The sequence below is a fragment of the Capricornis sumatraensis genome, chromosome 3 (assembly GCF_032405125.1).
Source record: "Capricornis sumatraensis isolate serow.1 chromosome 3, serow.2, whole genome shotgun sequence".
NCBI lineage: Eukaryota > Metazoa > Chordata > Mammalia > Artiodactyla > Bovidae > Capricornis > Capricornis sumatraensis.
Window position 1 is genome coordinate 90,997,401 of NC_091071.1, and position 72,089 is coordinate 91,069,489.

The 72,089-nt window shown below is 41.0% G+C and overlaps 1 protein-coding gene across 1 annotated transcript; it reads right to left on the reverse strand.

The window, feature by feature from the left end:
- Positions 1 to 9,374: 9,374 nt before the first annotated feature.
- Positions 9,375 to 41,381, reverse strand: LYPD6 (LY6/PLAUR domain containing 6). Its single transcript, XM_068969198.1, has 4 exons — positions 41,264 to 41,381; positions 27,847 to 27,945; positions 11,635 to 11,765; positions 9,375 to 9,542 (listed from the first exon to the last, which is right to left on the reverse strand). The coding sequence occupies exons 1-4, from the start codon at positions 41,379 to 41,381 to the stop codon at positions 9,375 to 9,377; spliced, it is 516 nt and encodes a 171-aa protein (XP_068825299.1).
- Between the last annotated feature and the right edge of the window lie 30,708 nt (positions 41,382 to 72,089).

Consider the following 72,089-nt stretch of genomic DNA (forward strand, 5'->3'; position numbering starts at 1 on the left):
TCTCCCCTCTGCTGTGGGGAGATGTGGGTGCACTGGTGCCAAACCCTCAGGACACCCAACTTCAGGTATCAGAATTAGGGCAGGAGCATTCGCATCCCTCAGCTCCACCCTCTTCCTTCAAATGCCTCAGGGAATTCCTGCTTCTACCAGGTCTGAGAAATTGAATTCTTGCTTCTTCCTTTTGTGACATTTGCGTGCATCTCAGTAATTTGGGCCACATATCCTTGTCTAGTTCATTTACAGGTACTCCAACCGTCCATCCACCTACCCTCCTTGCTGAGGCCTTTGTGGCTGTTCTGGCCAGCAGGGCAGCAGGCAGTGTGTTCTCAGCTGCTCTCTCAGTGATGCTCCCCTACTGCTCACAGTATTGGAAGAGTTGCCTAAACACTACCATTAGGCTTTTCTCCCAGACTTCTCATACTCCAAATAGACCTTCTAGTAAATTACCCCGCTTTGAGGACAGAGATCTGGGAGGACAGAGACCTTCCTGGGAGGTCTGATTGCACATTGTGTGTTGATCTTGGCTCTCTTGCATGGAGGAGGGTGCGTCTCTACATGGTACACTTGGTATTTAGGTCATGCACACGCAAGGTCATTAATTAATTAAATATGATAATAAAGCTAGGGATGGGCCCAATCCTTTATGCACTGAGAAAGACTTTAAAGGTAGGGAGACTCCCAGGTCTGAATGTTTCCCGGGGCCAAGCGTGAGTCATGAGTGAGCCCAAATGTGTTCTCTCTGGACCTTTTCACCCAGATACCTCAATGCAAAGCACCTTGAGCATGACCCCTGTTCTCAAACAACTCGTCTTCACACAATACCACTGTGTGATACAGCCCCTCGTTGCTCACTAAGGCCTGTGTTATTACTGCTGGGAGAGGCTGGGGTCAAGGCAAAGCTAAACTGATGGGCAGCTAGGAAGCTGGACCAGTAGCCTTGGGCCCGTGAATACCAGGGAGAAGGCAGACAGGGTGTGGGGAAGGCAAAGCTCTGGGTGCAGACTCCCCGTGACCCAGATAGTGACACTCCTCTCGAGAGAGATTAGGCGTCAGACAGTAAGTCGCTTTTGAATGCTTCTTAAAAGATGAATGGATGTGTTGAGTACGACTTATTTTTAGCCCTTCCTTTTACATCATGGTAATTTCTGACAGTGTTTTTTCCATTTTGCCTAGCTTCGACAGAGTTTCTTGTCACACACATTTCCCCACATTTACAGAATGATCCTGTCCCTTTCACAGGAGGACTTCAGTGGAGGCCTCAATTCCTAGCCTGAATGTGGCTTTGCAAGCTGGTTTTTGACACTTGATGTTCTGAAAACCCTGAGAAAACTGTTTGAATAAGTGATTATCTTTAATTTAGATAAATAAATCCTGCTTGTTTAGGCCATGATTCTGAAAATGATTATTCCCACTGAACATTTTTTCTTCTCAAGTGAGAATGAACAGTCTATGTTTCCATCAGGTTAGCTTGCTTTTTCAGTTAAAATTTGCTCCCTCTAAATTTATTCTCTGCCCTTCCCTAGGTTGGTAATGCTAGTGGCCCTGCCCATCTCACGGCTGAATGAAGGAAGAGGAGGCCTCTAAAACTGCTCTCCATTACCTATGTCTTAATTACTTTGAGCAGCAAAGAAGGAACATTTTGATAAGTTTATCTTTTCTCTAACTCAAGCACAAGCAATATAGCTTACTGAGACTAATGGTCTGGGTTCTTTGGGGTTCTTTTCCCCTACTGTATACAAAGAAGTGGGCTTCCCTGAAGGCTTAGATGGTAAAGAATCTGCCTGCACTGTGGGAGACCTGGGTCCAATCTTTGGGTCGGGAAGACCCCCTGTAGGAGGGCAGGGTAACCCACTCCAGTATTCTTGTTTGGAGAATCCCATGGACAGAGGAGCCTGGCTGACTATAGTCCCCGGGGTCGCCAAGCGTTGGACACGATTGAGCAACTAACACTTATACAATAAAGGGGGCGGATTAGATGTTTTCTAAGTTCCCAGTCATCTCTAACTTTGTGACCTGAGAGATGGCTTTTTAGTAAAAGTGCCACATAAAGGTAGAGCTGTCACTCACGCCATCCTGGTGACAAGTGTGTGTGGAAGAGAGTCCTGGATCAGGAGCAAAGGCCTTGCGGTAGACACTACCAGTTGGACCTCCCTTAGCTACTCTCAAGTCTTAGCTGTAAAAGCTGTAAGTGAGGTCATGTTGACTAACTGAAGCAATGATTTGTTGGAAGTGCTTTGACGATAAACTAAAATACAAAGAATCAGGAGTTGCTATTAAGAGAATAGCAAAAAGCCTCTTTCAGAAACCGTTTCTCAGCTTCTGAATTTTAGGTCTCTAGTCAGCTTAAAATATAACCATATAGAGATTCCTCCTCCCACCCACTGTCCCCTATCCAATTTCAGCAACTGCAATGAATTAAAATTTGCAAAAGGAAATAACAAAACAATAGTAATTTGCTAATGGGAAAAGCCATGATTCTAAAATGAGCTATGGAGAGTAACCCCTGAAAATGAAGGCTTGATTTGAAAGTCACTTTGGAAATCTGCCTTGCTTTTGTAATGTCAAGTTGTAAGTTAGAAATTTCTATGTTCAAAAAATTCAGAGACCTGTTTTTCAGCAGATTCCAGTGGAGAACACAGCAGGCTAAAGTCATACTGGCTCATGTTCATCCTTTAGTCCTGCTCCTGAGTTGCTATGGAAGCTTAGAAAATTGGCAGAATCTCTTAAGATCAAGTTATCCCAGTCACAAAGTGGATTGATAGCAGATGCTCAGAGTTTTCACATATTTCACTCTAGTATGAAAGTTAAAAGTAATTTATTTTCAAGTATTTGTGAAAGCCCTTTTGGTATTTCAGATAAAAGTTACCATAATGCAGCTAAGATACCACATCTAGCTTTACATACCTGATACACCCTGAACATTATTTGTAAATAGAATCTTATAAATATGTTAGGAAGGGGATATAAAAGGCCTTTATAAACCAAAGGATCCTTTCTGGAACTCCAAATTGGGTTACCATGTAAATCTATGTTTTCAAAACCAGATTTTCTATAAAAGCACAGTCTACCTACAGCACTGTTAACCTTAAACACACAGAGCTATTCACAGAGGTTAGTAGTAAGAGCTATGTTCATCAAAGTGTGACACCTTAATAAGCACCAATCACATCACCAATCCAGAGCCTAATAGAAAATCTCTAACTTTGGGGAAAACATATATTTTGCTGGAAATTTCAAAATAAAGGGTCAACTAGTAATGCTGAAGAAGCTGAAGCTGAACGGTTCTATGAAGACCTACAAGACCTTTTAGAACTAACACCCAAAAAAGATGTCCTTTTCATTATGGGGGACTGGAATGCAAAAGTAGGAAGTCAAGAAAGACCTGGAGTAACAGGCAAATTTGGCCTTGGAATGCGGAAGGAAGCAGGGCAAAGACTAATAGAGTTTTGCCAAGAAAATGCACTGGTCATAGCAAACACCCTCTTCCAACAAAACAAGAGAAGACTCTACACATGGACATCACCAGATGGTCAACACCAAAATCAGATTGATTATATTCTTTGCAGCCAAAGATGGAGAAGCTGTATACAGTCAACAAAAACAAGACCAGGAGCTGACTGTGGCTCAGATCATGAACTCCTTATTACCAAATTCAGACTTAAATTGAAGAAAGTAGGGAAAACCGCTAGACCATTCAGGTATGACCTAAATCAAATCCCTTATGATTATACAGTGGAAGTGAGAAATAGATTTAAGGGCCTAGATCTGATAGATAGAGTGCCTGATGAACTATGGACAGAGGTTTGTGACATTGTACAGGAGACAGGGGTCAACACCATCCCCATGGAAAAGAAATCCAAAAAAGCAAAATGGCTGTCTGGGGAGGCCTTACAAATAGCTGTGAAAATAAGAGAGGCAAAAAGCAAGGAGAAAAGGAAAGATAAAAACATCTGAATGCAGAGTTCCAAAGAATAGCAAGAAGAGATAAGCAAGTGTTCCTCAGCAATCAATGCAAAGAAATAGAGGAAAAGAACAGAATGGGAAAGACTAGAGATCTCTTCAAGAAAATTAGAGATACCAAGGGAACATGTGATGCAAAGATGGGCACAATAAAGGACAGAAATGGTATGGACCTAACAGAAGCAGAAGATATTAAGAGGTGGCAAGAATACACAAAAGAACTGTACAGAAAAGATCTTCACGACCCAGATAATCATGATGGTGTGATCATTCATCTAGAGCCAGACATTATGGAATGTGAAGTCAAGTGGGCCTTAGGAAGCATCACTACGAACAAAGCTAGTGGAGGTGATGGAATTCCAGTAGAGCTGTTTCAAATCCTGAAAGATGATGCTGTGAAAGTGCTGCACTCAATATGCCAGCAAATTTGGAAAACTCAGCAATGGCCACAGGACTGGAAAAAGTCAGTTTTTATTCCAATCCCAAAGAAAGGCAATGCCAAAGAATGCTCACACTACCACACAATTGCACTCATCTCACATGCTAGTAAAGTAATGTTCAAAATTCTCCAAGCCAGGCTTCAGCAATACGTGAACCGTGAACTTCCTAATGTTCAAGCTGGTTATAGAAAAGGCAGAGGAACCAGAGATCAAATTGCTAACATCCTCTGGATCATGGAAAAAGCAAGAGAGTTCCAGAAAAACATCTATTTCTGCTTCATTAACTATGCCAAAGCCTTTGACTATGTGGATCACAATAAACTGTGGAAAATTCCGAGAGAGATGGGAATACAAGACCACCTAACCTGCCTCTTGAGAAATCTGTATGCAGGTCAGGAAGCAGCAGTTAGAACTGGATATGGAACAACAGACTGGTTCCAAATAGGAAAAGGAGTATGTCAAGGCTGTATATTGTCACCCTGCTTATTTAACTTATATGCAGAGTACATCATGAGAAATGCTGGACTGGAAGAAACACAAGCTGGAATCAAGATTGCCGGGAGAAATATCAATCACCTCAGATATGCAGATGACACCACCCTTATGGCAGAAAGTGAAGAGGAACTAAAAAGCCTACTGATGAAAGTGAAAGTGGAGAGTGAAGAAGTTGGCTTAACATTCAGAAAATGAAGAAGTTGGCTCAACATTCAGAAAACGAAGATCATGGCATCCGGTCTCATCACTTCATGGCAAATAGATGGAGAAACAGTGGAAACAGTGTCAGACTTTATTTTTTGGAGCTTCAAAATCACTGCAGATGGTGATTGCAGCCATGAAATTAAAAGACGCTTACTCCTTGGAAGCAAAATTATGACCAACCTAGATAGCATATTCAAAGGCAGAGATATTACTTTGCCGACTAAAGTCCGTCTAGTCAAGGCTATGGTTTTTCCAGTAGTCATATATGGATGTGAAAGTTGAACTGTGAAGAAGGCTGAGTGCCGAAGAATTGATGCTTTTGAACTGTGGTGTTGGAGAAGACTCTTGAGAGTCCCTCGGACTGCAAGGAGATCCAACCAGTCCATTCTGAAGGAGATCAACCCTGGGATTTCTTTGGAAGGAATGATGCTAAAGCTGAAAGTCCAGAACTTTGGCCACCTCATGCGAAGAGTTCACTCACTGGAAAAGTCTCTGATGCTGGGAGGGATTGGGGGCAGGAGGAGGAGGGGACGACAGAGGATGAGATGGCTGGATGGCATCACTGACTCAATGGACATGAGTCTGAGTGAACTCTGGGAGTTGGTGATGGACAGGGAGGCCTGGCGTGCTGCGATTCATGGGGTTGCAAAGAGTTGGACATGACTGAGCGAGTGAACTGAACTGAACTGAAAGAATAACCAGGAATCATAAATGAGCTGGAGTTTTTCAAGGTCATTTTCAATGTCTATCATTTTACTAAGAAAAATGCAATAAAAGTGTTGCATAGCTAAAAATGATATTTTTACTATTTAAATATTTGTTTCCTGTTGCAGAAGATACTGTCAAGGGAAAATGTTTTCTACTGCATCATCACTAATATAATCGACTCCAAGAATAAAATAAAATTTAAAAATAAAGTTAATGGGATAGCACTTAAATATATAGATACACACACACACCTTTTTCTATTTCCTGATTTAACAAAGAAAATGGTCTAGGGAAACTGCAGATCTGATTGAAGGGTCTGGTAATCTTTCCTTCTTTGATTTTCTGCAGCACTTAACTGTCTGTATGAAACATTTGGCATGGATGAACTGTCTTGTGTCTTTTCATGCATGTATTTCTTGTCTATACAACTAAGTGAGCCCCTGGAAGGAAGTTCCCTTCAACACTGAGCCCAGTCAATGCCTTGTACATAACCCGGGTGCCTTTGTCATTGATTGGCATGTGCATTGAAGGGAGGAGCCTGGTGAGATACACTTAAAATCTTTATTCATTGATTTACAATATGTACAATATTTACAAAATTTAGGCATTAAATCCCATATTGACGTGACTGCTGTGGGAAATCTAAAAATAAATAAATGGCACGTAGGTTCATATACACACCGCGGCTCTTTGCACTTCATCACCAACTGTAGGATTTAATGGAAGATTTAAGGTGGTAGAAAATTCAGATGGATGATTGGTCCTGGACCTTCCACATGAATAGCCCTTCCTTGGCTCCTCGAAGCTGGGGCTGGTGAGTAAACTACTTTCTTTGAAGAGAGTGAAATACCAGCCATTCTATAGGCACACGGGTGCACAAAGTCAACCCATGTGGAGTTTGCAGTGACCCCTCGGGTGGCAGATAAGTTTGCACCATTGCGGACTGGTCCCTCCACACCAGTCAGGGAGGCTTCGGAGAGGTGCCTTCTTACAAAGAACCAAGATGTGGACTTTATCTCTTATTCTAATCACATGCAGTACATGGAAGGTGTCAGTGGAGAGTGACCCATGCATGAAAATGTATTTGCAGGTATATACAACATCAAATCGTCCTTGTCTTGTGGCATCTTCACATGTAGGAACCACCTGCCTCCTCTTTGATAGCAAAAGGAATGAATGAAGAAGCCATAGCTCACCCCCCAAAAGAAGAAACGCTGTCTGGGGTCACACACAAATGACATCCTGTAGAAGCAGGACTAAACAAATTCCACACATAAGATGAAAAGATACCCATGATGTTAGGCCTGGGAGTTTTCCTAGGGGTGGAATTCTACCTTCCCTTCCTCTTCCATCCTGCCTCATCCCACATAACCTAAACCAGAAGGAAAAGCTTCTTAGAGCCTCAGTACCTTCATCTGTCAAGTGTAAATACTAGTAACATTCCTTACAGGGTTCTCACAGGGCTTATATGACCCAGCTCACGTAAAGTGCTTAGCCTAGCGTCTGGCACCTAAGAGGTGCTTAGTAAATGTTTTGCTTTCTCTCCCTCTACTTCCCCTACGCCAACTGTAAGCAACATATTGATAAGCCTACCAAACTCAGAATTAAGGCCATTTGATGCAATCAAAATGATTTTGTATCAGAGTTTCTGATGTCAGTTCCCATTTGGTCCCTTCGTGGGCGGGGCAGGGAGGGGGTGTCTCATTTTATGAGTCCAAGATCTCTTCCTGTGCAGGGCAGATGGCCCCCAACAATTGTCCTCCTAATCAACAACTGTCCTCCTAATCAGTAATGATTCCACTGAAGTCCATGCAAAGATATGCCCTAACCCTGCTGAGAAACTCATACCAGTGATGGTCACCACCTGAATACCTCTCGGACAGCACCACTGAGGAAACCATGAGCAAAAACCTTGAGGCCAACACGTTACTCTTTTTCATAAGTTTTTTCAACACTGGTGCAAGTATTATAGATAACTTTCAACAAAGATATATTACAAGCTCTACCACCGTTGAAAAATAGGCATTCTGATTTGATTGTTTTGTTCAGAATAAAGAATCTTTTACAATATATCTTAGTTTCTAGTTATGCCATACAAAAATAAATATATAAGTGATTTATAAGGAAGAAGAAAAAATTGTAACCTGAGGTGCCAAAAATATAGGAAGGATGGTGAAAGTTTTACCATTCAAAAGCAATCATCTGAAACCAAGAAAAGCTTCTCTCTGGGTTTTTGTACTGTTCTCATCATGACCCTACTGGCCCACTTGCTTCTCATCCTGGGATATTACGACTTCTTTCCCTATCAATCTGGAGACAACATAATGCAGAAACTTCTCCCTGAAGTCACCGGGGGTTTGGAAGAGAAAGAACAAAGGAGGCTCTTGGGCAGTGTAAATTGCAGATGAAAGGTTTGGCAGAGACACTGACTGGGCACTCACAAATCAATTCCACATGTCTTCCTTTCATTCTGAAATCCTTTCTCTGTCTCGATTAGCCATGCCTGAATAGAAGCTCATGCTTGGAGGAAATAAGCCCATCTTGCTGTCAGCCACTTTGGATACCTATTAGTTCAAGTAGAATCCAGAATTTCATGGAGCAAAATTAGGTGCCAGTCAAGGCTAATCTCACCAATTATATGAAGGGATAAACAGCCGCCTTATGAATGTTAATTCAATTAAGTTGGGAAAAGTCCTTTTCCAGCCACCTCTCCTCTCATACAAAAAACCTTATGATTGCCTTTATATCCCATGCAGAAAAAAGGGGAGTATGATTCCTATCACTGGGAGAAGAATATTGGGACAGTTAAATTGGACAAAATGCTTACTATTTTTCTAGGGACTTAGATCAGAATTGCCAAGAAAATTGTCCATTCATTTGGGAATCAAAGTTTTTAAAACTCTAAAGCTATAAGTGAATTCATGGTTGGACCACCTAAATCAGTGGTCATTGAACTTTCTCCTGAAGAACACAGGTCTATATGTGTCCATATAACATATTGGGGCTTCCCAGGTGGCACTAGCGGTAAACAATCCACCTGCCAGTGCAGGAGACAAGAGACTCAGGTTCAATCCCTGGGTTGCAAAGATCCCCTGGAATAGGAAATGGCACCCCACTCCAGTATTCTTGCCTAGGAAATTCCATGGAAATTCCATGGACAGAAGAGCCTGGTGGGTTATAGTCCATGGGGTCACAAAGAGTCAGACACGACGGAGCGACTGAGGACACACAATATCTCAGAGGGTCCCAGGACTTCTGTGGTTCGTGCGTGTATTCCAAACTAAGAGCCCCAGATCTCAGTAAACGAAAAACTATTTTTTGGAGGGAAAACAAATGCTTATGGCATAGAATTCAGGGGTTGTTTGGGGGCAGGCTGCTTTGATGAGGTCTTGAAATGACTACATTGAAGCAATGCTTGTTCCTTGTGGTAAGCAGAAGTGCTTGGCTGTGAAGACATCCGGATTGCTGTGTTTTCACATATGTGACTATTGTCAGGCCAATGCCTCATGCATGACTATGGACCCTCAAGGCCCCCAGGGATTGCTACTACAGGGTGTCTCTGAGCTGCTATAATGTGAGTCCCAACCACACCCACAGGCAGGACACTATCACGGACATGCAGTGTGGGTGCCCATTCGTCTGATTTATGGGTGATGTTGTAGCAAATGTGGCATCGGTTTCATTTCGGGGGAGCGGCAAGTTACAGATATTTCCTTCACAACAGGAAGTACAGACCTGAAAGAAAGAAGAGAAAAAGAAGGGTGATGAGGAGCTGGCAGATGAAGGGGGCAGAGAGTTTTGAAGGAATTGGCTCCCTCAGAGCAAGACTCAAATGAAAAGTACCTGTTCTACAAAGGAAACACCAACTCTGTGTTTAAGTGGGTGGGATGAAATTTCACCTGGAAGCGTTGTGATCAAAATAAAACCTCCCGCCCAGACTAAACTTCTAGGGGTATGTGTTCTGTTTTTCACATCCTACCAAGTGGTTCTTATGGGTTTCCCTGGTGGCTTAGATGGTAATAGAATCTGTGTGCAATGCAGGAAACCTGGGTTCAATCCTGGTGGGGAAGATCCCCTGAAGAAGGGAATGGCAACCCACTCCATTATTCTAGCCTGGAGAATTCCATGGACTGAGGAGCCTCGCAAGCTAAGTCCATGGGATTGCAAAGAGACGGACACAACTGAGCACAACATGTGGCTATTATACCATTTTACCGCCTTCCAAGGTCTCAGTTATTCCATCTGTGAAATGGGAATTGTCAAACTTACGTTTGTCAGAGAGGCTCTCTGACTACTTGAGGAAGCTGTTAAGACAGTAATTAATTGGCTACGTTTTCACAGTGAAAGTGAAATGCCTACAACCCAGTTAATTTAAACTTATTTAACTTTCATTAGAACTGTCTCCATAATTATCTCCACTCCCATGGGTAAGTTAAAATTTGAAGGGCTTTCATTTATGCAGTTACTCCTGCTTTATACTGCTTTCCTCATGCAGCATAAGAAAAAAAAAACCAAAAGATTATTGACAGAAATTATTTTAGGCCATGGCTCCCGAAGTACAGTAATCTCAGCTTCAACTGCAAAGTTACTAGAAATGCAAAATCTCAAACTTCACCCAAAATTTAGCAATTTAGAATCTGCATTTGAACAAGATCCCCAAGTGATTCATATGCACAGCAATGTTTGAAAAACTCTGTGATGCTTAATATCTTGTTGTTATCTTGCAGCGATCTGAGTTTGGTCATAGGTGACATGGACTAGGAAGACATGATGTTGAAGAGAGAAACCAAAGGTCAGAAGTGAGTTTGGATTCTGTCTGTCACTAGTTCACCTGAGCACATGAATCACTTCTCTGACCTACAGCTTCCTTCTTGGTAAAGTGTCACCATAATATCTGAAAGCCAAGCTTAGCTTGGAGTGGGGTAGGGGGATCTGGTCAAGTAAAACCTTTGGGTTTATGTTTCATATTTCAATTATTATTTATGACCATAATTTCTCAATAAATCAAAAAAAATGAATTTCTAGTGTATTTCACAAGTCACTTGAAAATTGAGTGTTGTCTTAGGAGAAAGAAGCCCCCGCTAATAGTGAGAGTGGGGGCTGCCTCCAGCCACCAGGAAGGTGGCCCAATGGGGAGAAGATGGCAGCCTCCAAGGTCAAGGACTGACATACAAGACAGGTACAGCCAGCTTGGAATGAATGGCGGGAGAGTCCAGGGTGTTCCCCACTCCAATCATGAGTCTGGCTGCCCTTCTCGGAGTCTTGACATTTTCCTTCAAGGCTGCCTTTGAAGTCTGTTCTACACTGAGTGCTTCTGTCCAGGGACCAGATGGAGTTTAAGGAAAGTAAACCCACAGGAAACAGCAAGGTCTCCTGTTACTGGCTCAAATGACTCAGGAGCCAACGTGTTAGTGTTGGTCACTCAATCATGTCCGACACTTTGTGACCCCAGGAGCCAGCAGATAACTTCCAAATCAATGTCCCAATAAAGATATGCGCTCTACTTTACAGAAAGTTATCAAAGCTAAATTGCCTTGTCCATCCTCAGTTGAATGAACTTAACAACAATTTTCAATACTTTCCTGGTGTTGTGTTTACATAATTTATATTGGTTTCCATAATTTATACTGGTTATCCTACACCTTGATATAATTTTTTTATTCTTTTAGCATCAACATGAAAGGAAGCATCTTTTCATAATGGTATGAAGACAGTCAAAAGTCAGCCTACATGGGGTAGTAGGCTCATGGAGCTCATGAGCCCTAGTGGGCATCTGGAGAGGAGGAAGCCTGACTATGGTGTCCCGTCATTTGCTTTGTTGCCAGACCTTGTGGCCTTCATGCTCGGAGTCTCTGCAGCCAGTGGACAAGCAGTCTTCCAGTGGAACACAGCGCTTGGTGACAGAGATGCTGTTTCCCGTGACTTCCATGGTGTGTTGAGTGTAGCAGTATCTAGTCTCTGTCAATAGGGAAAACATGTTTTAATTGAGATGGGAAACATTAGCCCAACCTGGATGAAAACCAAAAAACAGAAGTGTCGACACTAAGATCTAACGGCACCCTGAACATACACTGCGTTAAGTTGATATCCAATCCCAGGATCTCCTTCGAGAGATCCACTTCGCTGTGATAGAAGGAGACCTTCTGAATAACACTGCTCTCTGCCCATAAAATCCTCATAAACCAAGACCTAGTAGTACCACTCTTTGTCTTCCAACAAATGTTGCCACTGCCAAATTTTGCCATGGTACTGATTTTTATTTTTAGGGCACGAGAGGTTTGGAGGAATGATTTAGGATGTGGGAATCATATAGTTTTCAGGAAGACAAAGGGGTGAAAAGTCGAAAGAATGCAAGGTTAAAAGAAAAAAAGTGAGACAGGTAATGAAAATCTTGAAGGAAAGAAAAGACTATAGCAGAGGCTGGTGTGTGTGTGTGTGTGTGTGTGTGTGTCCATCCAAGTGTGTGTATAAGTGTCCTTACGTGTGAGCCCATATACAAGATTGGGAAACAGCTATTCCCAAGTATGACAGAATGATTAAAAACAGATTAATTGTATCTGGAGAAAATGATTTCATCCAAAAGAAAGAACTTTTAGCCTATGAGCATTGAATCCTACAATTCATGACAGGAGAAAACTAATTCAGCAATAAGAGTTATCTCTCCCCAGGGTGATTTCAGTTTCTTTCCAAAAAGGCAGATGGACACCATGAAGTGAGTTTTCAGAGTCCCTCTAAGCTTAGGAGTCTGAAAACTTGAGATTTCCTCCAAAATTCCATGGAGAATTTTTTAACTTGCAATTTAAAGAATAAAGAAAAATGACTTTGTCAATGTAATTCTTTAAGGCCTCTAGGCAGTGTTCAGCTTTCTAAGCCTGGGATTTAGGAGAATGTTCCTGCTTCACTGTCAGATTGAAAAACATAATAATAACTCTTAAGAAATGCCACCGAGATGTTTTTCATCCCTATCTTGGACCAAACTTTGCATGCTTTATACATTTTGGATATTTAGTGGCTAAAATAGAATTATGACCTTCTGTGATATTATTTATTAGGCAATAAAAATTCCCCTCACCAAAGTACTAAAGTTAAGAGAAGAAAACTCAGGAATTTTAGGCCCAGAGAATGAGCTAATACCACACTGACATATTCTGAGGGTCATGAAAATCAGGGGTTTAATATTCTTCCCCGACACCCTTACCCAACAGAATCTGAGTGGCCTGATTGAGTCTTGCTAAGGGTAAAAACGTGTCCAAAGGGCTGTTCTCACACTGCACCCAACCAGAATTTCATCATTTGGGACCAGGTCAGGGAAGTTTCTAGTCCCAGTTCAGGGAAGCTCAGGATCTGGGGGCTGTCTGGAGTAGGTAAAAGGTCACCCTATGAGCTCACAAGAAAACCTGAAAGTTTTGCACCCGGCGATGGTTTTCTCAAAGTTCTAAAATATTTTCAAATTGAAATGGTTGCTTTTCTGATGAAGAGGAAGTGGCATGATTTTTTTTACTTATTTTTTAAGCCTTTAGCAGTGTTTAACAAATGGAAGCCAGTGCCCTGAGAGGTTTACCGCATCTTCCAAAGAGGACTGGCTTACTTTAGTACCAGACCTGGATGTTTACGGCCATGTTAATAGATGCCTTTCTCAGCCCCCACCCCAACTTTTGGACATTCAAGAAAGCAATAAAAACAGGAATGTTCTTATCTTCTGTCTCTTCTTCCCGCAGACAACCAGGAACAGCTGCCAGAGGTTTTATTGCTCCAAATGTAAATCTGAGCAGATAAGTCATACATTTATGGAATAAGTAAATCATTACATGGTTTCAGTTTGGGAAATTAGGTTTTGTCCCTCAAGTATCGAATTACTTTGTTTTAAGGAAGCCTTATAATAAACTTCATATTACTACTTTTTGTTCCTATTTTTATATCTATAACAAACTCTCTTTTAATTTAGTAACTGGAATAATTAAATGAAAGTAGAGACAATTGATGAACCTGTTTTTTTTGGGGGGGCGGGGACAATATGCAAAAGCCCAATATGTAATAAGCCAATTCTTGCCATTCTATGAGGAAAATGGTGATCAGTGATGAGACTGGTTAAGAATTTTTTTCTTACATGTCAACAAGTCCAATCCATAAAACAAAGATACACTGAGAACACCCCATTACTTGCAGACCTCAGATCTGAAGTGTGAATCCCTTGGAAATATCCATTCTTAAAACAAAATCCAAGGTGAATTGTGAAACGTTAATGTGGAAAAGGATTCGGGAGTTAAATAAGTGTTGGAAATGCTCAAAGTTGAACAGCTTGCTTTAGTGGATAACTTATGAAAGCCTTGAATTTATATTGCGATCTCCAAGGAGGGAGGGCTGGGCAAGCAGGCAGAATTTCCCAAGCAGAACTAGGTGGACCACATGTGACTTATCACTAGACCGTAGGATTGATAAAAATTCAGCCCCAAGCCCTGCTCTCTATGCATTTTGAATAATCCTTGGGTTAGTAATGAGGTTATATGAGAATCAAGCCTGCTGATAACTTCACACTAAAAGGATTTCAAAGACTTTTATCTAAAAGATAAAAGATGGATTTGAATTTCTACCAGGTTAGTTTCAGCCTCTAAAATCTCATATTCCACAACTGCATGGAATTCCCAGAGGTGGTGAAACAAAAGTCTTTTACTATGATACTCACAGGCATTCAACTAAAATCAGAACTGGGTAAGAGAGCTTGATCAACTACTGGAAAACACAAAATTTAATTTTTATGAAATTCACACACACAAAGTTTCTTACAGTAGCATAAAGTTGGGTTATGTATTTTAGTATACTCTGCCAATCCATTTCTTTAATTTTGCATTTAATGTAATTAATTATTTATATGGTAGCACTTAATTCTGCCATTTTAATTTTTATTTTCTGTTTGTTCTGCTTTGTGTTTGCTTGTTTGTTTTGTCTATTTTCTTTTTCCTCCATTCCTGTGAACATTTTCTAGAATTCCATTTTGATTTTTCTACAGTGTTTTTGGATGTATCTCTTTTTATAGCTTCTTTTTTTTTAAGTGGTTGCTCAGGTATTGTTACACACATAACATCACAGTCTGCTGGCATCATTTTATCAGTTCAAGTGAAGCATGGCAATCTTCTCTCTGTCCATGTCTTATTACCCTCTCATTTGTAATATAATTGTCTTCAATAATCCCTTACATACCTTTAGAACCACATTAGACAGCACTACAAATTTTGCTTCAACCATCAAACATAATTTAGAAAACTCAAGAGTAGAAGTATGGTCATATTGTACTATCAAAGACATTTTCGCTTACCATGTTTTTTCTTCCTTTCTGATATTCCAATTTTCTTTTTTCATCACTTTCTTTCTGTATAGAGAACTTACTTTGGCCATTCCTTTAGAATAGGTCTGCTGGTGAGAAAGTTTCTTTGTTTCCTTTCATCTGAGAATGTCTTATTTCCCCTCTCTTTCCCAAACAAAATTTTCTCTGGGTATGGGATTCTGCATTATTTTTTTTCTAATGCTTGAAAAATGATGTGTCATTTCCTTCCATCCTCAATGGTTTCTGATGAGAACTTTTGTCAAATAATTTTTCTCTGACAAGGTGTTTTTTCTCTCTTCATCTTTCAGTATTTTTCTTTGTTTTTAGTTTCAGAAGTTTGACTATTTATGTGTCTTTGTGTAGGTTTCTTTAGTTTTATCCTCTTTGGGGTTCACTCAAGTTCTCAAATCTGCAGGATTTCATCTTTAGCTAAATTTGGAAAGTTTCCTCCATAATTTCTCTGAGTACTTTTTTCAGCTCTGCCCTTTTTCTATCTTTCTGAGACTCCGATGACACACTGTTAAATCTGTTGCTATACTCCCGCAGATCCCTGAGGCTCTGTTTTGGGAGGGAATTATTATTTTTTTTCCTTTCTGTTGTTCAGAATTTGGTAATTTCTATTGTTCTACCTTCCAGTTCACTGATTCTTTCCTCTATTTGTTCCATTCTACTGATGAGCTCATCCATGGTGTTTTAATTTTTAGCTACAGTATTAACAGTTTTGAAATCTCCATTTGGTTATTCTTTATATTTTCTATTTTTTTTTTTGGCTGAGATTTTATTTCTTATTTGTTTCAAGTGTGTTTGTATTTGTTCATTGAAACATTTTTGGTATGGTTACTTTAAATCTTTATTAGCTAATTCAAACATCTTTGTAGATATCTCATTGCTCAGTTCAGTTCAGTTGCTCAGTCATGTCAGACTCTGTGACCCCATAGACTGCAGCACACCAGACTTCCCTGTCCATCACCAATTCCGGGAGCTTACTCAAACTCATATCCATCACATCAGTGATGCCATCCAACCATCTCATCCTCTGTTGTCCCCTTTTCCTCCCGCCTTCGATCTTTCCCAGCATCAGGGTCTTTTCCAATGAGTCATTTTTTCTCATCAGGTGGCCAAAGTGTTGAAGTTTCAGCTTCAGCATCAGTCCTTCCAATGAATATTCAGGACTGGCTTCCTTTAGGATGAACTGGTTGGATCTCCTTGCAGTCCAAGGAACTCTCAAGAGTTTTCTCCAACAACATAGTTCAAAAGCATCAATTCTTCAGCGCTCAGGTTTCTTTATAGTCCAACTCTCACATCCATGCATGACTACTGGAAAAACCATAGCTTTGACTAGACAAACCTTTGTTGGTAAAGTAATGTCTCTGCTTTTTAATATGCTGTCTAGGTTGGTCATAGCTTTTCTTCCAAGGAGCAAGTGTCTTTTAATTTCATGGATGCAGTCACCATCTGCAGAGATTTTGGAGCCCAATAAAATAAAGTCTCTCACTGTTTTCATTGTTTCCCCATCTATTTGCCATAAAGTGATGGGACTGGATGTTAGTATCTATTAATTGTCATTTTTCATTTTGTTTGCGATCTTCCTAGTATGACAAGTGATTTTTTATTGAAACCTAGACATTTTGGTATTATAACATTTCAGATCTTATTTAAACCTCCTGTTTTAGCTAACTTCCTCTGACTCAGCCCCAGTAGGGGGAGGGGGTCTGCAGCCTCATTACTGCTGGGTAGCAGTCAAGTCCAGGCTCCCTACTGTCTCCTTTCACACCTGAGAGTGCTCTCCTCATTACTTCTGGGTGGAATTTCCAGCTCCCCACTAGGTCTCCTATGATACCTTCTTGGCTAAGAATGGTAGGAGTGCCTTGTTAATAATTCCCACATGGCCTCAACTGACGCCACTCTACTAATGGGAGTCTGGCCTTATTACCACACACTCCCTAGTAGAGTCCTGACTCTCCACTTGGCCTCCTCTGACACAGTCCCAACAGGGATTGGGGGGAAGAACAACGTCATTACTGTTGGATAAGGGTAGAAGTCCAGGTCCCAGACATGGTCTGTACTGACACCATGGGGGAGGCCTCATTACCACCCAGGGGGAGTCTCAGCATCTCAGGGGAGGTTAGTATGTCTCATTACAGCTTGTTCATGGTGGAAGTCTAAGCCTTTGTTAGCATGGGGGTGGTGGTAACCTACAATTGTTTTCTGCGGTATTCGGCTGGAGTGGTTATTGTCTAGATTTCTGTCTTTCTAGGCTGCCTCCTTCTTGGTCCTTTGGCTACAGAGAGATAACTTTTGTTGGAGTTTATTATTTTGCCTGTGATATTTCCAGGTTTGCAGCTTTGTCATCTCAAAGTCTGGAATGTATAGGACAAAAACAAAACCCAGAGAACTCACCTCCTTGGGTCATGAGGACCTTAGCTAATCTGCCTTTCTCTCTCTTTCAGTCTTTCTTTTCACCACTATATATAATGTTCAGGAATTTAGTTGTACTTAGCCGGAAGAACAGAAAAGTACATCTGCTCTGTCTTTCCAAAAATCCTCAGCATTTCTGACATTTTGAGTTAGCTACTTCTGGGTTGGGAGACTGACTTGTACAATGTAGTATATTTATCAGTATCTGTGGCCTCTTCTTGCGAGATGCCAGTAGTACCCCAAGCTGTGACGACCAAACATACCACGGAAACATACTAGTAAATGTCCTCTGAGGGGCAAAACCACTCTCAGTTAAGATAAACTATTCAAGATTATAATCTTCTTGAGATTAAGGTTCATTCTTGAGTATGTCGGCATTCCCCACCCCCACTCCAATATACAGCACAGGACCTTGCATAATATAGCAGGTGCTTCATGTAGTAAGAATACAGGTGGATGGGTGGAAAGGATATATATATATATATATGGTCTCTTCAACTCAAGGTTGAACCAAATCAACTCTTTAACTTAGTTCTATGATATCTATAACATCTCTTCCATTTCTGTAGTTTGAGTGATCTCTTCAAATTTGAAAGTGAAATAATACTATATTCCAATCAGAAGCACAACCTTCACACAGTATAACTGCTTTGGGAAATCGCTTGCCAGGATTTACTAAATCTAAACTTATACATATCTTAGGAATCAGTAATTCCACCCTTAGATATACATCCAACAAAAAAGATAAGTACTTGAATGTTCATAGAAAAATTATTTATACAAAAAAAACTGGAAACTACAAAAATGCCCAATGATAGAATGAATAAATAAGTTATGGCATATACCCCAGAGCAATGAGAATGAATTGCCTAGAAGTAGACCTAACGAAATGAATGAATCTCCCATAACATTGAGGGAAAGAACTCAGATACAAGATGGTATATACTGTATTATTCCACTCCTATTAAAAGACCTGATAAGAAACAAAACTAATCTATGCTATTGGAAATCAGGAGGATAATTTCCTTAGTTTTCTAGGGCTGCCATAGTAAAGTCGCACAGTCTGGGGATCTTAAACCAAAGAAATTTATTTTCTCACAGCTCTAGAGACTAGAGGTCCAACATCAAGATGTCTGCAAGGTTAATTTCTTCTGATGTCTCTTCACCTTTCTTATAGATAATCATCTTCTCTCTATATGTTTACATGGCCTTCCCTTTGCATGTTTGTGCCCTAATCTCTTCTTATAAGGACACCATATTGGGTTAGAACCTACCCCAATGACATCTTCAAATACAGTTACATTTGGGGGTACTAGAATGAATTTGGTGGATGGTACAATTCAGTCCATAACAGGGCCCTTGGTGGTAGGGACAGTGACTAAAAACAGACATGCTAGAACGTACTGGGGAGTGGAATACGGTCAATTTCTTAATGTGCGTGCCACGTACACGGTAAGATCAGTTAGTAAAGATTCATCATGCTGTTCAAATTCTGTATGGATATCTCAATTTTAAGTTCAGTTTAAATGAAAGTGAAAGAAAAGAAGAATCCACGATGAAGAAAAATAGACTTACAAGAAAGCTGAACTACAAAGGAGCTGCAGATAAGCTGAATTATTTAAGGTGTACCCTAATCAGGAACGTTCACATGCTCTCCTCCGGTGTCCAGGCATCTGATTAATCTTGCGGCTTTCCTAGTCCTATCAACTGCTATCCACAGGCCTGTAAAAAATACTGTTTTCTTTTCCCAAGTAAGACACGACTCAAGGCAGAAAGGAAAAGTAAATAAACACTTTTCAACCAGATTGAGTCATAACTGCTCTCCTTTACCCTGCAGTCAGCATCTCTTGAAGAAACTACTAAACAGTTACTTCTCTCTTTTTTAAAAACACCATCCACAGTTCTTAAGGACAAGTGACACACTTCAGGAATCTCTGCTTTAAAGCAAATCCCTGAAACTCAGAGAGCGATGTGTTTATCTCCAGACAAAGACTAAGAAGGTGACTGAAAAGGATGCAACTCGAGTGAGGATAAACAGAACTTTATGGTGGACAGTAGTTAAAATCAAAGCAAAACGCAAAAGCATCAAATCGATGCTTCCTATCTGCGGCAATTCTGTTAACAGAAAATATTTCAACAGAAACACAGAGTTGGAGTAGGTCAGATGCTCTCAGTTCAGTTCAGTTCAGTAGCTCAGTCGTGTCCGACTCTGCGACCCCATGAAATGCAGCACACCAGGCTTCCCTGTCCATCACCAACTCCCGGAGCTTGCTCAAATCCATATCCATAGAGTTCGTGATACCATCCAACCATCCCATCTTTTGTCGTCCCCTTCTCCTCCTGCCTTCTTCGCATCAGGTGGCCAAAGTACTGGAGTTTCAGCTTCAGCATCAGTCCTTCAATCAATCTTCAGGGCTATTTCCTTTAGAATTGACTGGTTTGATGTCCTTGCAGTCCAAGGGATTCTCAAGAGTCTTCTCCAACAACCCGGTTCAAAAGCATCAATTCTTCGGCGCTCGGCTTTCTTTACAGTCCAGCTCTTACATCCATAATGACTACTGGAAAAACCATAGCTTTGACTAGACAGACCTTTGTTGGTAAAGTAATGTCTCTGCTTTTTAACATAGTCTTAGTTTTCTGAATGTTGAGTTTTAAGCCAACTTTTTCACTCTCCTCTTTCACTTTCTTCAAGAGGCTTTTTAGTTCTTCACTTTCTGACGGAAGGGTGGTGTCATCTGCATATCTGAGGTTGTTGATATTTCTCCCAGCAATCTTGATTCCAGCTTGTGCTTCATCCAGCCCAGCATTTCTCATGATGTACTCTGCATATAAGTTAAATAAGCAGGGTGACAATATACAGCCTTGACGTACTCCTTTCCCGATTTGGAATCAGTCCGTTGTTCCATGTCTAGTTCTAACTGTTGCTTCTTGATCTGCACACAGATTTCTCAGGAGGCAGGTCAGGTGGTCTGGTATACCCATCTCTTGAAGAATTTTCCAGTTTGTTGTGATCCACACAGTCAAAGGCTTTGGCATAGTCAATGAAGCAAAAGTAGATGTTTTCCTGGAACTTTATTGCTTTTTTGATGATCCAGCGGATGTTGGCAATTTGATCTCTGGTTTCTCTGCCTTTTATAAACCCAGCTTGAACATCTGGAATTTCACGGTTCACAGTTCACATACTGTTGAAACCTGGCTTGGAGAATTTTGAGCATTACTTTGCTAGTGTGTGAGATGAGTGCAATTGTGTGGTTGTTTAAACATTCTTTGGCATTGCACCTTCTTTGGGACTGGAATGAAAACTGACATTTTCCAGTCCTGTGGCCATTGCTGAGTTTTCCAAATTTGCTGGTATATTGAGTGCAGCACTTTCACAGCATCATCTTTTAGGATTTGAAATAGCTCAACTGGAATTCCATCATCTCCACTAGCTTTGTTCATAGTGATGCTTCCTAAGGCCCACTTGACTTCGCATTCCAGGATGTCTGGCTCTAGGTGAATGATCACACCATCGTGGTTATCTGGGTCATGAAGATCTTTCTTGTATAGTTCTTCTGTGTATTTTTGCCACCTATTCTTAATATCTTCTGCTTCTGTTAGGTCCATACTATTTCTGTCCTTTATTGTGCCCATCTTTGCATGAAATGTTCCCTTGGTGTCTCTAATTTTCTTGAAGAGATCTCTAGTCTTTACCATTCTATTGTTTTCCTCTATTTCTTTGCATTGATTGGTGAGTAAGGCTTTCTTATCTCTCCTTTCTTTTCTTTGGAACTCTGCATTCAAATGGGTATATCTTTCCTTTTCTCTTTGCCTTTCACTTCTCTTCTTTTCCTAGCTGTTTGTAAGGCCTCCTCAGACAAGCATTTTGCCTTTTTGCATTTCTTTTTCTTGGGGATGGTCTCGATCACTGCCCCCTGCACATTGTCACGAACCTCCCCAGAGTTATTAAGTGACTGTCTGTCAGATCTAATCCCTTGAATCTATTTGTCACTTCCATTGTATAATCATAAGGGATTTGACTTAGGTCATACCTGAATGGTCTAGCAGTTTTCCCTACTTTCTTCAATTTAAGTCTGAATTTAGTAATAAGGAGTTCATGATCTGAGCCATAGTCAGCTCCCAGCCTTGTTTTTGCTGACTGTATAGAGCTTCTCCATCTTTGGCTGCAAAGAATATAATCAATCTAATTTTCAGTTTGACCTCAGATGTTCTAAGGGTACCAAAAAAAAAAAAAAAATCTTGCTTAGGCTGATAGCAGAACTTTTGGTTAAAAAGTTGCTGGAAAGTTCTAACTGAAGAGTGATTTTGAGAATTCCAGTGCCACCTGAGATGAACCAAGAAATGGTAGCATAAAACTAAAATAGCTGGATAATATTAAAACAACAACCAAAATCTTGTCAAAGCATAGGTGAGCTACCAAGGCAGACAGGATTTGATGAGTAAGATACCAGCCAAACCAACAATGCATTAAGCTTCACCTGACACTCTATACCTATTCTGCCCTCAAGGTATTTGCTAATACACAGGTGAAAAGGCTGAGAAGCCAGGCAGAGAATCCTGCTGGGAGATGGAGAAGCTAAGCAGAGCCTTTGTCTCAACTGGGAGGCACAAACAGGAATGCAGCAGCGGGGCAGCCAGGAGACAAGGGAGCACAGAGGAGGGAGACTGAGAGCCTTGGTACAGAGTTACAGGTTGGCAGGTATGTACTCCTAGAGCTTTAGGAAATGCATTCCATCCACTTCTAGCTGCTATTGTTTCTGTCCATATTACGTGTTGGCAAGGTTGTGCAGCAACTGGCACTCTCACACATTGCTGGAGAGGCCGAAATTGGTGCAGTGACTCCAGAAACTATTAGGTAAACTCCAGTAAAGCCGAAGCATGAGTACCATGTGCCCAGCAACCCCATCTCCTGGGAGAGACCTGCTGGAAATGCACATACAGGTGCACCAAAAGATACATGCCAAAATGCGGTGCACAGAAGCAGTCCAGATGCCTATCAACAGTGGAATGGATGGGTTTTAGTATATTCATATAACGATCTACTGTGCTTCTGTGAGAAAGAATGACTGCTGCTCACAAAAACACAGATGAATTTCACATGTAGAAGGTGGGAAAGAAAGGAGGACACTCTGTATGGTTCCAGTTATATAAAACTGCACAACACTCACAACTGTATCACCTGAGGGAGATGGACAGTAATGACTGGGGATATTCCAGTGGCCTTCTGGGCCACTATGACTTCTGTGACTTAACATGAACAGCAGATACATTGCGTGTTCATGCTGTGAAAATTCAACAAACTGTGCACTTATGGTATACGCACTTTACAGAATGTATGTTAAACTTTAATTCTTAAAAGTTTGTTTTTAAAACAAGAATAGAAATGCAGACATATAGAACAGATGTGTGGACACAAAGGGGTAAGGGGAGGGTGAGATGAATTGGGAGATTAGGTTTGACATAAATACACTATCATATGTAAAATAGATAGCTAGTGGGAAGCTGTTTCATAGCACAGGGATCTCAGCTTGGTACTCTACAATGACCTAGAGGGGTAGGATGGGGAAATGGGAGGGAGGCTCAAGAGGGAACCTATCTGTATACATATAGCCAATATACTTCATTGTACAGAAGACACTAACACAACATTGCAAAGTAATTACACTGCAATAAAAAAAAGGTTTTTTTTTCTCATTTAAAAGGATGAAATCTAAGACTTTCATTTAGCAATATGACAAGATAGATCACCTGAACACTACCTCATTACATAGCAGCCAGAAGTGGTGGATAACAGATAACCAATACCTTTTGTAAATGTACAAATGAACTCTCCAGGAAGCTAGGGAAACCCTAGGGGCCAACACTGAGGAAAGCACTGAATTCTCTACCCTGGTGGGAGACGGGAGGGCTAAGAGATAAAAGATAAGAAGATGCAAAGCCTTGGGTCCTCATGGGGTGTAGAGGTACAGACTCCTGTATAAGGGCAGGAACCCTGAAGGGCTATGTCCTATGAATAAAACTGTCTGAAAGAGAGAGAGAAAAAAATTCACAGTTAAGTAAAGTAAACAGAAACACTGTCTGTCTAGCCCGGGCTCAATCTGAAAAGAGTTGACCATAAGGAAGATTTTCCTGAAAATCTGTAACTGTGGGGCTTGTCTTCAGTTGAGCTGGGGATCACATTTGTATTCCCTGTTTAAACGAGATAACAGATACAGAAAGAGCTGCCAAGGGACATGCTCAGATTTTTCTTTACTTTCTCAGAAAGACAGTGAGCAACAGAGAAGCTGGAACGAAAAGGATATGTCCCTCTATCTCAAAATTCTGGCCAGACTTTATATCAGCAGAAATTTCCAAGGAAGATTTTACCCTCAAGGGAGGCACCTGCACTTTATAATTAAGAAGGAACATGAAATCCTTAGCGGCTTAGGTATCTTCCACAGAATAAGCCTTTTAAAAAACTGCAATGTTTTTGACTTGATATTTAATTCTACAAACTCTTAATAAACACTTAAGACAGTCCCTGTCTCAAGGAGATTTTAATCTCTCAGCACAGAGAAAAGTCACAGGCAAACACACGTGCCTCTGAGCACAGAATGCTCAACTCGTGTTTGCCTTCACCAGTTTCTTCAACTAGTCCCTCATATAATATGATTTCCAGACTCTTTCCCATTCTGGTTCATAGAGATAAGAAAGTTACATAGATTTACAATGAGCAGTTGACGAAATTAAGGTTATTGCAAATGAAGTGCTCAGGGACTAAAGCAAGCTGAGGGGTGAACGATGGCAGTGCGTGATGGAGGCTGTCCTAAATTCTCATGTCTTGGGAAGGAACATGGTCCCATGAATCTATAAGTGCCAAAGGCAGTAACAATGCAATGGGGGAGAAAGCACTTTTATAACACACATTGCAAAAGTCAGAATGAGAGGAACTTGAAATCCAATCAATCTCCTAAGCAATCTGGGATGCAAGTTTATTCCATAGGGATAAAATTTAATATTTACACAAACTCGGTTTTTTTTCACTTTCAACCAGTTATTTTCATATCAGGTGTTAACTGAAACCTAGTTAAATAGATCACAAAATAAGCCAACAGAAAACAAGGAATGTCTCAGAAGAAACTACTGAGCTGTCCTTACCATACCTGTTGGTAGTCCTATAGCTGTTTCAAACTAATAAATGGGTGGAAAATGTAGATTTAATGAGTAGTTTTCAGTAGACACATTTTACATTTTGGTGGCGCTAGTGGTAAAGGACCCACCTGCCAATGCAGGAGACGTAAGAGACTTGGGTTCGATCCCTGGGTCAGGAAGATCCCCTGGAGGAGGGCATGGCAACCCACTCCAGTATGCTTGCCTGGAGAACCCCATGGACAGAGGAGCCTGGAGGGCTACAGGCTATAGGGTTGCAAAGAGTCAGACACGAGTGAAGTGACTTATCATGCACTAGTAATGATGGCATTATTTTCATCCTTAGAAAACTCTGGAGCAAACCCAGAAGAAAGGTCAATGGCTCATGGGAATCATGGCTGCACAAGAAAGAATCTTTTCTCAGGTTACAGCTCCAGTCCTCATGCCTTACCTGATGTTCAAGACACAAAAAACAGCATGGCTCCTCTATTCTGCTCCTACCATTCCCCAGCACATTCTGCTATACCCAGTTCAGGTCTTTCAGGGTCCGCTGAGCCCACATGGGCGCACCCTCTGCCTCTGCTCTGAGTGACTTCCTGGAAGACACGCCCCCTTCACTCTTCCTCCCCCTCCTTGCTCACCGGTCGGGCTGCAGCCATCTCCCCAGCCCATAACACTGTCAGTGGTCACCTCAGCCCCTCAACTGCAATTCTTCCCCTTCAACCTCCACAGCATTGAATGCCATGCTGCCTTTGGCATTAGCCTTTGTTCTGCTATTTTTGACATTTGATATGTTCAGATTGTATCTCCTTGGCTAAACTGCCGGCTCCTTGAAAGAAGAAACCTGATTCCTATCTTTCACCATATAATCCCCCAAAGGGTTTGGCATAAGTGGTTCTGTGTCATGAACCTCAGAGCATCACCTTCCATTTAATCCTATAAATTTCAGGATAAAAAAGGGAGAAGGAGAAATTGTGTAAAGACCTGTGCTATTTCCAGGTATCTGTACTTTAGAAGGATAGATTTTGACCTTGAAAGAAAGCATGAAGATGGAACTTTCTTGTGTCGGGAGAGGAATTCAGAGTACTAGCACTCCCTGTTTTCCCTTTGTGTCAGGAATAAACTTGTACACCCCCTGACTCAGACAGGGCCTCTGTGAAATATAGCCCACAGCCCAAGAGAGCACCAGTTCACAAGCCCTCCTTTTCCTCTGCATCATCTCTGCCAGGGTGATCTCAGAGAAGCACTGTCGGGTTTCCCACACAGTATCTCTGACCAGCGCCAGTGGTTTCAAAAGCTCATCTGCCAGCTTTGTCCCAGCAGGAACCAGCCCAAAGGTTATTGGCCACACAAGCAAATCATCCTGTTTTGTCCAGAGTCACTGTTTACAGTGATTCTCCAATTTTGCTGCCTATTCGAACTACTGAGGAAGCTTTCAAAAATTCATATGTCTGGCTGCACCCACACAATCTAAATATGAATCTCTGGGAATGGGCCTAGGCATCAGTGTTTTCCCCTGTGATTTCAATGTGCCGCCAAGTTTGAGAAGCCATGCTTTAACCAGGTCCATCAGCAACCCACCCAAATTCACTCTGTAGTGTAATATTAGAAAATATTGCTGATTCTGGAATGAATGCCTGACTGCAGAAGGCAATGCAGACAGGACTTCTCTTTGATTACTTGGCTGACTAGATACCTAGCTTGTGATTAAGCTGATCTTCAGTGTTACCATATTTTCTTCTTCCCTGTGGTCTTCTGAAACTCCACATCAAAGTAAACAAGAATCTAGAAATGACAATACTACATTTTGCTCTCTGAGTAGAGAGAGGAGCTCCCAGTGGTTCTTGTGCCTGCCTATTCATTAGAATCACCTGAGATATTTAAACACACAGATGCATGGCCCTAACCTCAGAGATGTTGGCTCAGTTGGTCTAGAGCTGTGGTTCTGAATGCCTGACCTCGAGAACAACAGCTTTTATAACACTGTGGATTGCTTTAGAAATGCAAACTCTCAGGCGCCATCCCAGATCTACTGAATCAAAAACTAGGAAGGAGGGGGAGGTGGAGGTGAGGGCCAAAATCTGTATTTTAATAAGCACTCCAGGGAATGATGGTCTTGATGAAGTTTGAGAACCACTGGTCCAGGAAGGACACAGGTCCAGATGATTCTGAAAAGACCCACAGGTATTTCTGCTGGGCAGTCTGGGTAGAGACTCCTGCATCACATAAATAGCACTGGCTTAGAGAGATAACACCTGCCCTTCACTGCAATCTCCATGCTCTCCTGATGCCCAATCCTCCAGAAGAAACAGCATGCCTTCCACCGGGGTGAGTATAAGAGCTCTTGCATTACATTGAAAAAACAGCAGGTTTGGTGTTGGTATATTCAGTCATTTTAACAAGTGAATTAGATCAGCAGTGAAGTCTATCTTACTATATGCTCAAACATTTGTCAATAAAATACCCCATCCGTATCATCTCCCCATCAAATGAACTGACTTTCCTTCAAACCTAAAAGAGCCAGTTAACAGTTACTCCATGTAAAAATATAACCATCTTATTTGATTCTATAGGATAAAAGAGACCTGAATATGAAACATCTACTTCATTTTGAAACAGGCCTTTGAGTCAAAATTTCATGCTTCCATAGGGCATCCATCTCATCCTTCAAAGATAACTTAATAGTTTAAAAAAGCTCAGGGTTTTTATTTGTGCGATGATGACACTTAGAATTCTAGCTTTCATGCAGTCTCAGGATAGAAGCCTCTGGCAAGATATGTAATAAATGGGATCTTTATATGAATAGCAATTCATATTTTTACTTAAAGGAAGTTCCTATGCAATGACTAATGCTTCCAAGAGTGGATTACAGACTGGTTTTTCTCTTCTTGTCCAGTGTTTGTCAGGCCTGGGGGTAAGAAGTATCACTTACCTCTTTTGGAGCTCCAACGATGCTTCATAAGAAAGGGGATAAGCCTACAGATCAGTTTTTAGCTCTGACAGTGTCTGGTGATAAGTTACTGATGTGGCATAAAAGATCTACTAATAGCCTTAGACAAGAGAAGTTGAGACTGTAAGCATGCCTCTCTCATACATGCATCACACACAGTCAACAAGGCATTCCGCTCATGGACAGCTCTGGGCAGTCCAATGTGCCTACTGAGAGTTTACCTCGAGGGCAGTAGATGTCTGGAGCCCATCGGTTGCACTCATAATTGTCTGCTGCCTTTTCGCAGGTGAAGCACTTAAATCCACCAGGATATGGTGTGGCTACCAAAAAAATCAAGAGAGAAGATTATTTATTTATTTGTTTATTTTTTGTTTTATTTTACTTTACAACACTGTATTGGTTTTGCCATACATCAACAAGAACCCGCCATGGGTGTACACGTGTTCCCAATCCTGAACACCCCTCCCACCTCCCTCCCCATACCATCTAGTGCACCAGCCCCAAGCATCCTGTATCCTGCATCAAACCTGGACTGGCGATTCATTTCTTATATGATATTATACAAGTTTCAATGCCATTCTCCCAAATCATTCCACACAGAGTCCAAAAGACTGTTCCATACATCTGTGTCTCTTTTGCTGTCTCGCATACAGATTGAGCATAAAAGCCTACATGGTGAAGTGAGAAGTTTTTATATTTTTATATTTTATTTGTATTACTTATTTTCTTTTATTAAAAATAACAATGAAGGATTATTAGATCACAGATTATTTTCAAAGAGTCTGAAAGTGTTAACTGGCAACTAGCACAAGCCGGAGTCAAGATTGCTGGGAGAAATACCAGTAACCTCAGATACGCAGATGACACAACCCTTATGGCAGAAAGTGAAGAGGAACTCAAAAGCGTCTTGATGAAAGTGAAAGAGGAGAGCGAAAAAGTTGGCTTAAAGCTCAACATTCAGAAAATGAAGATTATGGCATCCGGTCCCATCACTTCATGGGAAATAGATGGGGAAATGGTGGAAAGAGTGGAAACAGTGTCAGACTTTATTTTTTTGGGCTCCAAAATCACTGCAGATGGTGACTGCAGCCATGAAATTAAAAGACGTTTACTCCTTGGAAGAAAAGTTATGACCAACCTAGATAGCATATTCAAAAGCAGAGACATTACTTTGCTGACTAAGGTCCGTCTAGTCAAGGCTATGGTTTTTCCTGTGGTCATGTATGGATGTGAGAGTTGGACTGTCAAGAAGGCTGAGCACCAAAGAATTGATGCTTTTGAACTGTGGTGTTGGAGAAGACTCTTGAGAGTCCCTTGGACTGCAAGGAGATCCAACCAGTCCATTCTGAAGGAGATCAGCCCTGGGATTTCTTTGGAAGGAATGATGCTAAAGCTGAAACTCCAGTACTTTGGCCACCTGATGCAAAGAGTTGACTCACTGGAAAAGACTTTGATGCTGGGAGGGATTGGGGGCAGGAGGAGAAGGGGACGACAGAGGATGAGATGGCTGGATGGCATCACTGACTCGATGGACGTGAATCTGAGTGAACTCTGGGAGTTGGTGATGGACAGAGAGGCCTAGTGTGCTGCGATTCATGGGGTCGCAAAGAGTCGGACACGACTGAGTGACTGAACTGAACTGAACTGAGCCCTATATTTGAGAATTTGTAAAATGCTGGACAAAACATAAAAAACAGCAATGTAACAGTGTGGGCATGTAGTTTTAGGTGTTATATAGAAATGCACATAGGAATTTTTTAAATTATTTTTTAAAAGGATTATCAAAATAGCCTGACAGTTTCTTAAAAAACCAAACAGGCAACTATCATATGACTCAGCAACTGCACTCCTGGGCATCTATCCCTGAGAAATGAAACATATATTCACACAAAAATCTGTACACAATGTTCACAGCAACTGTATTTGTAACATTACCAAACAGGAAACAACCCAGATGTCCTTCGATGGGTGAAGGTTAAACAAACTGCAGTACATCCATACCATGGAACACTAGTCAGCAATAATAATGAATATTAATATAGTCAACAACCTGGGTGAATTTCTATGAAATTATCCCGAGTGAAAGAAGTCAGTCCCCAAAGGTTATATACTGTATGATTCCATTTATGTAACATTCCATTTATGTAACATTTTTTACATGAGAAAAGTTTAGAAGTGGAAAAAAGATTAGTGGTGGCTAGGAGGCTGGGGATGAGAGTGGTAGGAGAGAGAGGGTCAGAGGGACATGGTGTGAATGAGGCCAACAGAAGGAATCTTCGTGCTACTGAAATTGTTTAGTGTCTAGACTTGGTGGTGGATCCACAAACCTACATGTGATAAAATTATGTAGAAGTAAATACACAAAAACACTCATGCAAAAATACACAAATGAGCCCAAGTAAAATGGGGGAAGTCTGAATAAAACCAGTGAATTAATGTATTAGCATCAATAACCTGGTTATGCAATTATTCTACAGCTTTTTAAAATGTCACCATTGGGGTAAACTGGGTAAAGTATATATGGAATCTTTACATATAATTTCTTATAAATACTGATGTAGCTATAATAATCTCAGTAAAAATATCAATTAACAAAGGGCACTCTAGATTTCCTATCATTGACTTTTATATGTCAACTTAAGTAGACATATTAACATGGCAAATATAAATACTATGCTCAATCATTAAAACTTTATTGATGTTTGATCATTTCTTATCAACATCATTTCTTTAGCTCAATCTAAATTAGGCATCCCGGGGGATAGTGTCAGCTAAGAGAATAGCCTTTGTCGCTAAAATACATGCTGCCTGTGCAGAGGTGACCCTGCTAACGAGGCCTGGGAGCCCATAGCCAATGTCAGGGGCAGCGTGCTGAGGGCACGGTGGGGGTGTGACTGCACTGTGGGATCCTGGCTCCGGCCTCGGGATTCACGATTCCTGGAAGCTCTTCCTAGCCATCCCCCCCATTCCCCATCCCTGAGCTGCCTCTTCTTCCTTCTGAAGGGGCTGTCCTCCAGTACTTGTATTCTTTGCCTTGCACTTGTGTTCAGGTGGGAGACACCTATGAGAGTCAGGCTCTTAGAGTGTACCACACACCAGGGTCTCCTTGGCATTTAAGGAAGAGGATCCACAGGGAATGTCAGGGGAGGCTGTCTGTCCTTTTCCCTGATGTATTTTCATTTGCTGCTTAGTTCCAATCATTTGCTTGCTTTGTTGCTTAGAGTTTTGCCTTTCATAGACAGAACTTGTGTGTGTGTGTGTGTGTGTGTGTGTGTGTGTGTGTGTGTGTGTTCTAATTTGTAAAACTACCTGGCTTCTTTGAAAGCTGCAAACACGCAAACACTTCATCTGCAGCAGCCAACTGTTCTTCCTCGCAGATGGCTGAGCCTGCATGTCCCACTGGCGGAAATAATCATCTCAGGGTAAATTGCTTTGCCCACATGGAACCAATTAAGTATGTTATCAAAAATAAATGAAGGAGGAGGCAGCAGCTTAAGGCCAGAATTATGGGCCAGATATAACTTTGATTTTCACCTTGCCTAGAATAGCTGCCCATCTTGCTTGCAATATTTCACAGAGCTGACTCTGACAATATCCAAATAAGCTAACATGATCAAAATTTATAAACTGTCTAAAACAGACAAATAACTGGAACATTTAACAGGCCCATTTGAGAGTTCTATGTTCCTCCTAGTGACTGGTGACTCAAGTTCATAAGCAGAATGATTCTGAGAGTGTGGGTTGTCTTAAAAAATGAGGAATGGAAGGCAGCCTAGCCATAGCCATCCAACCACTGCCTTCCCAGAGAGAAAATTTCACTCTGGTTAAACATGCTCTCTCTATCATGTAATTATAATAAACCAGAAGTTAACCGTTTTGTAAAACTACATATAGAAAATTTTTGTATCTTTACATCCTACTGCCTAGACACGTGGGTTACACTCAAGTTAAAAGATTCTGGTTTAGGTAAGTACGCACCTAAAGAATTTAAAATAGATTCTCATATTCCAAAAGGCATTCAATATTCTTACAAACATTTTAATTAGATCATTTTTACAAATACCATCATTAAAAACCATACAAAGTATTTTAGGAAATAATCCTGATCGGATACATTAAATATAGTTTTGCTACCTACTTTAAGGTATTCAATATATAAAAAAGTGTAACAGGTAGAACTTTGTAAGATTTGAAGTAGAATTATTAAAGCAGGAGTTTTGAAAAAAAAGATGTAAATGATTTGTCAAAGAAAAGCATTTCTCAAAAAATGATCATATTCACCAAGGTTTATGACTGCAAGTTAACCATAATACTTCAGCTTGCATGATTAATTTACTAGAGTATCCAATTTTATCTGTCTGTCACAGCAGCCAGTAGCTGGAATGCTGGATTAGTTATTCCTGGAAACTTTCCCATCAGAGATAAATTAAGAACTTTGAACGAAGACTGATGATCCAGGCATTCCAAAAATAAACTTATTGAGAACCTAGCACTAGTAAGTTGTAGTGTCTCCAAATTTGGATTAATAGAGTCTTAAAATTATCTTTTGCAAGACTAGTGACAATATTAAACACTGCCATTTCTTATTCAAGTAGGCCTAGACTCTGAAATTAACTCAAAGTATATAAAACTTTAAACAGGAATATGAGCTGAAATACTAGGATAGCAACAGATGTTCTGTTTAAAATCATTTATCTCTGAAAGTGTTTGACAATTAACCAAATGATCTCATTGTTGGTGAGCTTGATTTTTGAATCCACAACTTCATATCTGTGTGCATTCTCAACAATGACAGTCTAACATTTACTTCTAGGAACTTGTATTTATATCTTGGCAGGTAGCAGTGATCAGTGAATAATCAAATCCTTTTCGATGACAACTCTCTGAAAACAGACTAAGCTTTCAGTCAATAATTACAGCACAATGCTATCTAATGGTTAAATTCCCCATCCTGGAAATATTTAGCTAAAAAGCAAGGTCTACAGATGAACAGTTATCTCCACTAACTTGCTAACTGATACTGCATCTGATAAAAAACTTTTGTTTCCTTTTTTTTTTTTTTTAAAAAAAAAAGGACAGAAAGAGGTTCCTAAGAGATGTGCTATTTTCTTCTTTGTTACTTCAAAGCGTTACAAAGCAAGCAGGGTTTCAAATTGTTGTGGCCCCAGCTGCGAATGAATCTAATTTGGCTCTTGATCACAGAGTTAATAAGCTTAGTACTCTGTATTTCAGGGCATAAGTCCTTGGTCCCTCAAGAGAAGGTGTTTGTAAAGAAAAAAAGAAAAGCCAAAGTGCCCAGTTACTCCCTGTAATATAATCCGTCCATTAACTTTCCTGGTCAGCCATAGTTCAACCGCCCATAATTCATTTGTAAGGCATCAGAAAAGATTTCGTCTTTGTTTCCATCTCTTGGAAATTTTGCCTAGATACAGACCTTAAGTTACCAAAATCACGGTGAGAAGAGAGTCTTGTTTTAAAATGTATACTGATGTATAATGTATCCAAACTTTTATTTTTCATTCTTGCTAAATTAATTACCATTGGTTTTGGAAACTGGATGCAAACACAAAATTTCTAGAAATCTAATAAACTGACCTTCTCTGTCCATTAGGCAACAACATGTTGTCAGTATACTTTAATACCATGAATATATTCCTGATAGAAATGCATTTCCTGGGACCTTTCTAAACAGTCTTCATACTCCCTAAAATTTCCCAGGCAAGCCCACTGGAGTGGGTAGCTATTCCCTTCTCCAGGGGATCTTCCCAACCCAGGGATTGAACCCCAGTCTCTGTCATTGTAGTCAGATTCTTTACCTCTGAGCCACTAGGAAAGCCCTCTTGTAAAGTAGAATTATGGAAATTTTTCACTGGCTCACTATCTGGGCATAAACAAGGCACCTGCAGAGATAGAACTCTTTGGTCCACATGATTAAGAAAAGCTACAGAATATGCAACCAGAGGATTTCTCTGGAAAGGTTTCTATTACAAGGACAGAAAAGAGGCAAATAACAGGCTGAAGTCACTTAGGATGTTAAATTCTGCTATTATGTATGAGGTCTAACAACCAAATAAGTAGCTCCATGTCTCTTAAAATGAACACCTGCTTTAAAGGTTTTTATTAGGCTTGTGGTACTTTAATCATGGGCTGGGAAGAAATCCATCATTTTTCACATGAAAAAGAAAAAACATATAAATGATGAAAAAGAATGTTATTGAGGACAGTGCCTTAAGTTTGAAAGCCATTAAGTTTATTTCTTTTAAAGGCTTAGAAACTTCAAAGATGATAGGGAATCATAGAGCAAAGGAGATTAGTCACGGGAGGCTGAACTTTGCCAACCCAGGTTCCAGTCCCACACCTTGCTATCTCTGAGGGCTGTTTGGGGTCTTGGAGAAAAGAGTTCGTGTTTGTCTGGTGTAGAAAACGTGTCTTCTCACATCTCAAGCATCACTGTATTTCTCCTTGGGCAGATTCTGAGCAGTATCTAATATTAATGGAATTGGGCTCACTCACTGACCCCAAGAAGGCTATCTGTGCCTCCATCTACAAAGGGAGGCGATTATATTAATAATTCAAAATCAAAATAATCCCACACTTCCCTCATCTATTTTTTATTATCTATGTTCTACAGAAACCTGCTTATTTGTGGAGAGATAGCTTTATCTAAATTCAGTCTACCAGGTGCTGCTCAAGGGCAGACGACTATGACCATTTAAAAAAATCCAAGTGTAGAAACAAGCAAACATACACCGAAAACTTCTGAAATAGTGCACAGAAATGTGAAGTTAACTCTGCTTTAAAGTGTGCAGAATAAACCAAGTTCTGGCCAAGTGGGAACATGGACGGGAACTTGAATCCAGCATGAACGTATATTCCTCGTGACCAGTTACGGAGACTCTGAAAGAGAACCCAGCCCAGACCTGCGGGTGAATCAACATACGATGTAGCTTACGAACGACTGTCTCTGCCCTTCTCCACATTCCAAAATCACATCAGAAAACTCCATCACTTCTTTCTGTATCAATCAGTTCAGTCGCTCAGTCGTGTCTGACTCTTTGTGACCCCATGGACTTTAGCACGCCAGACTTCCCTGCCCATCACCAACTCCCGGAGCCCACTCAAACTCATGTCCATCGTGTCAGTGATACCATTCAACTATCTCATCCTCTGTCATCCCCTTCTCCTCCTGGCTTCAATCTTTCCCAGCATCAGGGTCTTTCCCAATGAGTCAGTTCTTCTCATCAGGTGGCCAAAGTATTGGAGTTTCAGCTTCAGCATCAGTCCTTCCAATGGATATTCAGGACTGATTTCCTTTAGGATTGACAGGTTGGATCTCCCTGTAGTCCAAGGGACTCTCAAGAGTCTTCTCCAACAACACAGTTTAAAAGTATCACTTCTACCATGCTCAGCTTTCCTTATACTCCAGCTCTCACATTCACGACCACTGGAAAAACCATATCTTTGACTAGACAGACCTTTGTTGGTAAAGTAATGTCTCTGCTTTTTAATACACTGTCGAGGTTGGTCATAACTTTCCTTCCAAGGAGCAAGCGTCTTTTAATTTCATGGCTGCATCACCCTCTGCAGTGATTTTGGAGCCCCCCCAAAACAAAGCCTCTCATGTTTTCATTGTTTCCCCATTTATTTGCCATGAAGTGATTCAAAGAACGCCCAAACTACCACACAATTGCACTCATCTCACACACTAGTAAAGTAATGCTCAAAATTCTCCAAGCCAGGCTTCAGCAATATGTGAACCGTGAACTTCCAGATGTTCACGCTGGTTTTAGAAAAGGCAGAGGAATCAGAGATCAAATTGCCTACATCCACTGGATTATCCAAAAAGCAAGAGAGTTCCAGAAAAATATCTATTTCTGCTTTAAAAGAGATGGGAATACCAGACCACCTGACCTGCCTCTTGAGAAACCTATATGCAGGTCAGGAAGCAACAGTTAGAACTGGACATGGAACAACAGACTGGTTCCAAATAGGAAAAGGAGTACGTCAAGGCTGTATATTGTCACCCTGCTTATTTAACTTCTATGCAGAGTACATCATGAGAAACGCTGGGCTGGAAGAAGCACAAGCTGGAATCAAGATTGCCAGGAGAATATCAATAATCTCAGATATGCAGATGACACCACCCTTAAGGCAGAAAGTGAAGAGGAACTCAAAAGCCTCTTGATGAAAGTGAAAGTGGAGAGTGAAAAAGTTGGCTTAAAGCTCAACACTCAGAAAATGAAGATCATGGCATCTGGTCCCATCACTCCATGGGAAACAGATGGGGAAACAGTGGAAACAGTGTCAGACTTTATTTTTTGGGGTCTCCAAAATCACTGAAGATGGTGACTGCAACCACGAAATTAAAAGATACTTACTCCTTAGAAGGAAAGTTATGACCAACCTAGATAGCATTATGAAAAGCAGAGACATTACTTTGTGAACAAAGGTCCATCTAGTCAAGGCTATGGTTTTTCCAGTAGTCATGTATGGATGTGAGAGTTGGACTGTGAAAAAGGCTGAGCGCTGAAGAATTGATGCTTTTGAACTGTGGTGTTGGAGAAGACTCTTGAGAGTCCCTTGGACTGCAAGGAAGTCCAACCAGTCCATTATAAAGGAGATCAGTCCTGGGTGTTCTTTGGAAGGACTGATGCTAAAGCTGAAACTCCAATACTTTGGCCACCTGATGAGAAATGTTGACTCATTGGAAAAGACTCTGATGCTGGGAGGGATTGGGGGCAGGAGGAGAAGGGGACACCAGAGGATGAGATGGCTGGATGGCATCACCTACTCGATGGACATGAATTTGGGTGAACTCCGGGAGTTGGTGATGGACAGGGAGGCCTGGCGTGCTGTAATTCATGAGATTGCAAAGAGTCAGTCACAACTGAGTGACTGAACTGAACTGAACTGATGGGACCGGATGCCACAATCTTAGTTTTCTGAACGCTGAGCTTTAAGCCAACCTTTTCACTCTCTTCTTTTACTTTCTTCAAGAGGCTTTTTTAGTTCTTCTTCACTTTCTGCCATAAGAGTGGTGTCATCTGCATATCTGAGGTTATTGATATTTCTCCCGGCAATCTTGATTCCAGCATGTGCTTCATCCAGCCCAGCATTTCTCGTGATGTACTCTGCATATAAGTTAAATAAGCAAGGTGACAGTATACAGCCTTGACATACTCTTTTCCCGATTTGGAATCAATCCGTTGTTCCATGTCCAGGTCTAACTGTTGCTTCTTGACCTGCACATAGATTTCTCAGGAGGCAGGTCAGGTGGCCTGGTATTCCCATCTCTTGAAGAATTTTCCACAGTTGTTTTGATCCACACAGTCAAAGGCTTTGGCGTAGTCAATGAAGCAAAAGTAGATGTTTTTCTGGAATTCTGTTGCTTTTTTGATGATCCAGAGGATGGTGGCAATTTGATCTCTGGTTTCTCTGCCTTTTCCAAATCCAGCTTGAACATTTGAAAGTTCACAGTTTCACAGTTCACATACTGTTGAAACCTGGTGTGGAGAATTTTAAGCATTAGTTTACTAGTGTGTGAGATGAGTGCAACTGCAGTAGTTTGAGCATTCTTTGGCATTGCCTTTCTTTGGGATTGGAATGAAAACTGACCTTTTCCAGTCCTGTGGCCATTGCTGCGTTTTCCAGATATGCTGGCATATTGAGTGCAGCACTTTCACAGCATCATCTTTTAGGATTTGAAATAGCTCAACTGGAATTCCATCACCTCCACTAGCTTTGTTCTTAGTGATGCTTCCTGAGGCCCACTTGACTTTGCATTCCAGGGTGTCTGGCTCTAGTTGAGTGATCACACCATCATGGTTATCTGGGTCATGAAGATCTTTTTTGTGTAGATCCTCTGTGTATTCTTGCCACCTCTTCTTAATATCTTCTGCTTCTGTTAGGTCCATGCCATTTCTGTCCTTTATTGTGTCCATCTTTGCATGAAATGTTCCCTTGGTATCTCTAATTTTCTTCAAGATATTTCTAGTCTTTACCATTTTATTGTTTTCTTCTATTTCTTTGTGTTGATCACTGAGGAAGGCTTTCTTATATCTCCTTGCTATTCTTTGGAACTCTGCATTCAAATGGGTATATCTTTCCTTTTCTCCTTTGCCCTTAGCTTCTCTTCTTTTCTCAGCTACTTGTAAAGCCTCCTCAGACAACCATTTTGCCTTTTTGCATTTCTTTCTGTATAGTGAGCTCTTTTTAATCAGGGCATGGCTCTATTCAATTAACATAGGTCAGTTCAGTTCAGCTCAGTTGCTCAGTCATGTCCAACTCTTTGCAACCCTTCAGACTGCAGAACGCCAGGCCTCCCTGTCCATCACCAATTCCCGGAGACTACTCAAACTCAGTCCATTGAAGTTGGTGATGTCTTCCAACCATGTCATCCTCTGTTGTTCTCTGCTCCTCCTGCCTTCAATCTTTCCCTGCATCAGGGTCTTTTCAAATGAGTCAGTTCTTTGCATCAGGTAGCTAAAGTATTGGAGTTTCAGTTTCAGCAGCAGTCCTTCCAATGAATATTTAGGACTGATTTCCTTTAGGATGGACTGGTTGGATCTCCTTGCAGCCCAAGGGACTCCCAAGAGTCTTCTCCAACACCACAGTTCAAAAGCATCAAGTAACATAGGTCACCTGAGTAGAAATTTTCCATCAATTTCTAAACAGCACAGATGGTTGCCCCTCCTGTGCTATTCAAAGGTCATCCTTCAAAGTTCCCATTCTGAAATGGACTTTCCAAATATGGTCCCATTTAGGACTTCCTTGGTACCCCAGTGGTTAAGAATCTGCCTTCCAGGGCAGGGGACATGGGTTTGATCCTTGGTCTGGGAAGATCCCACATGCTGTGGAGCAGCTGAGCCCAAGAGCCACAGCAACTGAGCCCATGTTCCTAGAGCACGTGCTGTGCTACAAGAGAAGCCACTGCAGAACAAAAAGCCCAAGTTACGGGGAAGAGTAGCCCCCCTTTGTCACAACTAGAGAAAGACTACACACAGCAACAGAGACGCAAAACAGCCAAAAATAAACAAACAAACAGAGGTCCATGCAGCACCAGCACTGACACATCATACCACTGAGGCAGAAGCAGTGGGTATGTTTGCCTGATTCTTGATCACTTAAATCAACCCCTTTTAACTTTCCTTCCCATTCTGTGTGTACAATCACAGCCTCAGAGAAGGCCAGGCATGGGTCTGTTATGAGGCCCAGTGACTTCTGAGTCTGTCACTGGAGCAGACAAAGAATCCCACAGAAACTTTAAGTCCTGGCAATCAAACACAAGAGACCGGAACCTAGGATTTTTTTTTTTTTTTCTCACCAACTCCAATTAAAAAAAGCATGTCTGTGACCCCATGGAATGGAGCCTGTCAAGCTCCTCTGTCCATGGAATTCTCCAGGCAAGAATACTGGAATGGGTGTTTATTCTCTTCTCCGGGAAATCTTCCTGAGCCAGGGATTGAACAAGGGTCTCCTACATTGCAGGCAAATTCTTTACCATCTGAGCCACTAGGGAAGCCCTTGGAGAAAATAACACAATGCAATCCTAGAAAACAGGAAAACTACCAAAGCACTCTCTTTTCACGAATGTTACTAAAATAAACTGCCTTGCAAAAACAAGCAGCCAGATAAGCTTTCCACACAATTAACTAGTAGGCATCAGTCTATACTGGTGAGAACAATAAATCCACAGAAACTACTATATATTTGGAGTTAAAAAAATTAGTGATGTATATTTAGTATTATCAATTTACTATCTGAGTCAATTACAATAGCATAAATAATAAGCATCTGATTTCATGTTATGTATGTGCCTAGTACTTTACAAATACTATCTCTAGTCCACAATACAATGCTATAGGGTATACATCATTCTAACCATGCTAGAAATGTAGAGATCAAACTTTAAAAGATTCTCCTCATATTTACTGAGCATTTACTATGGCTCACAGGCTTCCCAGGTGGCACTAGTGATAAAGAGCCTGCCTGCTAATGCAGGAGAGGCAAGAGACACGGGTTCAATCCCTGGGTCAGGAAGGTCCACTGGAGGAGAAATGGCAACCCACTCCAGTATTCTTGGCTGCAGATCCCATGGACAGAGGAGCCTGGTGGGCTACCGTCCATAGGGCTGCACAGAGTCGGACACGACTGAAGCGACTCAGCACACATATGTGGCTCACCGTGCTAAGTGCTTTGTGTGTGTTCTTTTACTTACTCTTCACAAAGTTAGAGAATTTATTTCAAGTCAGAAGGCTATGAAGTAGCTGACCGCAGTGCTCACCCAAGGTCAGGTAGAGTCCAAGCCCCTGTGCATTCCTTGAACCATCTCTCATTTAACCAGAACATGAAGACATCAAATATTTTACCTATGTGGCATCAAAGGAGTCCAAGTGACTGCCTCTACCCTGCAGACTGCAAGCTCCTCAAAAGCAAGGACTGTGGTTGGTTTGCCTTTCCATCTCTCATGCCTATCACATCACAACGCCTGACACACACAGTACATGCTCAAAAAAGTTTGTCAAACAGCATATTTGAAAAGAGTGATACACCTTGAGGCAAATGCTAAAAGGTCAGCCCACAGACTAAATACCCACCTCTCACCACCACCAGTGTTCTTGCCTGGAGAATTCCATGGAGAGAGGAGCCTGGCTGGCTACCGTCCACGGAGTCACAAAAAGTCAGACAAGACTGAGCAACTAACACACACTCACCAACACACTGGCAATCCAGTAGAGGGTCACGCAAGTATAAAAGATGAGATAAATACACAGATGGTGACCAGTAGAGGAAGCCAAGCTGCCGTGTTTCCCAAAGTGCGATTCTTAGAATATAGGCAGCAGCAGAATCACCTGATTCTTGCTGAGAGCAAAAATCCATGGAGACCGCTCCAGATACACGCAGTCAGACACTCTGGGGAAGGGACCTGGGACACACATTATTCTGCACTCAGAAGATAACTCTTAAACACAGGAAACTGAAAGTGATAGGTGATAGGAAGTAGTGAGAGGCAATTATGCTGAAACTGAGAATTAGATGCACAGACAGGAAGGCCAGCTATTATCTTGCTTATAAAGGCCTGATCTTTTACTAACACCTTCCTTTGGGACTTGGTCATTTACTTTGATAACTGACAGACCTGGCAGTCAGAGAGAAGAGGGTTCAGAATCAGAGCCATGGTGCAGGGAACAGAGCAAACAAGCCTAATATTTTACTTAAAAACAAACCCCCTATAAAGGGGGAGGTAAACACACACAGCATATTTTGGTAGCAGGCACATGTGTGCATACTCAGTCGCTCAGTCATGTCTGACTCTTTCGCGACCCCATGGACTGCAGCCCACCAGGCTCCTCCATCCGTGGGATTTTCCCGGCAAGAATGGGATGGGTTGCCATTTCCTCCTCCAGGGGCTCTTCCTGACCCAAGGATCAAAACCTGCACTTCTTGCATCTCCTGCATCTCTTGCATTAGCAGGCGGGTTCTTTACCACGAGCACCACCTGGGAAGCCCAGCACGTACACTCCCAAAGTCACCAGGCTTCCCCCACATGGAAGGCTGCCTACTCCTGGCCAGTTTTCAGCTTTCAAATCTTATTTGAAATCAGGTGACATTTCTGCAGCAAAGAGAAGGGAGTCTTACTTGAAGGGTGGAGGTAGATAATGTCTTTCACGGTGAAGTCCCGGGACTGGGCGGCTTTCAGACAGTCAGCCAGCAGACTGAGGAGCAGGAGCCAGGCCAGGGCGGGGCCAGCTTCCATGGCAGACCAAGGCTTCACTCATCCAGGGGACCTGGGAGCGGGAACTCGGGACGATGAAAGAGGATTTGCACCTGAAATAAGAAGCCAGAGTCATCTCAGTGTCTAAATGGGGAAAGCCACAGAGATTCGGCCCAGCTTCTGCTGGCAGGATGAGCTGGGGAGAAACAGGGAGCCCAGGGCACAAGGATGTGGGTAGACAGGGAGAGAAACTTTATAGACTGTAATTTTAGAGCCCTTAGAAAATTTCAACCCAAATCCATTCTTAATTAGGTTGCTAAAGCTCCACTGCTAGCAGTCCCTTCTAATATCCAGCAGAGATGATATCAAGAGAGATTGAATTTTAATGAAATCCAGCAATTTTTGCCAGGAGGCCAAGGGATGGCTGCCAGAATCGACAATAAATAAGTCAGGCGCAGAAGCTCAGAAGCATTTCTTTGATAACAGTGAACGCCAGGGATGAGAGCACAGCCGTACTGGGTCATGCTGCCCATACAAACCTGTCCAGGCTAGACTTTCAGATTAGAGAAGAAAAAAGATACATAGGTAAACTCGCCTCTCCAATGAACCAAAATGTGTCTGTATAGCTCGAAATCTCCTTCACACAACTAACATTATTGGCTGCCTACTGTTGAAGTCCTTAGTATGTATCAGCTGATTCTCCTCATAACCCTATGAGATAGGCACCGTTACCATCCCACTGCGAGGTAACAAATCCAACAAATATGTAGAGAAGTTGATTTTAACCCAGGCAGTCTAATAAAGAAGCTGTGTGCAAATACAAAAGACATAAGATACCTAGATTCAGTCCCTGGGTCAGGAAGATTCCCCTGGAGGAAGGCGTGACAACCCACTCCAGTATTCATGCTGGGAAAATCCCATGGACAGGAGAGCCTGTGTGGGTTACAGTCCACAGGGTCGCAAAGAGTTGGACATGACTGAAGCGACTGAGCGCATACCCAGTCTGGCCACTGAGACCACAGTTAAAATTAGGTGATACTGTGTTCTTCCAAAGACTGATTCACGGTGTATAACAAAACCTGAAGAAATGAGACCAACGTGTCACCAACGTAATACTAAGCTATCATCATTCTATCCTTTATTTGGACCCTTTATTCTTTTCAATTAAATTGATAGCAGTAAAATCTTTACTTACTTACTTAGAATACCATCATTTGAGCACCCATGCAATGGGTCAAGTTAGATAGTCACTTTATTTTAAACTGGCTAAAAAATAATTTGGACCTTTTGTTCACGAATTCTGATACAAATATTCAATGACATTTTTAAAACAGCATAACAAAACAATCCTAAAGTTATTCTGCCAAAACAAACAGAAAACAAGAGTAAATATATTACAAATCAAAATCAATAGAGAATATCAGTATGGATTAATCAGATATTAGAACACAGTACAGAGTAACATTAATCAAAACAGAATGAGAGAAAGCATAAAAATGAATTCAGAAAATAGAACACTCTAGGGAGCTCAGACATAGAACTATTTCACAGTACAAGCAATTTTTCGAAATCACAGAATAGGAAAATAGTAAATAATAGTATGATAACTTTATTAAAAACTGTGAAAAAGATTAACTGACACCAAACAATGCATGATACACTCAAATTAACTCCAAATGGATTGGTGTGTTATTTTGTTTTAAACAGATGAATTGCTAGAAAACAGAGTAGAACCCTTATCACCATGTAACAGCCTGATGATGCCAGCTTTGCCAATTTCACACTCACTACAACCTCTTCCATTTATAATTTGGTTCCCCCAAACAGGTTTGCATTCAGAAAGGGAAGGAGAGGCTCATTCACTTCATAATGTGACTGCCAGGCACTGTGCTAGGCACTTGGTTAAATAATGTGATGAGAAAACAATTATCAAGGATCTCTTTTCCTCCATGAGTGACAGACACAAACGTTATTTCATCTTAAATGGGGGTAAGAATACCTCCCTGTACATCCACTAGGTCAGGTGAGGCAGCATCTGAGGGACAGATTCGCACAGCGCCCCCTGGACCCCCAGAAGGGATCGCACTGACACCAGTCTCCTCACAATCTGGGCTCAGTTCGAGAGGGATGGTGAGGAGAGCTTTCTGGTTTTATTTTGAATAATTTAACATTAAATATCAACGAGTTGCCAATCTTAAGTTCTTTTTAATCTGAAACTTGATGTCAACACATACCAAACACTGCAAGTGGCTCATTTTCATTAAAGCATCTTTCAACCACAGTATTCCTTCCAGTTATTGATTTAAATTGCCTCCCTCTGCACAGTCCTTGCATAAGCATCAAGCATTACTTAATGTCATCTGAAATTAGCCTTACTTCAACCTCTTTGGCATGGCTACCCAGCCAAGAGCCTTCATTTCACAGCTTGTGTTGACGATGCATGAGTAACACATAGAGGGGAAGAGTGAGATGCCTAAATTTGAAACCTTACTCCAGTACTCTCTTGCTGTGCAACCTTAAGGGAGTTACTTAACAACTCTGTGCTCCAGTTTCCTCATCTGCAAAATGACGATAATACTACCAACCTTAAAACTGTACTATGCTGGCTCAGTGATAAGGAATCCGCCTGCCAGCGCAGGGGACATGGTTTGGTCCCTGGTCCAGGAAGATTCCCACATGCCATGGAGCACCCAAGGCCCTGCGCCACAACTAATGAGCCTGTGCTCTAGAGCCTGGGAGCCCCAACTGCTGAGTCCACGCGCCACAGCTATTGAAGCCCACGCTCTCTAGAATCCCTGTTCCACATCAAGAGACGCCAGCGCAGTGAGAAACCAGAGCACCACAACTAGAGAGGAGCCCCCACTCCCTGCAACTAGAGAAAAGCCCATGCATCAACAAAGCCCCAGCACAGTGAAAAATCAATCAATCAATCAAATTATATTAAAAAGTGTACTACGAGTTGTCCTTAGAAAACAGACTTGGGTTTGCCAAGGGGGAGGGGTTCTTGGCAGGGATGGAGTGGGATGCTGTGGTTAGCAGATGTAATCTATTATATATAGAAAGGATAGAACAGCAAGAACGGGAGGAACAAACCCAAGACAATGAGGGTAAAGGAAAAAGAGAGAACAGGAGGGAGAAATAGACAGAGGTAATCCCAGGGATGGGGGAGCCTGGTGGGCTGCTGTCTATGGGGTTGCACAGAGTCAGACACAACTGAAGCAACTCAGCAGCAGCAAGATGAAGCTAGAAAATATAAAGCAATGTGATCCTATGTTACTATGCTGCTCACCACTTCATAACAAGCCGCAAAGAGATGATTCCAAGGAGCAGCTGCACTCAGTGTGGTCCATGGAGGAAGAAACGAAGGAGAGTTTATTTGCCTGGTGGCGTTCTGTCTCTTGTCTCCCATTGATCAAGATCCACTCCACAAAGAACTCACTCCTCGACATTTCAGCAGTCAGAGTGGAGGGTCAACCCCATGTGGATGCACCTCTGACCAAGAAAGAGAAAGAAGGCACCAGCCACAGGAATCTAAGATGACACTCAAGGTTTGTCCCTAGTGCATGTGCTATTAATCCTTGTAAATGCCACAGGTTTTTGTTTCAGGGTTCGTTATTTTTATTTAAAGTTTTTTCTATTGAGATGAAATTCATATCACATAAGAGTTATCATTTAAAAACAATACAATTTAGTGGGGGCTCTTAGTATGTTCATAGTATTGGGCAACCATCATCTAGTCTAGAATGTTTCCGTCACCCCTGAAAGAAATCCTGCACCCATTAGCAGTCATTCCCAAGTCTCTCCTCTCCCCACTCCCTGGCAACTGCTAAGCTACTTTCTATCACTATGGATTTGCTTATTGGGAACATTTCATGTAAGTGGAATCATACAAGATATAGTCTTTTGTATTTGGCTCCTTTCACCTCGTATAATGTTTTCAAGGTTCATCCAGATTGTAATATGAATCAGTACATGATTCATTTTTATTGTATAACATTTCGTTGTTATACCACTCATCATCTGATGCACATTTGGGTGGTTTCCACTTCTGGTCTATTTGTGACTATTGCTGCTATTAACATTCATGTACATTTTTTGTATAAACATATGTTTTTATTTTTCTTGGGTATATACTTAAGAGTGGAATTGCTAGATCTTATGGTAACTATGTTTACCCTTTTGAGGAACTGCCAAATGGTTTTCCACTATGACTACACTATTTTACATTCCCATCAGTAAAATTTCTCTGCTTCTTCACCAACATTTACTTTCACTGAAACATTTTATTACAGCCACCTTAGAGAGTGTAAAGAGCACTGTGGCTTTGAGTTCCATTTCCCAAATGACTACTGAGTTGAACATATATTCATGTGCTTACTGGTCATTTGTATATCTTCTTTGGAGCAATATTTATTCAAACACTTCACACACTTTAAATTGAGTTATCTTTTTATTGCTGAGTTATAAGAGTTCTTTCTATATGCTAGACTCTGGACCCTTTTCAGATATATGATTTGCAACTGTTTTCTCCTTTTCTCTGTGCTGACTTTTCACTTTCTTAATGACATATTTTGATAAGCAAAACTTTTAAATTTTGATGAAGACCACACATTGCTTTTTTTAAACAGAGATTGTGTTCTCTTACACAAGTCAAGCGCAACACAGGGCAACACACAAAAAAGATGTGCTTACAATGAACAGTAAAAGAGCTCATCCACTTTATAGCAGCCAGAGCTATTTTTCCATCTTTTTTCCATGAGAAAACAGGATGGGCAGGACTACCTATTAATATCACCAGCTGCTTACATTTCTGCAATCAATCATGAAGCACCACTCACTCTATTAGTATTTTCTAGGAGATGAAAAGTGAAAGATGAGCGGCAGGCATTCACAATTAGTCTAACTGCTACTGAAATACGGGCTCTGCTGACAGGGATGTATCTTTTCTTTTCAGATTCTCAGTAGTTTATGGAGCTCTAATCCCTGAACCCCACAGATACCATGCTGGACATACTCACTGATATGAACGGTCATTTCTAGGACTTTGATGCTTTTCCTTAGAGTCCACTGTGTCTTTGGAATGCTCTAGAGATTTAGAAAAGACGTTGCATTTCCATTTTGTGTATTGCTATTTGAATATGTGCTGAGGATTCATCCCTGACTACAGCTCTCTTATGAAGAAGTACACTCTCATTTTCACAGCTCTGTGACCTTTCATTTGTTATTTATGAGCTTTTGCAAATCTAATACCATTCTGACAGATTTAATTTGTGCTCTAAATTACCTTTGCATGAGTTACTCAACTGCTGGGTTTATTCCAATAGACTACTTGCTACATTCTGAAACAGAAAAAAAAAATTAGTTCAAGATCTATTAGACTTCCTCCACTTGGGAGAAAGTTGAAAAGAGTGACATTCTGATTTTTACTCCATGGTACTAGATGGTATAAAGGAGGATTTCTAACTCTAGTCAGAGAGTCAAAGCAACAGAGTCAGAACAGAGATCAAACTTTACAAATCTACATCCTAACTGCTATTTCGTATAGAATCCATAAGAGAAGATTACTTCCTATTCCTTAAACTGATCACTGGATAACAGTGAAGCACTTCTGGAAGTTACAGATATATTAACTAAGTACTAAGTGACATGCCTCAATACTAAGTCAATATATAAGCAATTGTAAAGTAGAGAACTAACCCAAATATAAATATTTTCAATGCTACTCATATTAAAATTTGAACTGCCTTAATACAAGAACAAAATAGAATTCTAAAACCTGAAATATCATTACAATTCTTGATTCAGTTGTCAGTATATATAGATTAGGCTTGGTGCCTTAATGATCTAAAAAAGTTAGTCCAGCTCCCAAAAGTATAAATTAAAGGTATCATGTCACAAAACTAAGTCCACTTAAATATTATAATTCTGACCATAGTACCTGTCTCACAATTTGGGGACTGCCCATAATATGTGGTGGTTTTAAAACATGTCTGCAAACCTGTTGACAGGTCCCTGTTACAAGGTGGGATCTACTTCTCCCCTTGATTCTGGGCCAAACTTCCTGACCACTTGACCAGAGTGTGGTGGAAATGACACCATGTGACTTCCAAAGGTGGGTCATAGAAGGTGATTCAACTTCTAGCCAGTGCTCTGAAACACTCATGCTGAAGCTGCACAAGCAGTCTGGGTACTTTGGGTGAGATGCTGTGAGAAAGCTCAAGTCATCCAAACAGAGCGGCTGAGAGTTCATGAGGAGAGAGAGCTACCTGCTGGTCCCTAGCTGCTCCAGCTCCCTCTCCTCCCCTCTACCCCAGTTCCAACCACTGTCCAATTGCCACTGCGTGGAGACTCCAAGCGAGAACTGCCCAGCCAAGCCCTTCGCATATTCCTGACCCACAGAAACCATGAGATAAATGAAATAATGGTTACTGCTTTATGCCACCACGTTTCAGGTGGTTTATCATGCAGAAATAGATGTCTGGAACATAAGGAACTGGAGCAAGAGATCTAATTAGGAACTGCAGTTCTGCTCAAGAAGATACTCCTGCTTTTCACACTGGTTGGCAGGCACAGAAATCCAATCAAACAAGCTGTAACCCAAATTGAAGGAAAGGGGTGAGGGGCAGAATTTTACTGTCTCACTTGACTGTCCAGCTCAGACACAGCTGGACTTTAATCCCATTATCAGAAATTTCCATCCCTCTGAGAGGACTTCTGCCTTGTCCTCTCTCTTGCCTTTATTCTCACTCAGGTCTCAAACTGTAACCACCAGCAGTTTCAGAAGCATTCCCAGGGAGGCCCTTCCCCATCTGTTCCAGGCAAAGCCTGAAAAAGGAGCGAGCTTGGTCCTTTGACCTTAACTAGCCAGGGCTGGGTGACTAGCACACCACTGAGACAAACACATAGCATCAACTTCATGGAAATCACATGGATATATTGGTTTCCCACAGGAAAATCTAGGTGTTGGTACCTGAAGAAGAAAACTGGATGCTGGGCTAGCAGAATTATACCAATGTCCACTACAACAAATAACACAGACTTCTAAGTAACTTCATTAGCCTAGAAGTGCAAAGTAAAATGAATGGAAGCTCACATGAACATTTCAGCAAATGCCAGAAGGTGGAGAGGTTACCTGTTGACATGATTTACTTCTGTAAAAATGGAATATTACTCCATTACAACTTTCAAATCAAATATAAGGTTTAAACAGTGAAGACGGTTCACGTGGGCGTATGGAATCAGTTTTGCCCTATACTTTCCCCTTCTGAATGGAATGGCTCCTTGATTCACACACACCATGCATTGCTATTGGCAAGCACAATGTTCTTTCATGAGCCATCCTACAGGACACTGTTAATCAGCCCTCTCTGAAAAAGAAGCCCCCAGGAAGTAAAACTCAGGAGCATGTGTATGTCCTGTTCTTCCCCATGTGGAAGAACATGCGAAAGGAGAGAGAAGAAGAGAATGAAGCTTGCTGGCCAAGAGAAATAGAGAAAAAAGCCAAGCTATGTACAACCCTTGCTTTTTGATCAATTTTTAACTCTTCCTTTGGATGCTTCAGTTTCCATCCAATAAATACCACTTTGCCCAAGCTAGTCTGAAGTGGCTTTCTGTCCCTTGAAATCAGGAGCTCTGACCAATTTAAGACTCTTCCAAAAGGGTCCAGCCACTAGGTTATATTTTCCTTTGCAACAAATATGCACTTTATCAACTAAAACATGCACTTACCAACTAAAAGGTTAGAGTTGGTTTTTTAAATGTCAATAATAGAGAACTATCTCTTTCAGACTTCACAGATACTGATGTTTCATTTCCATAACCTAAAGGATGATCGATGTTCACATATTCCCAATTTAAATTGAGGATCTATCTGCATAAAAATCAATGCTTTGAAGAAATGTGTATTTCTTTTTCAGGAACCCCTTGGCAAGAGCTTGAGTTATAGGGAAAAGCTGCCTTTCTATTTTGCCCTAAGCTGATTTCGAGGTCAACTGCATTAAAAATGCTTCAATTCTTGAAGGATAAATGATGCTGGCCAAATATGTCTAGCAGTATGTTCATGTTTCTAAAGATGCTGTATTAAGTCTCTTCTGCTTGTTGGCCATATGCTTGTTTGCTTCCTCTATTAATCTGAAGGTACTAGAGAACTGACAGTACTCTTGCCTGGAAAATCCCACGGGCAGAGGAGCCTGGTAGGCTGCAGTCCATGGGGTCACTGAGGGTCGGACACGACTGAGCGACTTCACTTTAACTTTTCACTTTCATGCATTGGAGAAGGAAATGGCAACCCACTCCAAGTGTTCTCGCCTGGAGAATTCCAGGGACGGGGGAGCCTGGTGGGCTGCCGTCTATGGGGTCACACACAGTCAGACACGACTAAAGCGACTTAGCAGCAGCAGCAGAGAACTGACAAGATGGTTTTCAAGTACACACAGCCATAAGTGGATAAAGTCAAAGAACTCTCAGGGCAAGAATGGGACACTGGGTACATTTCAGCTAGTCTGCCAATTTTTTATTTACTTAGAAGGGAGTAGCAATTTGGAGAAAGTTTTGCTTTTGTGTTTTTCACTAAATGTTTCTATATGTTTAAAAATGTCGTATTTACATTTTATTTTTTCTAGGAATTTTCATCTTAGAAACCTTCCAAAAGTGTGAAAGTTCAAAATATTCTCAGAAACAATATGATAGTTATATGGACTTCCCTGGTGGTCCAGTGGCTAAGACTCCACACTCCCAATGCATGGAGCCCGGCTTCAATCCCTACTCAGGGAACTAGATCCCATATGCCACAACTAAAGATCCTGTATGTCATAACTAAGACCTTGTGCAGCCACATAAATAAATAAATATTTTTTCAAAAGAAAGAAACTATATGATAGCAATAAGTGGATTTAATTGTAAACGCATTTGCTCTCGGGTTCGAAATAGCCTAGTTCCATATCCAACATTTAGATCAAAGCAGAGTTACCTTGGTTCTATACAGAGGCAGTCTTCTTTGTATTTGGAGTAGTATATTAATCTTTCCCCTGATAATTTAGAGTGTTTCCAAAACTTCCCTAATAATCAGTTATAAAGCTGGCACTGCCTACTGTGAATCCATGGGGATGTTCTGCAGTGTTTGAAGCACGTTTACTGGCAGAGAAACCTGCCTGGTGTTTGGGGCCACTGTCTTGCTTTTAGAGACCTGGTGTGGGGATTCTTTCTGAGACCTTGAGGCCTATTAATTCTTCATGGCACCCCTCCCAGTTGGCTGTGGCCACTACCATGCTCATCCACACTAAGTGCTCTCTGCCTCTCTCACCTCCTCTTACACATCAGAAAGCCGGATGTAAACAAATGACCCCACATCTCTAACCTCTTCATGAAATATTCCTTCTGTTGTTTTAAGGTCGACTAAAATCTGGCTCATAGAGAAAAAAAACACTTTCTCGGAGACTTCTGGTGGAAGGTGCTCATCTACCCAAGCTCCATGGATCCTGGGGCAGGAGGGAGCCAACATCCCTCTCCCTTCTACTGCAGCCTACAAAACATTGCTCTTCCTCTTCAACTGATATTCCTCCTCATCTCAAAAGCTAAACCAGCTGCCCTTGTGGCTGTTGTGAAGTGGCTGGAGAATATTAAGGATATAGCCCACCATCAACCATTAACAGCATTCAGCCTAATCTTTGATTTTCATCCAAGATTCAGAAGAATCAACCAATCTTAAATCTTATTTCCTATCTTGCACGGAATAGAGTTTTTCCCAGGGTTCCAGGAATCCTAATAAAGTTTTTGTCAAAAAAGGCCTTGAAGACTGTTTCCATTTAGCCATGGATAACTCAAGTTCAAGAAGACTGTGTAACTGCTAGTTTGACGGGTGTGGAGGGCCCTTTCAGGATTTCTTACAGTGTGGTAGGAAAGACAGTCTTGCTCTTTCTTCTTGTGGGAAAAACGGAAAAAAAAAAATCAAATAGCCAACATTAAAACAATGGCTTATGTAAAAACACTATGGCTATACTTTTTTCAAATCACTGGGTTCTTTGCAGCTAATTATAGACAGCCCCACCCCCACAGTTTATAGTGGTTCAACTTAATGATTTTTCAGTTTCACAATGGTGCAAAAGCAATAAGCAATCAGTAGAATCCATTTTTAATTCTGATCTCTTCCCAGGTTGGTGATTGATTGATGGGGCTGGTGATACACAATATAATCCATCCCAATGCTGGGCAGCAGTTTCAGTTCCCATCAGCCACGCCATCATGAGGGTAACAAACTGAAACAACAGTCATTCTATTAATATACCCATACAACCATTCTGTTTTCCACTTTCAGTACAGTATTCAAAAAATTCTACGAGCTATTCAACACTTTATTGTAAAGTTGTTTTTGAGCCGCTAAGCTGTATCCAGCTCTTTTGTGACCCCATGGACTGCAGCCCACCAGGCTCCTCTGTCCACGGGACTCTCCAGGCAAGAATACTGGAGTGGGTTGCCATTTCCTTTTCCAGGGGATCTTTCCAACCCAGGGATCGAACCCACGTCTCCTGCTTGGGCAGGCAGATTCTTTATCACTGTGCCTCCAGGGAAGCCCTCCATATAAAATAGGCTTTGTGTTGGATGATTTTGCCTTAATTGTAGGCTAATACAAGTGTTCTGCTTAAGGCAGGCTGGGCTCAGCTATCATGGTCCATAGGTTGGGTGTAGTAAATGCATTTTTGACTTCAGGACACTTTAACTTATTATAGGCTTTTCAGGACCTAACCCCATCATAACGCAAGGAAGACATGTACTAAATCTTACCCCATGTTTCTCATTTAATAAGTAATATGTTTTTTAAAACAAAATTATCCTTGCATTCATCCTCCAAGTTTCTGATAACCAATACTTTGAGCAACACACAGTATGTCTCTCTCCCAATGACTCAAAGATCATCAGTTTGGTTTTGTGAAAGGGTATTGGGGTCTGCTAAAACTCAGAGTCCAAACTATAATTTGACTTTTTAAGAACACTTTACAGATTAACACAGTCATTGTGAGGAAGGCATGCTTTCCTCACTCTGGGTTTGAAGGCAAAGGAATGTATCAAATGACTCTCTAACTCTATATCATTGAGGTAGCATCCTTCCTTGGTAACACTCCATCTTCATTTATAAGCCTCCATAAATAATGGTTTTTAAAGAAGTCTACTACTGTTGCAGAACAGATTCTAATAAGATTTTATATAGTATTCATCAGACAGAAAAGGATATGGGAATTATTAATAAAATTATCCTTGGTAACAGAAGATTTTTTGTTTTTGCATCTAAATTAATTTTCTTCTTACTGAAAAAAATTACTGAGTAGCTTCTTGTGTATAAGGAAATGCAGCTATCTAGACAGATTCTGCTCCCTGACTGCTGACACTGAATTCAGCCATGTGAGAGTGAGTTTCCCCTCCCTTCTCCATTGTTCCTGTTTTCCTATTTCTGTTCCCCATTCATTCCCCTTGCTTTCTATTTCACTTGTTAACTCATTCATTCATTCATTCACCATCCTCCACCATTGTTCATTCATTCATTCACCATCTACCATAGTTACCTAAGTGGCTGTAAGTAACGTTTCCTGTTATACTTGTTATTGTTAATAGCTCCAGTTTAATACACAAAATTTTCAACTCTATTAGTAAAAATTAATGCAATTCTTAGAAGTCTTTTAAAAAAGACAGATGATGCATCTTTGAGTCATTTAGTCAAGAGTGATCATGGTGTGATGTTAACCTTCTTTCCTTACAACCAAGGCTACGCGTTTGTAAGATGCCAAGCAGAGGAGACAGGTAACACAATCATTGCACCACCCCTCCACAGGCCCTCTGGGCGGGAGGTCATAAGACACTGAACAATGAAATCCAGTAAGAGGTCCATATTCCTTCCTATGCAAGCAGCTTAACTGGAAAAGGGAAGAAAGGAAGAAACGGAGACAGGCATGACACATTTCAATTTATAAAGATCCAGTTAATCTCTAGGTTCATATGAACAATCATATAAGTATACTGGTAATAATAGGGCACTGGAACTTGAAGGATTGGAGAAAACAAAAGATGTTAAAATTCCCAAGTGTCATAGCCAGAGGTGAACTCATCGTGCAGTGAAGGGCAAACCTCAGGGTCCCTACTGCATGGGCCCCTGCCAAGAGTCCTTCCTAGATTTAGGATTGCAATTCATGTATTCTATTCCTTAAGGAGAGCTCTTTGCTAAAAACCTGGCTCAGCCAGCATAATGCAAAGTCAAAAACTTTTACTACTCCTAATAATATTCTTGCATTTTCCCTGAGGGAATTAGGTTAATGAATAAAAATACACGCTGTCATTCTACTCTCATGGAAAGGAAAAAAAGAAAATGAAAAAGAAGGAAAGTCAACAGATTCACAGAGGCAGGCCTCCTCAGAACTAGGGAAGTAATATCAGAGCTGGAAAAAGCAATCAACCAACCAAGTAACTCCAACCTTCTGCTGGTCCTCCAACACTTGTGTGTGCGTGTGCTAAGTCACTTCAGTTGTTTCCGATTCTTTGTGACCCCATGCACTATAGCCCAACAGGGTTCTCTGTCCATGAGATTCTCCATGCAAGAATACTGGATGCAGGATGCTTGGGGCTGGTGCACAGGGATGATCCGGAGGGATGATGTGGGGTAGGAGGTGGGAGGGGGGTTCATGTTTGGGAGCTCATGTACACCCATGGCGGATTCATGTCAATGTATGCCAAAACCAATACAGTATTGTAAAGTAAAATAAAGTAAAAATAAAAATTAAAAAAAAAAAAGATTACTGGAATGGGTTGCCATTTCCTACTCCAAGGGATCTTCCTGACCCAGAGATTGAACCCACGTCTCTTGTGTCTCCTGCAGGAGGCGCAGAGGCACTGGAACTGGAACGGAGGCCAGTCTAAGGGGAGCCACCCAGCCACAGTCAGCAGGGGCGTGCAGGGCTGACCGGGCACTGGGCAACAGAGCAGAGAGGATGCTGAGTGTGTGGAGTGCCAGCTACAGAGCCAGGAAGACCCCAGACCTTTCTACCTACCACCTAGGATTGTTCTGAGGACAGACAATGCCTGGACAGACTGTGGAGCAGTTGCTGAGGGCACAGGTTCTGGAGCCAGTCCAGGTTAGGATGCTGACTCTGCTCCTGATAGTTGACTGACCATAGGCAGGTTTCTTAACCTCTCTGTACCTCAGTTTCCTCATCTGCAAAATGGGGGAAATCATACTGCCCATGTCATAGGGCTCTTATGAGGAATAAAGGAGATGATACACATAAAGCACTTTGAACCATGCCTGCTGGCTAATACAGTTCTCAAAATCATCCTCTAGTGGCCTAGCAAGGCATCCAATTTCTCCTTTGAGTCAACATGCTGGTTCAGAACTGTCTGGTCTCCTGTCCAGAAGGGAGGTATGAAAGGTCTTCAAAAAGCCACCTATGCAACACTGTATTCTATCAGGAGAAATCAAAAGCCCAGGTTGCTTGTCAGATTTTCTAGCTGATCCCGAACTATGATCCACATCCTGCCATGAGGATAAAGACATGGAGCAGGTGAATTAAGTGAAGCAGACTAGGGAAGGGCTTAGGGCAGGATTTCTCAAATTTGAAGAATGCTTTCTCCTTCGAATAGAAAAAAGACTTATAGACAGAACCTCTCCTACCTCTACTGTCAACTAATTAATCCTTATTATAATAATTATACTGCTACTCACATATAAACAGAAGACTGGTTTTAAGTTCTTTAAAGCCCATGTCATAGCTTTAAAGCTAAACAAAAAGTACTACTATAAATAAAATCACATTCAAATTAAATGACAGTTAAATAAAACGGAAAATAACATATACTGAGCACTTACAATAGGGTTGAACATTATGAAACTGCCACTATTCCATCATTCTGCCCTACAAAGATGGCAATTTCTTATCTATAATACCTACAACACTGTGAAGTAGGTATTATTATTGTCCCATTTTCCAACCGAAGCACCCAGAAATAAGGACACACATTTTCAAATCTTCTTCAGATTTGGCCTGAAGACTCATATGCAGACACTGCTCTGGGAAGCCTTGACCTAGGAGGCACACAGCTCACCAGGGATGGGGTGATGGAGAAGAGCCAGGCCCAGAAAAGAGCTGGGGCAAACTTCAGTGAGCACTCGAAGGTTACCAAATCAGGGACATCTCCTGCTGGTGGGGAGGGGCCACCAAAGACCACTTTGGCTTGGTGGCCTTTTGTCTTTCTTCTGGGTGGGGTAGAGGGCTTGGCTCATCCTCCCAGGAGACAGGCACTGGCCCTCCTTGGGGATCAACAGTTACGGTGGATACACAGAGACAGCAAGAGCCAGAGAAAGGATAATAGGAGAAAGTGTAAGTAAGAAGGAGAAGGGAGAGGTCAAAAAAGGTTTCCAAATTTGCTGCCCTTTAGAATCATCCAGGATCTTTATAAACCAGGGGTCCCCAACCTCCGGGATCTAATGCCTAATGATCTGAGGTGGACCTGATGTAATAATAGAAATAAAGTGCACAATAAATGTAAGGCACTTGAATCGTCCCAAAACCACACCCCTGTCCTCATCCGACTTAGCAGCAGCAGTAGCAGTCCTCATCCATGAAAAAATTGTCTTCTACAGAACAAGTCCCTAGTGCAAGAAAGGTTGGGGACCACTGTATAGACTAAACTATTGATGCTAATTCTCACCCACTTATTGTTGTTTAGTCACTAAGTTGTGCCTGACTCTTTTGTGATCCCATGGACTCCCACCATGGATCCCAGAGGATCCCACCAGGCTCCTCTGTCCATGGGATTTCCCAGGCAAGAATATTGGAGTGGGTTGCCATTTCCTTCTCCAGGGACCTTCTCCACCCAGGGATCAAATCCATGCCTCCTGTGTTGGGAGGTGGATTTTTTACTACTGAGCCACCTGGGAAGCCCTTCTCACCCACTAGGATGTCATTGGTCTGGAGTGCAAATTTGGTATTGAGATTAGAAAAACCCTCCAGGTGTTTCTAACTTGCAGCAAAATTTAAGAAACTTTATTACACTCCTTGCAAGTTGCTGGTGGAAGGAAATAGCCTTGAAATACGTTCAATTCATCTACAGGTACCAGCAAACCACGCTGAAAAGTTCCCCACGGCACTCAATTACGGAACTATTAAGCAGTCCAACATAATCACTGTGATTTATTCTCCTAGGCCCCCTCTCTCATTCCTTCCTGGCCTCCTCAGAGCCTGGGGACAGGAAATGGGCAGGACATGACTTATAAAATGACCACAGCTTCCCACCTGACTTCTTCACTGCTCTGGCTCCAAAGCTGCCAGGCTTCTCTTGGCTTCCTTGGAAATCACTTCTAGAAAGTAATTTTCACTCTCTTGATGAAGGGATTGTCTCCTGTTGCCCTTGAAATGCTCCGGGATGAAGTGCATGCTACAGTTCCAACTTAGCACACTTGAGTTTTTACGACAATAAAACAGAAAATGTCTCAAGGCCTCTCCTAAGACCAAAATCCACTCACAACCATTCCTCCAAAGGCAGCCAGAGAGATGTGAATTTTTGAGAAAGGAAACACATATGCCAACATTTTCAGAGGCAGCTTGGAGTATATGGAGAGAGAATGGCTTTTGCACAAGGCAAACCTTAGGTCAAAGTCCGACTGCTGCAAAGAGCCGTGTGAACTTGAACAAGAAAACTGCCCTGCGGTTCAGCCTCTCATCTGCACTAACACACCAAAATGCCTTCAGCTCATCAGGACCCCACACCCTGACCTTTCTACTGAGTGACTATGATCTTGAGGTAAAGGCTTGATTATCAAGCAGCTCCCATCTCTTCGGTGGTGGCAAATTTTCTATCTTCTCTGATTTTCTAGTTACTTGTTCTGATACGATTCATAGAAAGAAAGCAGGACTGAGAATAAGACAAAAGGGAACAAACACAAGTAACCTAGTTGGGAAGAAACAGGAAGAGGAGTAATACATTCATCGTAATTTCACTCCGTAGGTGTTAGACACTCTCCGTTGTGTCTGACTCTTTGCGACCTGCTGGACTGTAGCCTGCCAGGCTCCTCTGTCCATGGAATTCTCCAGGCAAAATTACTGGAGTGGCTTGCCATTCCCTTCTCCAAGAAATCTTCCTGACCCAGGGATTGAGTCCAGATCTCTTGCATTCCAGGCAGATTCTTAACCATCTGAGCCACGAGGGAAGCCCAGAGTGAGAACAACATAGCTCCAATATCTAAAGCAAAACAATTTGTGCAGTTGCATTGTATTTTGCCAGGTCTTTACTATGGATGGAAAAACAAAACCAAGCATATATTGTAGAGAATTATCCTACAAGAAGCAAAGGAACTGGATCAAAGATCGTAAAAGGATTTGATATGAGATGTCAGGTTATTCCAATTCCTGTTTTCATGATTATAGTGATCTGAAACTTCTGGCTAGCCGGTCTGTGCAAAGGAGTCTAAAAGTAGTGATAGTATATGCTCCAACCATTCTATGTGTACAAGCAAAACTGATTGTCTAAGTCACCCTGTCAGACACAGCTTCCTGCAATGATGGAAATGTTGTACACTGGGGCTGCCCCATTCAGGAGTTACTAGGGAGAAGGCAATGGCACTCTACTCCAGTACTCCTGCCTGGAAAATCCCATGGACGGAGGAGCCTGGTGGGATGCCGTCTATGGGGTCACACAGAGTCGGACACGATTGAAGTGACTTAGCAGCAGCAGCCAAGTCTGCCTACGGAGCAACTGAAATGTGTGACAGAGGAAGTTCATTTTAATTTATTTCATTGTTACTGAAACTAAATAGCCACATGTGGACAGTGGTTACAGTACTAGACAGTGGAATTCTAACTTAGCGATAAATAAATGAAAACCAGTGACTGAAGTTGTGACCTCAGAACCAATTTTAGGACCAGGGTAAAGCAGAACGATGATTACCCCACTGGGTACCTTTACTACAGTATTAATTACATCAAATAAAAAAAACATAGCACAGCTGCTTCTATGGAGGCGCTTTTGGCCTTATCACTGGTGCCGGGGTCAAAGGGGATAAAAAGGAAATAACAAAGCCCTGAGGGTCATATTTTCAGGAGTGCCACAAAGTCTACCTCCTCCTGCATTTCACTTTTAGCTGATGGCTGAAAATATTAGCTTTTTATGTGACAAGATGTCAATTGCTTTATGGGGTATTTTTTACTCCCAATCTTTATAGATGAGGAAACTTAGGAAGAGAAGTCAATGGCTTCAAGGTCACCTGGGTAGAAAGTGTGGGAGTGGCCACTGGAATTCATGCAATCTGGCTTCATACACCATGCTCTGAAGAGCCATCAGTAATTTAGAAGTTAGAGTAAATAAAAGAACTACCTTTGAGAGGAGGCTGGCTTGCTCTACGTATCCTGGACATACTAAAACTGTGCCTTTTCAGAAAAAAAAAGGGGTCATTTCAGCTTTAAGAAGGAGACACAGGAACACTGCGCACAGAATGAAGAGGGCGAAGAGATAGAAGTAAACGTGGAAACCAGGGGCCCCAGGAGACTCTGCCATTTTCCCCAAGCCTTCTCTGAATCTACTGATTTCTTTCTAAGTAACTAATGTCAATGGCAAGATTGTGGATGAGACTTGAAAAACAGCGCAAGTCCTGAGAGAATTTGAGGAAGTATTTCTATTGGTGACAGCTGGTCTCTAATCCAGCTTGCTTCAAATGTAAAATTTTATCCTTATGACTCAAAATGTAGGTAATTTTAAGGGACTATGTTCCCCTCCTTCAATCATCCATTATTATCCATTTTAAAGGATTCCAGATTTTTGTATTCAAAATAATGTTGTGAGCAATATCCTTGCTGCTACATCACATGGTATATTCCTATTATTTTCTTAGAATAAACTCTGAGACGTAGAAAATAAAGGAAACAAAAGGACTTTGGCTTACACTGGGTGGACCAGGAAGAAGGCTAGCTGAGGGTTTCCCTTCCCTGGAATTGTATCATAAAGTGATGAGGTAAGTACTTCCTAGGAACCTCTCTTTCCCTCTGCCTGCATGGGGTGCTTCATAACCCACGCTACTGCAAACTATATTAACCTCACCAAACAGGTGACTAATTCATTGCTCTATTAAAAAAATATTTACTGAGGAGCTAGTACGCACTAAGCCCTGTGCTAAATATGGAGGTTCAGATTGGAAGGAGAGTCAGCCCTTATCCTCATGCAAATCATAACAAAGCAGAAAAGACAGAATTGTAAAGGTACAATGGTATATTATTTGAGGATAAGTAGATTTTTATTAGGGCTTCCTTGGTAGCTCAAACAGTAAAGAATCCACCTGCAATGCAGGAGACCTGGGTTCGATCCCTGGGTTGGAAAAATCCCCTGGAGGAGGACAGGGCAACCCACTCCAATATTCTTGCTTGGAGAATCCCTATGGACAGTGGAGCCTGGTGGGCTACAGTCCATAGGGTCACAAAGAGTCAGACACAACTGAGTGACTAACCACAGCACAGCACAGATTTTATTAACACATTTATTCCCTACTTAAAGGCAAAGATCTTTTTCTTTTTTTCAGTTGTGTATTTCTATTTTAAGGTGAACATCTTGATTTCTCAAAAAAATTGACATTTTTCAAAGAAAAACAAAACAAAAATATTCCAAAAATACCTTAAATTATAACCTGGCTATTTGAAAGATTTTAATGCATGAGACATCTTTTTACTATAAAACTATAGAAAGTAAATGTGGATGTAGGAAATACAGATCATGAGCATTTTAAAAATATTAACATATATTTAGTAAGTGCTTTAATAACAGTCACATCAAAATTGCACCTCATTCCCATACTCTGAGAATTCTTTTTGAATCTAGTCAAAAAGATTCAAAAACTGAATCAGTTTTGAATACTGGCCAAAACCACAAATTAACTTGGGAGAAGAAAACAAAGTATAATACAATTTTCTTAACTGAACACCTACTCTATCAAAGTTCTATTGCTTATGAAATCCTATTGCTAGTGATAGAAATTTGTAAAGATACACAAGTACAACACCAGCTCTTTCTAGGGAAATTTGGTCACAGAGTTTCTGATTGCTTAAGGACCATCTATACATTATAAACAACTGACCCTGGCTTGACCCTGTCTCTAACTCATGCACTTCTGCAATAACCAGGTGTAAATGTGTTCCCACTATGCTGTAAGGTATGGGTGGATGGGGCCCAGAGTTAGCATAGACTTGTCAGTTGTTCCTAACGCCTCTTTCCTCGTCCCCCTCAAGCCCACAGTCACAGTGCAAATTCAGTTTCCTGGTACCATTCCATTCCCACAAAGCAGGTATGTGAACTTCACTTTCTTAACGACCCTGGCCAACACTTTAATGCACACAAACTGAAACTGCTCCGTGCCAGAGTACTGGGAGAATCTTAACAACCGGATTAAAAGGCCAATCAATTGGTAAACTCCCAGGGGAAGCCCTAATGCCAGGGAATAGATTAACTGGTAACTGATTTCAAGAACAAATGGAAAGTGCAAATCTCAGAGAGATGAGGTAGGCAAGGAGAATCAAATAAATGGGATCGGAACCTCTGAAAGAATTTGGGCCATAGAAACTGGAATCTGGTAAGTCTATAACAATGCAGAAAGATGGTATTCTTTTTTTTCTAATTTCTTTTTATTTTTCTAATCATTTCATTTTTCTTTACACATGGAAAAATTTGGGCTGCTTCTTCATCTGTTTTCCTGCATAATATTGTGATAAATGAAAAGCTGGAAGAAAATGTGTCCAAAAATTCATAAAATGGACCTCCTCTTCCCCCTACCCTAGTTTTGCTGGTGCAAGAAAAGGCTGTGTGGCAAGGGTGTCAGGTTCAGGATTCCTGTCTGCTGAAGGACCCATCTGGGCAGCCCTAAATATTCACAATTTGCCTTGTGTTTGGAAAGAAACTGTTGATGATGCTTAACGATATGCTAATCCTTTATAAAGTCAGGGTGAAGGGAAAGGAAAGCCATAGGAGAGATTTTCTGAGATGAGTGTGACATTCTCAAAAACTACAGAAATGCAGAGAAAATTAAAAATACCATAAACCTAGCAAAATATTGTAACTGTGATTGGTCTTAAAGTTCAGCTCTGGGCTTCCTGACTCAAACAGAGGTCTGGGGAGTAAAATGAGTTAATGATTTTGAAAGAAGCCCATTTCACTGGCGCATGATTCATAAATGGAAATTCTCCTGAAATATTTATTCTCTATCTTTCATTTTCATTCCCACCACAAAAGTCAGTTTGGATCCTAATGTGAGATGACTTTTCTTATAATCTTTTAGCTTAAAGAAAAGAAAGTGTTAAGTTAGTCATGCCAACTCTTTGCAGTTCTATAGACTGTAGCTCACCAGGCTTCTCTGTCCCTGGGATTCTCCAGGCAAAAATACTGGAGTGGGTAGCCATTCCCATCTCCAGGGCATCTTCCTGACCCAGGGATCGAATCCAGGTCTCCCACACTGCAGGCAGATTCTTTACTGTCTGAACAACCAGGGAAGTGGTTGACAAAGTATTTTGGCCCACAGTGATGGTGCCCACAATGAAATATGAAATACTTTTTTCCTGTTAACTGGAAAAGAGAGCACAGATACTACCTGTGTGTAAAACCTCTCTTGGACACTGTATTCACACAGTATACTATCAGAAAAAAAATTATACTGTTAGAGAAACAGACTCAGGGAGTCTAAAGCAAAACTAGAAAAAAACAAACAAATCCAGCTATGAAAACTTTAGGATTAGGTCATGCAAAATATGAATGAACATCATCTCTAAATAGCACTCCACAAAAAAAGAAAATTTGTGAATAAATCATTTTAGAATGACCAATATTATCAGTTAACAAAGGTGAATCAAAACAATGATTCAGAGAAATACAATTTGGTCACCATAAAACTGGCAAAAACACTTTGCTTGATAATATACCATGTTGGGGGAATTCAGAAGATGGTGGAGGAATAGGACGGGGAGACGACTTTCTCCCCCACAAATTCATCAAAAGAACATTTCAACGCTGAGTAAATTCTACAAAACAACTTCTGAATGCTGGCAGAGAACATCAGGCACCCAGAAAAGCAGATCATTGTCTTCAAAAACAGGTAGGAAAAATATAAAAGACGAAAAAAGAGACAAAGGAGGTGGGGAGGGAGCTCCATTCCGGGAAGGGAGTCCCGGCCCGGGAAGGGGGTCTTAAAAAGAGACAAGTTTCCAAACACCAGGAAACACTCTCACTGCCGAGTCTGTGGCGAGCCTTGGAAGCACAGAGGGCAACGTAACAGGGAAGAAAAGAAAATAATTAAAACCAACAGATTACGAGCCCAACGGTAACTCCCCCAGCAGAGAAGCAGTGCAGACGCCTGCATCCGCCACTAGCAAGTGGGGGCTGGGCAGGGAGGCGCGGGCTGCAGTGCTTTTTAAGAATCCGGCCGAGTGCCGCGAGTGTAACCAGAGCGAACTAACGTGGGCTAGCATACCAGACTGGGATAGCTACCACGCAAAAAGCTCTAACAGACACCGCCAGGACTGCACACAGAACAAAGGACAGAACAGAAATAGCCAGCTGCAGACCATCCCCTGCCGGTGATAGGCAGCCAGAGCCGTAAGGGCTGGAAGGGGGCAATCGTAGCCCCAGAGAGACTACCTACCAAACTGCAAGCAGGCTTCTTTGCTAACTAAGACTTTTTGGGGTTCTGGACAGTCACCATCTGCCTGACAAGGGGCGCCAGTGGTACACCCAGAAAACTGAGCAGCAGGGAAAGGCGATAAGTTGCAGCGACTGCGCTCGCCAAACACCTGAGCTACTCAGTCCTGGGAAGGGCACAAAACGCAGGCCCAACCGAATCTGCAGGGCTACCTGAGAGCCGAGCCTGAGCGGCTTAGACTGGGGAGGTGTATGCAGCCTAGGGCCGGCCCCAGACGGTTCCCGGCGGAGCAACGTAGAGCCTGAGCAGTGTGCACCGTGTGCAGGGGCATGCCCAGCATGGCTGAGACACTGCGAGCACACGCCAGTGTTATTTGTTTGCAGCATCCCTCCCTCCCCACAGCGTGACTGAACAAGTGAGCCTAAAAAAAAAGTGTCCACCACAGCCCCCCTTGTTTCAGGGCGGAAGTCAGACACTGAAGAGACCAGCAAACAGAAGAAGCTAAACAGAGGGAACCGCCTTGGAAGTGACCCCACACTGCCCACAACACCAGAGAAATTACCAGAAATATCTTTACTATATTTACAACCATTCTCTCTCTCTTTTTTTTTTTTGTTGATGTTGTTGTTTGTTTTTTCTTCTTTTTTCTTCTTTTTTTTAACTTTTAAAAATTTTTAAGTCCTCTATTTCTCCTTTAATTTTAATTTTTATAACCTACTATCACTTTTCAAAAAAAAGACCCTATTTTTAAAGCAAATGCCGTATATATATTTTTTGTGGTTATTGTTGTTGTTTTTTTAATAATTCTTGTGACTTTTTTTTTCTTCTTGTTCTTCTTCTTTTCTTTAATATTGTATTTTTGAAAATCCAACCTCTACTCTAGATTTTTAACCTTTGCTTTTTGGTATTTGTTGTCAATTTTGTACATTTAAAAACCCAATCTTCAGTAGCCAATTTTACCTGAGAGTGAGATTACTGGCTTGACCACTCTCTTCTCCTTTGGACTCTCCTTTATCTCCACCAGGTTGTCTCTGTCTCCTCCCTCCCCCTTCTCTTCTCTACCCAACTCTGTGAATCTCTCCAGACACTGGGGAACACTTAGGGAACTGGTTACTGGCTGGATCTGTCTCTCTCCTTTTCATTTCCCTCTTTCATCCTCCTGGCCACCGCTGTCTACTTCCTCCCTCTCCTCTTCCCTGTATAACTCCGTGAACACCTCTGAGGGTTCCAGACTGTGGAGCACACGTAAGGAAGTGATTACTGGCTAGCTTGTTCTCTCCTCTTTTGATCCCACCTCATCTCATTCCAGTCACCTCTAACTACCCCCTCCCTCTTCTCTTCTCCATGTAACTCAGTGAACCTCTCTTGCTGTCCCTCAATGTGGAGAAACTTTTCATCTCTAACCTAGATGTTTTATCATTGGTGCTGTATAGATGGAGAAGTCTTGAGGCTACTGTAAAAATAAAACTGAAAACCAGTAGCAGGAGGCTTAACTCCAAATCCTGAGAACATCAGAGAACTCCTGAATCCAGGGAACATGAATTGATAGGAGCTCATCAAATGCCTCCATACTTACACTGAAACCAAGCACCACCCAAGGGCCAACAAGTTCCAGAGCAAGACATACCACGCAAATTCTCCAGTAACACAGGAACACACCCCTGAGCTTCAATATACAGGCAGCTCAAGTTACTCCAAAACCATAGACGTCTCCTAACTCATTACTGGACACTTCATTGCACTCCAGAGAGAAGAAATCCAGCTCTACCCACCAGAACTCCGACACAAGCTTGCCTAACCAAGAAACCTTGACAAGCCACTGATACAACCCCACCCACAGCGAGGAAACTCCATAATAAAGAGAACTCCACAAATTTCCAGATTACAGAAAGGCCACCCCAAACGCAGCAATATAACCAAGATGAAGAGACAGAGGAATACCCAGCAGGTAAAGGAACAGAAGAAAAGCCCACCAAACCAAACAAAAGAGGAAGACATAGGGAATCTAACTGAGAAAGATTTCCGAATAATGATAGTGAAAATGATCCAAAATCTTGAAATCAAAATGGAATCACAGGTAAATAGCCTGGAGACAAGGATTGAGAAGATGCAAGAAAGGTTTAACAAGGACCTAGAAGAAATAAAAAAGAGTCAATATATAATGAATAATGCAATAAATGAGATCAGAAACATTCTGGAGGCAACAAATAGAATATTGGAGGCAGAAGATAGGATTAGTGAAATAGAAGATAGAATGGTAGAAATAAATGAATCAGAGCGGAAAAAAGAAAAATGAATTAAAAGAAATGAGGACAATCTCAGAGACCTCCAGGACAATATGAAATGCTTCAACATTCGAATTATAGGAGTCCCAGAAGAAGAAGACAAAAAGAAAGACCATGAGAAAATACTTGAGGAGATAATAGTTGAAAACTTCCCTAAAATGGGGAAGGAAAATAATCACCCAAGTCCAAGAAACCCAGAGAGTTCCAAACAGGATAAACCCAAGGCAAAAAACCCCAAGACACATATTAATCAAATTAACAAAGATCAAACACAAAAAAAGCAGCAAGGGAAAAACAACAAATAACACACAAGGGGATTCCCATAAGGATAACTGCAGATCTTTCAATAGAAATGCTTCAGGCCAGGAGGGAATGGCAAGACATACTTAAAGTGATGAAAGAAAATAACCTACAGCCCAGATTACTGTACCCAGCAAGGATCTCATTCAAATATGAAGGAGAAATCAAAAGCTTTACAGACAAGCAAAAGTTGAGAGAATTCAGCACCACCAAACCACCTCTCCAACTAATGCTAAAAGATATTCTCTAGACAGGAAACACAAAAAGGCGTATAAACCCGAACCCAAAACAATAAAGTAAATGGCAAAGGGATCATACTTATCCATAATTACCTTAAACGTAAATGGGTCGAATGCCCCAACCAAAAGGCAAAGACTGGTTGAATGGGTACAAAAACAAGACCCCTATATACGCTGCCTACAAGAGACCCACCTCAAAACAAGGGACACATACAGACTGAAAGTGAAGGGCTGGAAAAAGATATTCTACGCAAATAGAGACCAAAAGAAAGCAGGAGTAGCAATACCCATAGCCAATAAAATAGACTTTAAAAGAAAGGCTGTGAAAAGAGACAAAGAAGGCCACTACATAATGATCAAAGGATCAATCCAAGAATATATAACAATTATATATATATATATATATATATCAATTATAAATATATATGTACCCAACATAGGAGCACCGCAATATGTAAGACAAATGCTAACCAGTATGAAAGGGGATATTAACAATAACACAATAATAGTGGGGGACTTTAATACCCCACTCACATCTATGGACAGATCAACTAAACAGAAAATTAACAAAGAAATGCAAACTTTAAATGATACAATAGACTAGTTAGACCTAATTGATATCTATAGGACATTTCACCCCAAAACAATGAATTTCACCTTTTTTTCAAGTGCTCACGGAACCTTCTCCAGGACAGATCACATCCTGGGCAATAAATCTAACCTTGATAAATGCAAAAAAATCGAAATCATTCCAAGCATCTTTTCTTACCATAATGTGGTAAGATTAGATCTCAATTACAGGAGAAAAACTATTAAAAATTCCATCATATGGAGGCTGAACAACACGCTTCTGAATAACCAACAAATCACAGAAGAAATCAAAAAAGAAATCAAGATATGCATAGAAACAAATGAAAATGAAAACACAACAACCCAAAACCTGTGGGACACTGTAAAAGCAGTGGTAAGGGGAAAGTTCATAGCAATACAGGCATACCTCAAGAAACAAGAGAAAAGTCAAATAAATAACCTAACTCTACACCTAAAGCAACTAGAAAAGGAAGAAATGGAGAACCCCAGAGTTAGTAGAAGGAAAGAAATCTTAAAAATTAGGGCAGAAATAAATGCAAAAGAAACAAAAGAGACCATAGCAAAAATCAACAAAGCCAAAAGCTGGTTCTTTGAAAGGATAAATAAAATTGACAAACCATTAGCCAGACTCATCAAGAAACAAAGGGAGAAAAATCAAATCAATAAAATTAGAAATGAAAATGGAGAGATCACAACAGACAACACAGAAATACAAAGGATCATAAGAGACTACTACCAGCAATTATATGCCAATAAAATGGACAACTTGGAAGAAATGGACAAATTCTTAGAAAAGTACAACTTTCCAAAACTGAGCCAGGAAGAAATAGAAAATCTTAACAGACCCATCACAAGCACAGAAATTGAAACTGTAATCAGAAATCTTCCAGCAAACAAAAGCCCAGGTCCAGACGGCTTCACAGCTGAATGCTACTAAAAATTTAGAGAAGAGCTAACACCTATCCTACTCAAACTCTTCCAGAAAATTGCAGAGGAAGGTAAACTTCCAAACTCATTCTATGAGGCCACCATCACCCTAATACCAAAACCTGACAAAGATGCCACAAAAAAAGAAAACTACAGGCCAATATCACTGATGAACATAGATGCAAAAATCCTTAACAAAATTCTAGCAATCAGAATCCAACAACACATTAAAAAGATCATATATCATGACCAAGTGGGCTTTATCCCAGGGATGGAAGGATTCTTCAATATCTGCAAATCAATCAATGTAATTCACCACATTAACAAATTGAAAAATAAAAGCCATATGATTATCTCAATAGATGCAAGAAGGCCTTTGACAAAATTCAACATCCATTTATGATAAAAAACTCTCCAGAAAGCAGGCATAGAAGAAACATATCTCAATATAATAAAAGCGATATATGACAAACCCACAGCAAACATTATCCTCAATGGTGAAAAATTGAAAGCATTTCCCCTAAAGTCAGGAACAAGACAAGAGTGCCCACTTTCACCGCTACTATTCAACATAGTTCTGGAAGTTTTGGCCATAGCAATCAGAGAAGAAAAAGAAATAAAAGGAATCCAAATTGGAAAAGAAGAAGTAAAACTCTCACTGTTTGCAGATAACATGATCCTCTACATAGAAAACCCTAAAGATTCCACCAGAAAATTACTGGAGCTAATCAATGAATATAGTAAAGTTGCAGGATATAAAATCAACACACAGAAATCCCTTGCATTCCTATACACTAATAATGAGAAAGTAGAAAAAGAAATTAAGGAAACAATTCCATTCACCATTGCAATGAAAAGAATAAAATACTTAGGGATATACCTACCTAAAGAAACTAAAGACCTATATATAGAAACTTATAAAACACTGATGAAAGAAATCAAAGAGGACACTAATAGATGGAGAAATATACCATGTTCATGGATCAGAAGACTCAATATAGTGAAAATGAGTATACTACCCAAAGCAATCTACAGGTTCAATGCAATCCCTATCAAGCTACCAGCAGTATTTTTCACAGAGCTAGAACAAATAATTTCAAGATTTGTATGGAAATACAAAAAACCTCGAACAGCCAAAGCAATCTTGAGAAAGAAGAATGGAACTGGAGGAATCAACCTGCCTGACTTCAGGCTCTACTACAAAGCCAAAGTTATCAAGACAGTACGGTACTGGCACAAAGACAGAAATATAGATCAATGGAACAAAATAGAAAGCCCAGAGATAAATCCACACACCTATGTACACTTTATCTTCGACAAAGGAGGCAAGAATACACAATGGATTAAAGACATCTCCTTAACAAATGGTGCTGGGAAAACTGATCAACCACTTGTAAAAGAATGAAATTAGATCACTTTCTAACACCATACACAAAAATAAACTCAAAATGGATTAAAGATCTAAACGTAAGACCAGAAACTATAAACTCCTAGAGGAGAATATAGGCAAAACACTCTCCGACATATATCACAGCAGGATCCTCTATGATCCACCTCCCAGAATACTGGAAATAAAAAGCAAAAATAAACAAATGGGATCTAATTAAAATTAAAAGCTTCTGCACAACAAAGGAAACTATAAGCAAGGTGAAAAGACAGCCTTCTGAATGGGAGAAAATAATAGCAAATGAAGCAACTGACAAACAACTAATCTCAAAAATATACAAGCAACTTATCCAGCTCAAGTCCAGAAAAATAAATGACCCAATCCAAAAATAGGCCAAATAACTAAATAGACATTTCTCCAAAGAAGACATACGGATGGCTAACAAACACATGAAAAGATGCTCAACATCATTCATTATCAGAGAAACGCAAATCAAAACCACAATGAGGTACCATTTCACACCAGTCAGAATGGCAGCGATCCAAAAGTCTACAAGCAATAAATGCTGGAGAGGGTGTGGAGAAAAGGGAACCCTCCTACACTGTTGGTGGGAATGCAAACTAGTACAGCCACTATGGAGAACAGTGTGGAGATTCCTTTAAAAATTGCAAATAGAACTGCCTTATGATCCAGCAATCCCATTGCTGGGCATGCACACCGAGGAAAGCAGAATTGAAAGAGACACGTGTACCCCAATGTTCATCGCAGCACTGTTTATAATAGCCAGGACATGGAAGCAACCTAGATGTCCATCAGCAGATGAATGGATAAGAAAGCCGTGGTACATATACACAATGGAGTATTATTCAGCCATTAAAAAGAATACATTTGAATCAGTTTTAATGAGGTGGATGAAACTGGAGCCAATTATACAGAGTGAAGTAAGCCAGAAAGAAAAACACCAATAAAGTATACTAACACATATATATGGTATTTAGAAAGATGGTAATGATAACCCTTTATGCAAGACAGCAAAAGAGCCACAGATGTATAGAATGGACTTTTAGACTCTGTGGGAAAGGGAGAGGGTGGGATGATTTGGGAGAATGGCATTGAAACATGTATACTATAAGGTAAGATATGAATCACCAGTCTATGTTTGATACAGGATACAGGATGCTTGGGGCTGGTGCACGAGGATGATCCAGAGAGATGATATGGGATGGGAGGTGGGAAGGGGGTTCAGGATTGGGAACTCATGTACACCCGTGGCTGATTCATGTCAATGTATGGCAAAACCAATACAGTACTGAAAAGAAAAATAAAGTAAAAGTAAAAAAAAAAAAGATAATATACCATGTTAGAGAATGTGTGGGAAAAGAGACTAATTCATTTGAGAAGTAAATTCATTTCTTTTTTTTTGGAAGGTAGTTAAGCAGTATCTATCTATCTATCATTTTTTTTAAATGTCCATACTCTTAAACCCCAAAATTCCATTTCTGAGAATCCACCTAGCAGCTGTATTTCAAATCTGTGCCAAGATATCATAGGTGAGAATGTTCATGATAATCTAAATGTTCAGTAATAGGAGGTAGGTTTATAAGTTAAAGTGCAACCTTATCAAGGAATATTGTATAGCTTTTAAAGAGAGAAGATTCATAAGATATAAAGAAAAAAATAAGATGCAGATGAGACTGTTCATTAAGGTCCTTGTGATACTGTGATTTATAATAAGAAATATATATCTGGTCTTCATCCCCCATCCCTACACAGAGCTCCTTAGCCCCTCAGAATTTTCTAAGTGAAGCAGTAAAAGAGGTCTTTTGTTATGTTAATGGAGCAGGCTGTCACATCTAAGGATGTCAGCTGGTTGCCAAGAGAACTAACCATCTGACTGGAGGGTTGGGACTCCCTCAACCCCTGGGGGGGTAAAAGGGTTGAAGGCTGAATCACGTGAAATGGCCAATGAATCAATCAATTATGCCTAGGCAATGAAGCCTCTTGAACAACTTAAAAAGATGAGTTTAAAGAGCTTCAAGATTGGTGCTGGGAGAGTGGTAGGCCTGGAGGTGGCATGGAAGCGCTTGCTTTTCCCCATTCCATTCTCTGCCCTAGGCATCTCTTCTTTGGGGTTGTTACTGACTTATACACTTTTCTAATAAACCAGTATTCTGGTAAGTAAGATGTTTATCTGAATTCTGTGAGCCACTCTAGTTCAAGACAAGACAATCTTGTAGAATTGAGCCCTTAACCTGTAGGATCTGATGCTGTCTACAGGTACACAGTGTTAGAAGTGAGTTGAATCACAGTATATCTACCTGGTGTCAGAGCATTGCTTGTTGGTGTGGGGAAACACCCACCCTCTGCATATACTCTATAACTGGTGACCAGAACTTTTAGTGCTTTTTAAAAGGAAAATGCATAAACACACAGATATATGTGGGCCCTATAAACTTTATTTTCTACAGAAATAAACTTTAGAGGCTTCCCTGGTCCAGTGGTTAAAACTTTGCACTTTCAATGCAGGGGGTGCAGGTTCAATCCCTGGTTGTGGAACTGAGAGCCCCCAGGCAGCATGGCCAAAAGCAAAAAACAAAACAGTCTTTCTTTTCTAAAAGATACCCAAGAGATTGTTAATGATTATTTTTGAGGGAATGGCCTTTATGTGGGGAGTGAGGGCACTTTTTACTTTTGCGAACTAAAAACTGTCACCTGTCATCTGGTTCTACAAGAATGAAATCATTAGCCACCAGCAGTCACTGACCTTCAACACACTCTAAAAACAGTTCAGGGCAGAGATCAGGAATGAGGCACCCTGTGTTCTGGGAAAAACTGGCCAGGACAGGCCTTCCAATAGTTAGATATTTTCTGCAAATTTTATGAGCCCAATTTCTAGCATCTTCTCATATCTAGAAAAGATCATTAACCAAGACATCTGTTCCTCACGGCTAGCAGTGACTTTCTGCCAAAATATGTGCTTGATTTCATGTACACTTTTCACTAAAATGATATGTATACTGACCTCCCCTCTACCTTTTTGGAGCAGTTCCTCAGAGCTATCTGAGAGATTATCTCTTTGGCTACAGTCCCGATTTGGTCCCATTAAAAAACTTAACTCACAATTCTCATACTGTGAGTTTTTTTTCAGCTGACACTTGCATTTTATATCTTTCTATAGTGTTTACATTTTCTTACCATGTATAAGTAAGTATCCAAGGGCATGCATGGTGCTTTCTGAAGGATATGTTTAATTCCATGCTAGTGTCTCTTACTATCCAGTACATTCTTAGTCAAATACCTCACCTGTCAATCTGTGAGTGAGTCAATTTATTTCAAATTATATCCTACTCACACTCCCAACCCACTTACTAGCAAAAT

What these genes read in the sequence shown, in the direction of transcription:
- LYPD6 (XM_068969198.1), bottom strand. Translation starts at nt 41,381, where the DNA reads ATGGAAGCTGGCCCCGCCCTGGCCTGGCTCCTGCTCCTCAGTCTGCTG. An exon ending in TATCTACCTCCACCCTTCAA is followed by an intron (nt 27,946 to 41,263) that starts GTAAGACTCCCT and finishes TTTTTTTGGTAG; the next exon opens with CCACACCATATCCTGGTGGA. An exon ending in CCGAGCATGAAGGCCACAAG is followed by an intron (nt 9,543 to 11,634) that starts GTCTGGCAACAA and finishes TCTTTCTTTCAG; the next exon opens with GTCTGTACTTCCTGTTGTGA.